Source organism: Bufo bufo, chromosome 1 (assembly GCF_905171765.1).
Source record: "Bufo bufo chromosome 1, aBufBuf1.1, whole genome shotgun sequence".
NCBI classification, from domain to species: Eukaryota; Metazoa; Chordata; class Amphibia; order Anura; family Bufonidae; genus Bufo; species Bufo bufo.
Genome location: NC_053389.1, coordinates 13,049,050 through 13,121,138, shown reverse-complemented (window position 1 = coordinate 13,121,138; position 72,089 = coordinate 13,049,050). Strand labels below are relative to the sequence as shown.

Sequence of the window (72,089 nt, the reverse complement as noted above, 5' to 3'; positions counted from 1 at the left end):
GTGTTTTGTGGATCCCCAGAACACTTACGGACGTGTGAATGGACCCTAAAGGGCCTATCTGTAACAGGGGCACTCAAGTGAATGGGGATGAGTTGCAGCATAGACAAGGGCGATGCTATTTTTCAGAAAAAATAAATAAAAAAGCTGACTTTTTCCATTTTCAAACAACTTTTATAAATCTCATTTAGGAGACACCTTCAGAACACCAGCACTGCAATGTAATTCATATTTCACCAGAGAGACAGTTTACAATGAGCCAAAACCAGAGAATGTACAGTATATCATACACAGATCACACCACAAGAGGTGCGATGAGGAAAGAAACTCAAACAATACAAATGACACATTGAGAACTCACAACGGGAGATGCAGAGAAATGTGATATCAGTCTGTATGTTACACAGCGGTGTTCTTAGCTCGGTTTATGTATCATTAACGAGGTATTCCGGTTGTTACAAGTTATCCCTTATCCATAGGATAGTGGATAACTATCAGATTGGTGGGGGACCCAGTGGTAGGACCATGAGAACGGCGGCCCCGTATCCCTGCAGCCCCCTGAAAAGAACAGAGCACCCAGTAGCACATTAGCGGCCGCTCAATACATTTCTTTGGAAGTTGCCTGTAAATAGCCAAGTACAGCGCTCGGCTATCTTCGAAACTCCCAAAGAAATGTATGGAGCAGCCGTGTGCATGTACGACTGGCCCCTCCATTTTTTTCAGGGGACTGCAAAGGGTACGGGGCCCCCGTTCACGTGATCAATGGGGCTCCCATCAGTAGGACCCCCGCTGATCAAATAATCATCCCCTATTTTGTGGATAGGGGACAACTTGTAACAAACGGAAGATCTGTGTTCAGTCGTCATGAAAAGAAACAATAATGTATTGTGAGACAGTGACAGGTCTCACTCAGGTTAGAGGCAAGGAAGGGGTGGATAGTGCGGTCCACACCCCTGTTCCACAACAGGTGAGAGAAGCTGGAGGTAATCAGCCTGGCATAAGGCACCTCCCAGAGTGTCAGAAAGGGGGTAGTGTGTTACCTGTGGACAGAGGCCTGGAGGCTCTGTCTGTGTGGTCTCAGCTGGGCAAGGCTGAGGGACCACAAGGCTAGGAGATAGCCTGGAGTTGGGGGACGCAGCGATGCCTGGGAGGGTAGCATGGCCATAGTCAGGCAGACTACTGAGCCCCAATCCCCCACAAGAAATACTGAACTGGAGACAGTGGGCGTACTGTGCTCTGTACAGCCAGGAGGCTGTGGGACATTGGCTGACAAAAGCCGCATAAGTTCACAGGGTGTGAACTGGGACCTAGGTGAGTCAGGAAACTTTATGTTTAGTTAGAGCCTGGACGGGCGAGTGTTTATTATTTTGTCATTTTATTGTTGCTGGTGTTGAACAATAAATGCACTGTTTGGACCTGAAACCTGGTGTCCTAAAGGTGTATCTGTGAGAATGACCCCCGGTGAAGAGCTAACCCCCCACAGTATGTTCACAAAGTCATTAAAGAAACCAGATAGGAGAAATCTCAACAGCTCCCGACACAATATAGAATTATAATGAGGTCCATCGGTGGATCAGTTGCGGTTTCCATCATTTTGACGACATGCAGCACTATTCCTGCCATAACATTTAATGGGTTTAAACAAATAGAGCCACCACCACAAGTGTGAATACAGTCTACAGCAAGAAAGAGAATTCAGAAACCCTTTGGGACAAAAACCCAACATTTCAGTGAAGACGGTCTTCTAGAGTGGTGATCCTCTCAAAGAAAAAGTCAATTCACCCAGAAGACAAAGAGATATATTACAGATGGAGGGTGGTTGTCTCATAGGGAGGGTCTTTTGGAGATGTTTCACTGTACTGTTAAAGGGATTGTCTAACAAAGGTAACCATTAGTGTTGATCACGAATATTCGAATTTCGAATTTTTATCGCGAATATAGGTACTTCGAAAATTCGCGAATATTTCGAATATAGTTATATATATTCGGAATTTCGAATATTCGAATTAATTTTTTTCCTTTTTTTTTTTTTAATTCGATTTTTTTTTTTTTTTTATCAGTACACATGATCCCTCCCTGCTTCTAGCTTGTGGGCCAATAAGAAGGCTGCAATATACTTGACTTTAGGAGTAGTAGTGTTTGCGAATTTTGCTCTATATTTGTTTTTTTCGAATATTCGCTATAGTGCTATATATTCTTGTTTTAGAATATTACGAATATTCGAAAAAACAGTTATAGCAATATAGCGAATATTCAAAAAAAACGAATATAGAGCAATTTAGCTAATATAGTGCTATAATCTTATTTTTTTATAGTTGTAATTTTTTTCCAATCTGAACTTCAGATGAGAAAAAAAATTACAACTATTAGACAAAGAAAATTATAGCACTATATTAGCTAAATTGCTCTATATTTGTTTTTTTCGAATATTCGCTATATTGCTATATATTCTTGTTTTAGAATATTACGAATATTCGAAAAAACGAAGTTATAGCAATATAGCGAATATTCGAAAAAAAACGAATATAGAGCAATTTAGCTAATATGGTGCTATAATCTTCTTTGTCTAATAGTTGTAAGTTGAAAAATTCGCAATAAAAAATTTGAATCCGAAAATTCTAATTACGAAAATTCGCATATTACACAATCATTACCTTGCCGATTTTTCCAGTAAAAAAAATCGTAGAATATAACAAAAATTCGAATTTGCGAATATTCGACAAATATTCTACAAAATATTCGCGAAATATCGCGAATTTGAATATGACCCCTGCCGCTCATCACTAGTAACCATTTATCTGAGCGCAAAAAAGGAACCTGGCAATCATCTGATCTCTGGGGGTCTGGTTCAGCTGGTCATATATTTCCCCTGCAGCAGCAACTAGGGGACTCCAGTATTACATCGATGCAATGGAAAGGGTGGTCATCTAATAAGAGTCAGTCAAAGTGGGAGTTGATCTTACATAACCATGGGCCCCCAATCTATGATATCTACACGTGAAACTTGAAAAATTTGAATATTGTTCATTTACTTCAGTAATGCAACTTAAAAGGTGAAACTAATATATGAGATAGACTCATTACATGCAAAGCGAGATATTTCAAGCCTTTATTTGTCATAATTTGGATGGTTATGGCTTACAGCTTATGAAACCCCAAAGTCTCAATCTCAGAAAATTAGAATATTACATGAAATCAATAAAAAAAAAGGATGTTAAATAAAAAAATGTAGGACCTCTGAAAAGAATAATTATGCATATGTACTCAGTACTTGGTTTGAGCCCCTTTTGCATCAATTACTGCCTCAATGCTGGTGGCATGGATGCTATCCACCTATGGCACTGCTGAGGTGTTATGGAAGACCAGGATGCTTCAATAGTAGGCTTCAGCTCTTCTGCATTGTTCAGTCTCATGTCTCTCATCTTTCTCTTGGCAATGCCCCATAGATTCTCTACGGGGTTCAGGTCAGGCGAGTTTTCTGGCCTATCAAGCACAGTAATTATTGAACAAGGTTTGGCTACTTTTGACAGTGTGGGCAGGTGCCAAGTCCTGCTGGAAAATTAAGTCACCATCTCTATAAAGTTTGTCTGCGGAAGGAAGCATGAAGTGCTCGAAAATCTCCTGGTAGACGGCTGCGTTGACTCTGGACTTAATGAAGCACAGTGGACCAACACCAGCAGATGACATGGCTCCACAAATCAACACAGACTGTGGAAACTTCACACTGGACTTCAAGCATCTTGCATTGTGTGCCTCTCCATTCTTCCTCCAGACTCTGGGTCCTTGGTTTCCAAATGAGATGCAAAGGTTGCTCTTATCAGAAAAGAGGACTTTGGAGCACTGAGCAACAGACCAGTCCTTTTTTATTTTCAGCCCAGGTAAGACGCTTCTGACATTGTTTGTTGTTCAGGAGAGGCTTCACAAGAGGAATACGACATCTGAAGCCCATATCCAGGATCCGTCTATGTGTGGTGGCTCTTGATGCTCTTACTCCAGCCTCAGTCCACTCCTTGTGAAAGTCGCCAACACTTTTTAATGGAGTTTTCCTGACAATCCTCTCCAGGCTGCGGTCATCCCTGCTGCTTGTGCACCTTTTTCTTCCACACTTGTCCCTTCCACATAACTTTCTATTAATGTGCTTTGATACAGCATTTTGGGAACATCTAACATCTTTTGCAATTACCTTTTGAGGCTTTCCCTCCTTATGGAGGTGTCAATGATGGTTTTCTGCACAACTGTCAGGTCAGCAGTCTTTCCCATGATTGTGATTCCTACTGAACCAGACTGAGAGACAATTAAAAAGGCTCAGGAACCCTCTGCAGGTGTTATGCATTAATTAGCTGACTAGAGTGTGACACTTTGTGCCTAGAATATTGAACCTTTTCACAATATTTTAATTTTCTGAGATTGTGAATGTGGGGTTTTTATAAGCTGTAAGCCATAATCATCCAAATTTTGACAAATAAAGGATTGAAATATCTCGCTTTGCATGTAATGAGTCTATCTCATATATTAGTTTTACCTTTTAAGTTGCATTACTGAAATAAATGAACTTTTGCACAATATTCAATTTTTTTTTACTTTCACCTGTATATGCCATAAGGACAGGAGGTATCTTGATGAGACACCTCATTTACATGGTCATATAACACTCGTATTGGTCGGTATCAGCAGAAGTCCAGAGGAGCTGCACTGTTAATTCTCTCTGAAATTCATCCGGCCCATGTCTTCTCTGAAGGCCTTCTCAAATACAGCCTGGAAAGAGCCACAACATTTTTGTTTGAAATCCTGACCAATGAAGACGTAGAGAAAGGGGTTAATGCAACAATTAAAAAGCATCAGACATGAACTAATTTTACTTCCAGCTTCATAGACATTGATGTTTATATATGTAATTATATTCAAAAGCACAAACAAGTAATAAGGGAACCAACAAATGAAGAAAGTGATGACCATGGCTACGATGATCTTAAAAGGCCTGGAAGATTTGGTGATGCTTTTATCTTTGATGCGCAAGATAAGGATTGTGTAAGATGAGACGATAACAATGAACGGAAGAAGAAAGAAAAAGACAAATCTTACAATAGGTTCCCAGTTATTTTTGTAATCCAATAAACCTAAGTAAATGAAAATAATTATTTGTGAAATAGAAAAAATCCAAATGATCAGGACAACAATCAGAGCCAATCTTCTGGTCCGGTGATTGTGACACCAAACTGGGAATATGACACAGACACAGTGGTCTACACTGATGACTGCGAGCTGGAAGACACTAACCACCATATTGAGATAGATTACAAACGTGGTGATCATGGTCGTGTAATCACTAAGTGGCCCGTCATTCAGAAATACTAAGTCTACAATAATGAAAGCAAGAAACAGTGCAAATATAAAATCAGCTATCGCCAGGTTGAGGAACCAGATCACATTGACGGTCTTCTCCATCCTGAAGAGCCAGAACCAGATGACCAGACCATTTCCTATTATTCCCAGTAAGGAAACCAAACACAAGACCACAAAATAGTAATCATAAGGGTTGTATGGCGAGGTGTCATTGTAATTATAGACTCCACAGCTGTCATTATTTGAGGAGTTACAAATGGTCCCATTCATCATCAGATCAGGTCAAGTTCCAGTATATGATATAAATCTGAAAAGAAAGAAAAATGTGTTACAAAACTTGTAATATTAACCCTTTAGAGACCAAGGTTATTTTGGAATTACTGCACTCAGGATATTTTTTGTTTTCTGTTCCCACATATAGAGAGCCATAAGCCCATAACCTTTTTATTTTCTGTTGATACGGCCATATGACGGCTGGTATTTTTATGGGATAAGTTGTATTTTTCAGTGACACCTTTTTTGTTCACATTGCATTCAGGAAGTCTTCAGACCCTTTCACTTTTTCCACATTTTATTATGTTGCTCCATGTGCTAAGATAAAAAAAAAGAATAATGAGTTCCCCGCCAACCGTCTGAACTCAGTAACCTACCGTATAAGGAGAAAGGCAAAACACTATTTAGAAATGTTTGCTAATTTATTTAAAAGGAAGAACTTAAATTTGGCCTGGACATAAGTATTCAGACCCTTTACATAGAACATGTCCTATTCTTGTCTGTTTTGTGGACAAGGACAGACATTGTTATAATGGATCCGCAAAAGAAAATGGATGTAACACGGACATCATATGGATGTCATCCGTTTTTTGGGGGATCCATGTTTTGGCGACCACACGGTCATGTTCTTGAGCCCTTAGGCGGGATTTGAAAAGACACAGCCCTGTCTATGTAAAGTCTCACAGCTGACAATTCATATCAGAACAAAAACCAAGCCATGAGGAGGAAAGAACTGCCTGTAGAGCTCAGAGACAGGATTGTGCGGAGGCTCAGATCTGGAGAGGGGGACAAAACATTTCTGCGGCACTGAGAGTTTCCCAGAGTACAGTGGCCTCCTGAAATCTGAAATGGGAGAAGTTTGGAACAACCAGAATTCTTCCTAGAGCTGCAAACCCCCCCCCCCCCCTACCCCCCAGATTATCCGGTAGACTGGCACTGGTAAGAGAAGTGACCAATAACCCAAAGTTTACTCTGGCTGAGCTTCAAAAATCCTTCCTCTAGAAGGTCAGCCATCACTGCAATACTCCATAAATCTGGACTTTATATGGCACATACATGACACACTCATAACACTCACCACATACATGGACGCACTCACCACATATATGGACGCACTCACCACATACATGGACGCAGTTATACTCGCACTCACCATAAACATGGATCCACTCATATAAGTACTTAACACATACATGGACGCACTCATGTTTGGAACAACCAAAACCCAGGTCAGCCATCACTGCAGAACTTCATCAATCTGAAATTTACATGGCACATACATAACACACTCATACTCACACCCACCATAAACATTAGTGCACTTGTATATGCATTTACCATATATTGTACATGGACGAAATCATGCACGCGCTCACTCACTACATACATGGACGCACTCATGCACGCGCTTACCACATACATGGACATAAATGCATGCCCTCAACAAATACATGGACGCGCTCATGCACACAGTCACCTCATACATGGAGGCAATCATATACGCACTCATCCCATACATGCACACACTAACCACATACATGGATTAACTCATACATGCACTCACCACATACATGGACACACTCACCACATACATGGACGCACTCACACATGAACTTACCACATACATCAACTCACTCATGCATGCACTTCCCACCTACATGTGCGCTTTCATGCACGCACTCGTCATATACATGGAAACGCTCACCAGACATGGACGCACTCATTTTATACATGGACACACTCCTACACGCACTCACCATATACATGGACGCTCTTGCCACATACATGGACACACTTTTATACATGCGCTCACCACCATACCGTACAGTAGTCTCAGTACAGTTTTACATAGTAACATAGTACATAAAGCAGAAAAAAGACATTTGTCCATCCAGTTCGGCCTGTTATCCTGCAAGTTGATCCAGAGGAAGGCAAAAAAAAAAAACTGTAAGGTAGAAGCCAATTTTCCCTACTTTAGGGGAATAAAAAATTCCTTCCCAACTCCAATCAGGCATTAGAATAACTCTTCATTTACAGCTTATGCCATAGAACGAGTGTTCTTGCCCACAAGAGGTGGAGATTTCAAAAAGCTTGTATATCAAAGAGAAGCCTTCTGGATTCTAAAACTGAATTCCAGAAGTCCTGCAGGACTAAATCAGAGAAAAGAACTTATGTACATCTACTAATAGCATTAACAACTACACTATGTTGCAACTTTGAAGAAAAACATTATATAGCCTAACTGAACTGGAATGGATTGCAGCCAGCAGATATAGAGGAGTGTTCAGACGGAGCGTTTTTTTTTTTTGAGATGTTTCCATATATTTATATTCATTTATTTATTCATGTCCCGCGACTGTCTTTTTTCTCTCCTCCCTACCTGCTGGATATAATGCTATGGAATGTCTGTTCATAATGGCTCATTTTGGATTTTAATTTTAAATGTGTTTCTGTGCACTTAAATTTCTGTTAGCACTTTTAATTACAACACCTGGGATGACCAGCACCGCCCTGCCAGTTCACTGGGGGAGGGATCTTTGTGTTCCCTTCTATATATATACTGTGTTGGAAATTTATTGTGGAGGTCATGATTAAGAACCATCTGGTTCGAAACATGTAGACCGCATTGGGGCTTATATTACCGCTGTACACTTGGTTTGTGGAATAAATACCGTCAAGCAAGAAAAACAAGGTGCTGGATTTCTTTTCCCTTTTAACCACCTGCCATCTGGGCCATTTGCCCCCTTCCTGACCAGGCCAAATTTTGCAAAACTGACATATCTCACTTTATGTGGTAATAACTTTGGAACGCCTTTATTTATCCAAGTCATTCAGAGATTGTTTTCTCGTGACACATTGTACTTCATGATAGTCATAAATTTGAGTCAAAATATTTCACCTTTATTTATGCAAAAATCCCAAATTTACCCAAAAATTTGAAAAATTTGCAATTTTCTAAATTTCAATTTCTCTGCTTTTAAAACAGAAAGTGATACCTCATAAAATATTTATTACTTAACATTCCCCATATGTCTACTTTATGTTGGCATCATTTTGGAAATGTCATTTTATTTTTTTAGGACGTTAGAAGGCTTAGAAGTTTAGAAGCAATTCTTCAAATTTTTAAGAAAATTGCCAAAACCCACTTTTTATGGACCAGTTCAGGTCTGAAGTCACTTTGTGGGGCCTACATAGTGGATACCCCCATAAATGACCCCATTGTAGAAACTACACCCCTCAAGGTATTCAAAACCGATTTTACAAACTTTGTTAACCCTTTAGGCGTTCCACAAGAATTAAAGGAAAATGGAGATCAAATTTTTAAATTTCACTTTTTTGGCAGATTTTCCATTTTAATCCAATTTTTTCTTTAACACATCGATGGTTAACAGCCAAACAAAACTCAATATTTATTACCCAGATTCTGCGGTTTACAGAAACACCCCACATGTGGTCATAAACTGCTGTATGGGCACACGGCAGGGCACAGAAGGAAAGGAGCGCCACATGGTTTTTAGATGCCATGTCCCATTTGAAGCCCCCTGATGCACCCTTACAGTAGAAACTCCCAAGAAGTGACCCCATTTTGGAAACTAGGGGATGAGGTTCCAGTTTTATTAGTACTATTTTTGGGTACATATGATTTTTTGATCATTCATTATAACACTTCATGGGGCAAGGTGACCAAAAAATTGGTTGTTTTAGCACAGTTTCTATTTATTTATTTTTACAGCGTTCACCTGAGGGGTTCAGTCAAAATACATTTTTATAGAGCAGATTGTTACGGACGTGGCGATACCTAATATGTATACTTTTTCTCATTTATTAAAGTTTTACACAATAATAGCATTTTTGAAACAAAAAAATTATGTTTTAATGTGTCCACGTTCTGAGAGCTATAGTTTTTTTATTTTTTGAGAGATTTTCTTATGTAGGGGCTCATTTTTTGCGGGATGAGGTGACGGTTTTATTGGTACCATTTTGTAGGACATACGTGTTTTTGATAACTTGGTGTTGCACCTTTTGTGATGTAAGGTGACAAAAATTGCTTGTTTTGACACAGTTTTTTTTTTTTTTTTTTTACGGTGTTCACCCGAGGGGTTAGGTCATGTGATATTTTTATAGAGCTGGTTTTTATGGACGCGGCAATACCAAATATGTCTATTTTATTTAATTTTTTCTATTTTTAACATTTTTTTTTTATTCCTTACTTGGGGACTTTTTTTTTTTACATGTGAAACTTTTTATTTTTTTATTTTTTCAACCCTTTATTTTATTTTTTTTACACTTTTCGTCCCCCATAAGGTCATACAAGACCTCTGGGGGACATTTACTTCACTTTTTCATTTTTTTTCACTGTTGATTTCTCCTGTAATTGGGGCTGTACAGCAGCAATCCAGCGCTGTACAGCCTCAGAGCAGGGCTGATCGAGGTCTCTGAGAGACCTCACACAGCTCCTGCACACTCCGGTCACGGCGGTCACATGACTGCCGGGCCGGAACAGGAAGCGCACAGCGCTTCCTGCTCTGCATACACAGCGCTCGGTGAGCGCTGTGTCTGCAGCGATCCAGAAGGCAGGGACACCTGGGCACTGTCCCTGCCTCCTCTCTGGGTTGCCCTGCTGTCACTGACAGCGGGCAACCCGATCAGCAGCTGCACGATTAGCGTGCAGCTGCAATTTCTGTACGGACGTTTTAAAACGTGCGTTCAGAAATAGAGATCCACCCATAGGACGTTTATATCCTATGGGCGGACGGGAAGAGGTTAAGTTCATATGCTTGGGTCTCATCCCATCCGTGCACTCTTGAAACTGCTGATGCAGGTGAGCTGGACTTTTACTATTATTTATCAGACTGAGGCCTCATGCACACGACCGTATTTTTTTGCGGTCCGCAAAAACGGGTTCCGTTTTTCCGTGATCCGTGACCGTTTTTTCGTCCGTGGGTCTTCCTTGATTTTTGGAGGATCCACGGACATGGATCTCTGCGTTCGGCCGGGAGCTCCTCCTACTGGTAAGTGACAGGTCTGTGCGGCGCATTGCTTAATGACCTGTCACTTACCAGTAGGAGGAGCTCCCGGCCGGACGCAGAGATCGCAGCTCGCAGGGAAGTATAATGGTTCTACAAATTGCTAAGTAACCATGGCAACGGGGACAGCAGTAGCGTCCTGGTTGCCATGGTTACCGATCGGAGCCCCAGCGATTAAACTGGGACTCCGATCGGTACTCTCCGCTGCCACCGATGATAGGGGGGGAGATTTTAATTAGGAGTGGGAGGGAGGAGAGAGGGCCCACTGGCCACCAACGAGTTAACTACAGGGGAGGGAGGGGGGCCGGCAGCACTGGCCACCAACGAGTTAACTACAGGGGAGGGAGGGGGGCCCACTGGCCACCAACGAGTTAACTACAGGGGAGGGAGGGGGGCCAACTGGCTACCAACGAGTTAACTACAGGGGAGGGAGGGGGGGGGCGGCCGCACTGGCCACCAATGTGTTAACTACAGGGGGGAGGGCCCACTAACCTAACCCTAACCCTAACCCCCTGCTGCCTGGCAGCACCTGCCAGGCAGCAGGGGGCAGTCATGTACACAGTTCTTTTAGTATATTCTAACCTGAAGCGTCCCCATCACCATGGGAACGCCTCTGTGTTAGAATATACTGTCGGTTCTGAGTTTTCACGAAGTGAAAACTCAGCTATGAAAAAGCTTTTATGCAGACGGATCTTCGGATCCGTCTGTATAAAAACTAACCTACGGCCACGGATCACGGACCAATCTTGTGTGCATCCGTGTTCTTTCACGGACCCATTGACTTGAATGGGTCCGTGAACCGTTGTCCGTCAAAAAAATAGGACAGGTCATATTTTTTTGACGGACAGGATACACGGATCACGGTCTCGGCTGCAAAACGGTGCATTTTACGATTTTTCCACGGACCCATTGAAAGTCAATGGGTCCGCGAAAAAAAACGGAAAACGGCACAACGGCCACGGATGCACACAACGGTCGTGTGCATGAGGCCTAACTCCCTGGATCAACGACCCTTCTCTAGTAGCTATAGCCTGTAATATTATTACGCTCCAGAAATACATCCAGGCCCCTCCTGAATTCCTTTATTGTACTCACCATCACCACCTCCTCAGGCAGAGAGCTCCATAGTCTCACTGCTCTTACCGTAAAGAATCCTCTTCTATGTCTGTGTACAAACCTTCTATCCTCCAGACGCAGAGGATGTCCCCTCGTCACAGTCACAGTCCTGGGGATAAATAGATGATGGGATAGATCTCTGTACTGACCCCTGATATATTTATACATAGTAATTAGATCTCCCCTCAGTCATCTTTTTTCTAAAGTGAATAAACCTAATTTTGATAATCTTTCAGGGTCCTGTAGTTGCCCCATTCCAGATATTACTTTAGTTGCCCTCCTCTGAACCCTCTCCAGCTCTGCTATGTCTGCCTTGTTCACAGGAGCCCAGAACTGTACACAGTACTCCATGTGTGGTCTGACTAGCGATTTGTAAAGTGGTAGGACTATGTTCTCATCGCGGGCATCTATGTCCCTTTTGATGCAACCCATTATCTTATTGGCCTTAGCAGCAGCTGCCTGACACTGGTTTTTGCAGCTTAGTTTGCTGTTTATTAAAATTCCTAGATCCTTTTCCATGTCAGTGTTACCGAGTGTTTTACCATTTAGTATGTACGGGTGACTTGCATTATTCCTTCCCATGTGCATAACTTTACATTTGTCAGTGTTAAACCTCATCTGCCACTTATCTGCCCAATCCTCTAATCTATCCAGATCCCTCTGTAGTAGTATACTGTCCTCTGTAGTATATATACAGTATACTGTCCTCTTCAGTGTTAATTACTTTACACAGTTTAGTGTCATCTGCGAAAATGTACACTTTACTATGCAAGCCTTCTACAAGATCTTTAATAAATATATTGAAGAGAATAGGGCCCAATACTGACCCCTGTGGTACCCCACTAGTGACAGTGACCCAATGTGAGTGTGTACCGTTAATAACCACCCTCTGTTTACTGTCATTGAGCCAGTTACTTGCCCACTTAGACGTTTTCTCCCAGTCCGAGCATTCTCATTTTATATACTAACCTTTTATGTGATACAGTGTCAAATGCTTTGGAGAAGTCCAGATATACGACATCCATTGATTCGCCGCTGTCAAGTCTAGAACTTACCTCCTCATAGAAACTGATTAAATTAGTTTGGCATGACCGATCCCTCATGAAGCTATGCTGATATGGCGTTATTTGCTTATTTACGTTGAGATGCTCGAAGATAGCATCTCTCAGAAAAACTTCAAACAGTTTACCCACAACAGATGTTAAACTTACCGGCCTATAGTTTCTAGGCTCTGTTTTTGGATACTTTCTGAATATTGGCACCACATTTGCCATGCGCCAATCCTGTGGGACATTCCCTGTCAGTATAGAGTCTGCAAATATCAGAAATGAGGGTCTGGCTATGACATTACTTAATTCCCTTAGGATATGGGGGTGTATGCCATCTGGTCCTGGCGATTTGTCTATTTTAATCATTTTAAGATGTACTTCTTCCTGGGTCAGACAGGACACTTTTAATGGGGAATTTATTTTTACATTCTGCATATCATCTGACAATTTATTTTCCTCAGTGAATACATTGGAGAAAAAAAATATTTAACAGCTTTGCTTCCCCCTCATTACTCATTAAAGGGCCGACACCTTTAGATTTATACTTTTTAACATTTATATAATTGAAGAACATTTTAGGGTTAGTTTTACTCTCTTTGGCAATTAATCTCTCGGTCTCTAGTTTGGCCGCTTTTATTTGTTTTTTACATGTTCTATTTTTTTCCTTATACTTTTTTAGTGCTTCTGTGCTACTCCCCTGTTTTAGTGATTTATATGCTTTCTTTTTGTCATTTATTGCTTTATTTACAGTTCTATTTATCCAAATTGGTTTATTTTTGTTTCTTAACCTTTTATTCCCATAAGGTATGTACCTCTCACAATGAGATTTTAGGATGCTTTTAAAGATATCCCATTTTGTGGCTGTATTTTTATTTTTTAGGACTTTGTCCCAGTTAGTTAGGCCTATGGCCTCTCTTAGTTGGCTAAATTTAGCTTTTTTGAAGTTTGGTATTTTTGTTCCTCCCTGTAGAAACGCTCTTTTGAATGATAATTGGAAGGTTATTACTTTATGGTCACTATTTCCCAGGTGTCCCCCAACCTGCACGTCTGTTGTTCTGTCAGGCCTATTTGTTAATACTAAGTCCAGTATTGCCATCCCTCTAGTCGGGTCCTGAACCAGTTGGGAGAGGTAATTGTCTTTGGTTATTGCCAATAACCTGTTTCCTTTATGGGATGTACAGGTTTCAGTTTTCCAGTCTATATCTGGGTAGTTTTATTGGGGCACATTTGTCACTAAAATTTATTTTCGTGTTTTTTTTATTATTTTATTTTTGCTGTCCACCATGTGGTTTCAATAACATGTTTCCTTCATCATTGAGGTCATGAGAATATAATGATAAAGTTTTATGATTTATTTTTAACAGTTTTATAAAATAAAACCATTACATAAGGATTTTTTTTTTCTTTTTATTGTGTACATTTTTGTTAATAAACATGAATAACCCCTTAATAAAGTTGCGAGGGAATCTATAGAGCAGGCTCAGTGGGCCAGTGGTCCTATTAGCAGTGGCGCTTAGATTCAGACATGACATCCCCTCCCTCCCAGTCTGCACAGTGCATTGAATATGTAAGGGAGGAAACGGCAGGTACAGACATCAACATCACTGCAACGTTAAGGCGGGATTTACAACATCTCTATAAGAAGCTTTTAAATATTATGACCACCGAGACCGAAACCCCCAGACCCCGTCACAGTTATTGTTGTCCATCATGTGATGGATGAGACACTGTTGTAATTTTTCTTTTTCTGCTCCTGGAAAGGAGCAGAAACCCATAAATGACAGTGCAGATTTGAAACAAGGTAATGGGTGGTGCCGCGGCCTGGGAGCAGGAGAATGGGAGTTGTAGTGGTTCTAGTTGCAACATCTATTCCTGTAAAGCACAGTGGCAATCTTCACACCAATGTTCCCTAGGGCTGGCAGTGATAGGAATGAGAACCCTTTCTTGCCTTGGGGCACACCCTAATGCTGGGGCTCCTGTATTTATGGATATTAACAATGAAGGGGGTTGTAGTACTCATTCATTCCCTTTATCTTTCCAAAGCCTCACTCTGCAGAATCCCAGGCTGACAACAAGGTTATTGCCAAACATGTTCCTCTCAATGCAGTAAAGTCTCCATCAGCCTCAGCAAACACCTTACTGACTGACTCCAGTGCTCTGCTGTGGAGATTCTGAGCCTTCTAGTTCTATCCTTTTCTACTGTAAAGTAGAGATGTTTTACTTGAACAGGTTTCTTATAGATAGTGCTTCTCTGGGTCTTAGGTCTAGTTTCCTAAGGAGTGTGCACATGTAGCTGGTCTCTCGTCAGCTAATACTAGACTGAACCAGGGGCGGATCTAGGTCCATCTGTTAGCCTCCTATAAGGGTAAAGTCAGGATTGTTAACCCTGATTTATCTATACAAAACTACAGGTACAATCCTATACATCAGACTATTACATAGAGACAAATAACATTACATAACAATAAACAGTTTTGCAAGTATCCTATTCTGGGGTACTGACCATGCAGCTGTGCTCAGTTCAGTAGATGTCATAGGGAGAAAGGGGCTTTCTTTAATCAATACTAATAGGTTCCCATTAATGCCCCTCCCCGCTCACCTGACACTCATTGCACACAAGATTTACATACCATACATACTAGAGATGAGCGAATCAGTTTGTAACAAATTTGAGGCAGTGACAGGCCTCAAATATGAAGAGGGAAGATATGTGTCTCCTAGAACGGTGCATGAACCTATTAGAGGAGATGTATGTTATGATTTGCTGTTTTCCCCACAATCACCGGGTCTGAGGTGAGGTCAGGTGCGATAATCACTTGGGGATAAAGCAATCCTCAGTGTGAGAGGAGAAGTGAGGCCCCAGGGAACAGACCTGCAGAGGGCCTGTGTTGTATGTGGAATGGAGAAAGTGCTTCAAATTGTGCAGATGGATAATCTGAGGAGAAGTCTTTAGCAGAGTGTGTGACTTGTCGGCCAGAGAAAGAAGACTGGATTCAAGGTCAAGGCATTTCCCATGGCAACCACTGCATTGATGAGCCTGTATGTGATTGTGTAACCAGGAACTAAGAGCTGGAGTCTCCCAACATCCAGGAGAAGTATGATCACTGCTGTGGAGTTGTTCCTATGGCCCCGGGGAGTGCTGAACCCATGATGTCTGTGGGTAAAAGCGTTCCTGTTATTGTGTGTGTGATGGAAAGCAAGGCCCTGGAGGTTGGGCACAATGCTGACCAGTGCCCTGAACTATGGTGAGAGCCGACGCCAGTCACTATGTGCCGTGCCGGGAGATGTTGAGACACCGGGACTAGAGACTGCGCTGAAAATGTGCAACATTGTGGCAAATAGAAGTCCAGTCCAAATGTTGTTGGACGCAGGGAGCCAGGTGAGCCTGGTACATGCCAGCTTGGTAGCTGGGGACTATGTGTTGGACAAACAAGGGAGTGTGATGGACATACATGGGGATAGCAAGGATTATCCTGTGGCTCTCACTGAGTGTGAGACTCCAGTAGTAACTGGGACTTATGAACTTGGTGTTGTAAAAAGGATCATGCATGATGTAATGTTGGGCTGTGATTTCCCCTTGTTCTGGGAGTTGTGGGGAAAAGGAGACACTTCTGCAGCAAGTGACAAAACTCCTGCAGAACCTGTGTAAGGATGTGGGGCAAGGGACCTTAAATGTATTACTTTGCTATGTTGTAAATTGTATAATTACTGCAACATCTTTGGTTAGTAGATGTCAGCAAAGGATAAGATGATAAAAGTCTACATTGGAGCTGCCTATCAGAGGAATACTAATAACTAGAGTTGAGCGAACACCTGGATGTTCGGGTTCGAGAAGTTCGGCCGAACTTCCCAGAAATGTTCGGGTTCGGGATCCGAACTCGACCCGAACTTCGCCCCGAACCCGAACCCCATTGAAGTCAATGGGGACCCGAACTGTTCGGCACTAAAAAGGCTGTAAAATAGCCCAGGAAAGGGCTAGATGGCTGCAAAAGGCAGAAAAATGTAGGTAAATCCCCTGCAAACAAATGTGGATAGGGAAATGAATTAAAATAAAAATAAAATAAATTAAAATTAACCAATATCAATTGGAGAGAGGTCTCATGGCAGAGAATCAGGCTTCATGTCATAGCAGAGAATCAGGCTTCACGTCACCCACCACTGGAACAGGCCATTGTCAGATATTTAGGCCCCGGCACCCAGAAAGAGGAGAGAGGTCCCATAGCAGAGAATCAGGCTTCATGTCACCCACCACTGGAACAGGCCATTGTCAGATATTTTTAGGCCCCGGCACCCAGACAGAGGAGAGAGGTCCCATAGCAGAGAATCAGGCTTCATGTCACCCAACACTGGAACAGGCCATTGTCAGATATTTAGGCCCCGGCACCCAGACAGAGGAGAGAGGTCCTATAGCAGAGAATCAGGCTTCATGTCACCCACCACTGGAACAGGCCACTGTCAGATATTTAGGCCCCGGCACCCAGACAGAGGAGAGAGGACCCATAGCAGAGAATCAGGCTTCATGTCATAGCAGAGAATCAGGCTTCATGTCATAGCAGAGAATCAGGCTTCATGTCATAGCAGAGAATCAGGCTTCACGTCACCCACCACTGGAACAGGCCATTGTCAGATATTTAGGCTCCGGCACCCAGACAGAGGAGAGAGGTCCCATAGCAGAGAATCAGGCTTCATGGCATAGCAGAGAATCAGGCTTCAAGTCATAGCAGAGAATCAGACTTCATGTCATAGCAGAGAATCAGGCTTCACGTCACCCAACACTGGAACAGGCCATTGTCAGATATTTAGGCCCCGGCACCCAGACAGAGGAGAGAGGTCCCATAGCAGAGAATCAGGCTTCGAGGCATAGCAGAGAATCAGGCTTCACGTCACCCACCACTGGAACAGGCCATTGTCAGATATTTAGGCCCCGGCACCCAGACAGAGGAGAGAGGTCCCATAGCAGAGAATCAGGCTTCTTGTCACCCACCACTGGAACAGGCCACTGTCAGATATTTTTAGGCCCCATTACCCAGACAGAGGAGAGAGGTCCCATAGCAGAGAATCAGGCTTCATGTCATCCAACACTGGAACAGGCCACTGTCAGATATTTAGGCCCCGGCACCCAGACAGAGGAGAGGTTCATTCAACTTTGGGTTGTCCCGCAATATACTGGTAAAATGAAAATAAAAAGGATTGAATGAGGAAGTGCCCTGGAGTACAATAATATATGGTTAAGGGGAGGTAGTTATAAATGTCTAATCTGCACAAGGGATGGACAGGTCCTGTGGGATCCATGCTTGGTTCATTTTTATGAACGTCAGCTTGTCCACATTGGCTGTAGACAGGCGGCTGCGTTTGTCTGTAATGACGCCCCCTGCCGTGCTGAATACACGTTCAGACAAAATGCTGGCCACCGGGCAGGCCAGCACCTCCAAGGCATAAAAGGCTAGCTCTGGCCACGTGGACAATTTGGAGACCCAGAAGTTGAATGGGGCCGAACCATCAGTCAGTACGTGGAGGGGTGTGCACACGTACTGTTCCACCATGTTAGTGAAATGTTGCCTCCTGCTAACACGTTCCGTATCAGGTGGTGGTGCAGTTAGCTGGGCGTGGTGACACACGTTAAAATGTGGGCAACTCTGCTGTCGTTGCGCAGGCACTGCTGCATGTAGTCGCTCATGTGTGCCAGGCTGCCCAGAGGTAAGGACAAGCTGTCCTCTGTGGGAGGCGTATCGTCATCGTCCTGCGTTTCCCCCCAGCCACGCACCAGTGATGGGCCCGAGCTAAGTTGGGTGCCACCCCGCTGTGAACATGCTTCATCCTCATCCTCCTCCACCTCCTCCTCGTCCTCCAGTAGTGGGCCCTGTCTGGCCACATTTGTACATGGCCTCTGCTGTTGCAAAAAACCTCCCTCTGAGTCACTTCTAAGAGACTGGCCTGAAAGTGCTAAAAATGACTCCTCTTCCTCCTCCTCCTCCTCCTGGGCCACCTCCTCTTCCATCATCGCCCTAAGTGTTTTCTCAAGGAGACATAGAAGTGGTATTGTAACGCTGATAACGGCGTCATCGCCACTGGCCATGTTGGTGGAGTACTCGAAACAGCGCAACAGGGCACACAGGTCTCGCATGGAGGCCCAGTCATTGGTGGTGAAGTGGTGCTGTTCCGCAGTGCGACTGACCCGTGCGTGCTGCAGCTGAAACTCCACTATGGCCTGCTGCTGCTCGCACAGTCTGTCCACCTGGTGATAACGTCGCATATGAGGCGGTGAGCGGGAAGGCCGAAGTTACGCTGTAGCTCAGACAGGCGAGCAGCGGCAGGATGTGAACGCCGGAAGCGCGCACAGACGGCCCGCACTTTATGCGGCAGCTCTGACATGTCGGGGTAGTTGTGAATGAACTTCTGCACCACCAAATTCAGCACATGCGCCAGGCAAGGGATGTGCGTCAAACCGGCTAGTCCCAGAGCTGCAACGAGATTTCGCCCATTATCGCACACCACCAGGCCGGGCTTGAGGCTCACCGGCAGCAACCACTCGTCGGTCTGTTGTTCTATACCCCGCCACAACTCCTGTGCGGTGTGGGGCCTGTCCCCCAAACATATGAGTTTCAGAATGGCCTGCTGATGTTTACCCCGGGCTGTGCTGAAGTTGGTGGTGAAGGTGTGTGGCTGACTGGATGAGCAGGTGGAAGAAGAGGAGGAGGAAGCCGAGTAGGAGGAGGAGGCAACAGGAGGCAAAGAATGTTGCCCTGCGATCCTTGGCGGCGGAAGGACGTGCGCCAAACAGCTCTTCGCCTGGGGCCCAGCCGCCACTACATTTACCCAGTGTGCAGTTAGGGAGATATAGCGTCCCTGGCCGTGCTTACTGGTCCACGTATCTGTGGTTAGGTGGACCTTGCCACAGATGGCGTTGCGCAGTGCACACTTGATTTTATCGGATACTTGGTTGTGCAGGGAAGGCACGGCTCTCTTGGAGAAGTAGTGGCGGCTGAGAACAACATACTGTGGGACAGCAAGCGACATGAGCTGTTTGAAGCTGTCTGTGTCCACCAGCCTGAATAACAGCCTTTCATAGGCCAGTAGTTTAGAATTGCTGCCATCCAGGGCCAGGGATCAAGGGTGGCTAGGTGGGAATTTACGCTTTCTCTTAAATGTTTGTAAGATGGAGAGCTGAACGCTGCCGTGTGACATGGTTGAGATGCTTGGTGATGGAGGTGGTGGTGTTGGTGGTACATCCTCTGTTTGCTGGGCGGCAGGTGCCAACATTTCTCCAGAGGCGGAGGAAGAGGCCGAGGCGGCAGCAGCAGAAGAGGTAGCAGGGGCAGCCTGAGGGAGTTCCTTGTTTTTAAGGTGTTTACTCCACTGCAGTGCATTCTATGTCTTCCACCGCTGGGGAAGGGCTAGGTGGATGCCCTTGGGAAACCCTGCCAGCAGAGTCTTCAAACAGCATAAGAGACTGCTGCATAACTTGAGGCTCAGACAGTTTCCCTGATATGCATGGTGGTGATGTGACAGACTGATGGGCTTGGTTTTCAGGCGCCATCTGTGCGCTTTCTGCATTAGACTGGGTGGGAGATAATGTGAACGTGCTGGATCCACTGTCGGCCACCCAATTGACTAATGCCTGCAGGCCTTACCATCCTTAGAACGGCATTGGGCCCCACTAAATATCGCTGTCAATTCTGGCGGCTACTGGGACCTGAGGTAGTTGGTTCACTAGGACATGTGGCTGTGGCAGAACGGCCACGTCCTTTCCCAGCACCAGAGGGTCCACTAACACCACCACGACCATGTCCGCGTCCGCGTCCCTTACTAGATCATTGTTACCGTTCACCACAATAAGAAAAAAATTATTTGGCCCAATGTATTGAATTCAAATTCAGGCCTTTTTTTACAGGCACCTAACACTATCTGGCAATCTATTTAGGTACAGTATTACACTAATACAGGCACACAAGTAATGACAGATTTAGCTGAATATAAATTGTAGGCCTAGTATTTAGGCCCTGGATGACAGGTATTTCTTTTACGGACAGAATTAGACTTGGAAATGCACGGTAGCGTGTGAAGTTATTGAGGATGACCCTATCAGTACCTTCAATGTAATATACCCTTTTATGGATAGATTTAAACTTGGCCTGATACAGCAGAAAACAATTATTTAGGGAATTGCTAAGTTGGGAATTGTATTCAACCCAGAACAAAAACTGTGCTTCAGCAGACAGCAGACAGTATTACAATTGGCTAGCCACAGCTGAAACACCAGATTTAGAGTACTGCTATTTTGGTAATTGTATTTTACCCCTCAATAAAATAGCAAGCACAGCCAAGCCCCTGATGTAGGATATAGCAAAAAAAAACAACACACTATTGATGGTTAAAAATGGACTTGGTGGCAGCTTGTGCTCGCGCACCACAAGACACAAAATGGCCGCCAATCACCCCAGAAAAAAGTGACTGAAAAACGCTCTGGGCAGCCTTAAAACAGTGAGCAATTGAATAGCAGAGGTTGTATGATACACAGCTGTATATCGATCACTTCAGTAAGTAAATCACTGCCTAATCTCGCCCTAACAGCAGCAGCTGCATCCTATCCTTACACTGATCAGAGCAGAGTGACGTGCGGCGCTACGTGACTCCAGCTTAAATAGAGGCTGGGTCACATGCTGCACTGGCCAATCACAGCCATGCCAATAGTAGTCATTGCTGTGATGGCCTCTTAGGGCAAGTAGTATGACGCTTGTTGATTGGCTGCTTTGCAGCCTTTCAAAAAGCGCCAAGAAAGCGCCGAACACCTAACCCGGACTTTTACGAAAATGTTCAGGTCCGTGTCACGGACACCCCAAAATTCGATACGAACCTAAACTATACAGTTCGGGTTCGCTCATCCCTACTAATAACCTATTTAGTTTGCAAAGTTGCAAAATAGCTAACTTATGGGCTGTTTTGGACCCTTACAAGTGTGTTAGCAAACTGAATATGCAGGTTTGACACTGCACTTAGCAAATGACTTATTGGATCACACTCTCCCTGTGTAAGGGGAGGAGGTTCCTGTAGAAGCTGGAAGTGAGCAGACGGAGGCTGTGCTTGGTGCTGCTAGAAATCAGAAGAAATCATCTCTGCTGAGATGGAGACTGGCGATAGCACGAAGGGGAGGTTTGCAGCGACGACCCCAGGAGTGTCGTGTCTGTAGGATCCAGTTCTTGAGTGGACCAGGAAAAAGCACCAAGAACCTGCTCAAGGAACTGTAAGTGCGGCTTTGCCGCTTCACATTACACCACACTGTTGAAGTGGCATTTGGACATACAATAACGCTCCAAGTTCTGTTACATTCCGGTGTACGGGCTGCAAGCTAATGCATAGCCCTAAGTAATTCATATGCTGACCCCTTCCTATCTCTCTGGCTGCTCATAGGGTGTTATATGCTTGGAGCTGGAGTAAGGATTAAAGTTACAAGAGACAGAGATCATTTCCCTGTGGATTACAAATAGTATTGCGCAATACTTAGGGAGCACCCCAACAAGGAACTCATCCAGGAACATACAAGTGCAGCTAGGCTGTTTAATGGACTTTGGGGAAAACATCACATACCGTATACTGTTAGACATTTACATTTACTGTTGGTTTAATCTCTGTTACCAATCTGTTTTATATCTTCTCAGCTTCTTGTTCACTACATTGTTCAGTAAACTCAACTGCTGGGAAAGAACAGTTGTCTGTGTCTGTGTGGCATTGTGTACCCTTTGTACTTATGGGCCTAGCCCTCGGTCTTCTTTCACCTGTACCTGTCCCTTTAAATGATGGTGTAAGGGAAAAGCACATGGAAAACAATGGTTAAGGTGAAATGACCATTGAACACAATGGTGAAGATGAGGTGCAGAATGAAAACGTGAAGTTATTTGAAATGCATAATGAAAATTTGGGGTCATGTAAAATATTTAATGATGATGACACCCTATTTCCTTTGCAGGTTGTCATCGGGGAAGTAGCTCCCCCTGTTTATAAAAATAAATGTAATTAGAAAATGCTGATTGATAATGTTGGTAGCACACAGGTGGTAAATGTGCAGGAAAGTGTGGCAGTGCTAGAGGGTGTACCACACAAACCAGATGCAGATAAGCAGTTTGCACAGTGTTCTATGGATTAGGAGCTCATGTGTAATGTTGATGAAGGTAACGTGACATACGAGGTGAACCAGGCTGATGAAGGAGTGCCTGGGTGGGATCATGATGTGAACTGGATCAAGTACTGAAGGGATCGGGAATCATTGGTGGCTGCACATGGTGAGATTGAGAATGTGTCGCAACCAATTCCCACTGAGAAAGAAGAAGAGGCGGTTCACGGCCCGAAGTCTGCTCTGGGTAAACAGCCAGTGAGGTACCTGAGCAGAAGATTGACTCCCATAAAACACTGGGGGTCGGGTACAAAACCGGGCTCTGCTGGCCTGGATGTGGCAGAACAAAGGGAAAACTGTAGGTAATGTGGATGCCCTCTCACGAGCATCCGGTGAGCCAGTGATGCCTGAAGAAGAGAGGTGTCGCACGGTCAAAGTCAGGGGGACTGCTGGACCATATTCCCCCAAGGTATTTTGCTGCTTCCAGCAGGAGGACTGGTGGGTTGCACTGGTCACATCTAGGAGGCTGCGTAACCAAAGACGAATACCGCAGTGTGAACAATAACCTAGAGGAGAGTTTAGGAGACCTCTGTATAGTGAGCGCCTACCCGGGCAAGCGTTTGTTGTTTTGTGTTGATGTAACAAGTTGTGAGGTGAAGCTGCGACTTCATGTTGCCAAGTGACGCCAAACTCGGAAGTGTGATGTACGGTGTGAGAAATAAAGCACCATTTGAGCTTTAAAAACCCCTGTTTGATGAGAAGTCTGTCATTGCCGACCCCTGAGAGAGAGCGATCCCTTACACAAAATACCTATATTTTACGTCGTTGGGAAAAACCACGAGGGATGAAGAAGAAGGGTGCTCTCATGACCCTAAGAGGAAGTGGGGGGAGACTTGCTCTAATTTGCTCACAGGCCGACAGACAGCCTCGATGAGCCAATCAGTGCTGCAGCAGACAGCGAGGTGTCCGAGTAGGATGAGCAGAACGTCATTCTGTGCTGGGCTGGGAATGAAGGTGGTTAGGTCTATGGAGTTTCTGACAGAAAGGGAACGTGCACAGTCACAATCAAGCTTCTATTCTAGAGTCAGGGACAGTGAAGGGAAAGGCTAGAAAGAAGAAGAAATGTGTAGAATAGGGATAGGCAGGGAAATCTGTTAGCCAGGGAGTGAGAAATGATCAGCAGAGGGTGGGTGTGCATGGCAGTGATTATAGCTGCAATTACTGCTTTATAACACAAACTGCAGCTGCTGAAGAACCATTTTGTTTTTCTCCCATTTTAATTAGAAATAAAAGGTTTTAGTTTTTTTGTGGTGGGCAATAAGATCAAAACTGTACAACAAGCAGTTTACCATCCAGAGGATAGAAAGCATCTGAACTCTCAGGGGGAGCAATATAAGTGTACCTTACAATACAGAGGGTAGTGTTTTAAATCTCTGAGTGGAAATCTGAAATACTAGTCCGAAATCTGAAATACTAGACTGAAAAACCTTTTTTCTCATTCTGCATATTTGAACGCACATAGGGCCATAGGACTAAATCTATTAGTGGTGCTGATACTGCATTATTTTCAAAGTCAACTGTCAGTAGCAGTGTCTTCAGTGTGTTTGTAGAAAGGGAAGGACATTTTATTGCCCTTCTCGGTCTTTATGTTCCAGAAAACAGACTTAAAAGCCATTCCATATGTTGTTTGACAGTATACATTAGGCCCAAAATGTCAAGAGTACATAAGGGTTCCAAACAAAAGACCCAGGGCCAGGCCTTGATCTCCCAGAGCTAGAATGTGGATAGTGGCATGACCTGCAGTAGTATCAGTAGTAGTAGTATCAGTAATAGTAGTATCAGTAGTATCAGTAGTAGTAGTATCGGTAGTATCAGTAGTAGTAGTATCAGTAGTATCAGTATCAGTAGTATCAGTAGTAGTAGTATCAGTAATAGTAGTATCAGTAGTATCAGTAGTAGTAGTATCGGTAGTATCAGTAGTAGTAGTATCAGTAGTATCAGTAGTATCAGTATCAGTATCATTATCAGTAGTAGTAGTAGTAGTAGTAGTAGTAGTAGTAGTAGTAGTAGTAGTAGTAGTAGTAGTAATAGTCAGTTGCAGTTTTCCTTGGTGTCGGAAAAGGCTCAACATTATCATTGAGGAGAAGGAGGATGAGATAGTGGATTAGATGACTCACTCATTCCCTCAGTCTCAGCAGGATGATGTGGAGGTGACTTTTGAGTCTGATAACATGCCATGGAGCCAGGGGTCACCGCATTCCTCCTGCTCCTCCTCCTTGCACATACCAGAAAAGGCATTCACTGAAGTCCTATTTGTCTTCCCTTCCTTTTTCCTAAGAAATAGCAAAAACCTCACCACACCGTATGCTGATAGTCATACTTACAGTGATCAGGAGTCACGAAAGTTGCTGCCAACCATTTTCTCCAGTCTCAGGAAACTTCTAGCAGCTTGAAAAATGTAGCAAAAGTGAGCCACGCCTGTATTGCGCGTGCAATATGCTTATATTACATTGCCGATTTTTGCAATCTAGAATATAATTGCAGTACGCCGACCTGCAGGGTATTGCGATGTGAGGTCACGGTTAATGGGCAAATGAGGGTTACTCACAGTTTGTAGGGAGACCCTGGGCAGGCATACAGCAGTAATGAAGAGGCTGGCACAGAAGTCCTCTGGGGCACTCTCTGTATGTAGAGACCAGGCCTGATGTTGGGTGAGGTGCCCTGGATGTTGCAGATGTTTAATGTGCCTAGGGCAAGGTCCCTTTAAGATTCGTGACGCCAGTGCCTGTAACGGTGGCACACCGATTTCTAGCAGTAATAAGTGAGGAACACAGGTTGCGGTGAACCAAACTTTTCTTTACTGGAAACAGTCCAACTTTATACAACTTGATTTCAGTTCCACTTTGCAGCAGTAATAAATAGCAGGCTTTACACATCAATGGCAGGTGTAACATACTTTGCAAGATACTCAGAGGGTAAAATCAACACTCACAGACCAAGCTGCACTATTCCTCAGATATCCTGGCTGTCTGTATCCCCAAGGCCCGTATGCCCTAATGGTGGCTTTAATCCTTGGTAGCAATCTTCCTCAGATATTTATCCTTGCTTTAAATTAATAATCCTTCTGCCCTTCAGCTTACTTGTCTAGCTGGAACTGATTTGGTTAGGGAACTGGGTTTCTCCCAGGAGGCAAACTCTTCTCCTGGGGTGAATCTTCTGAGCTAACAGAGGCTCAGGAACTTCAGGCAGGCTATACTCCTTCACTAGCCACCTGGACTGCACTGCCCTTCCCTTCCCTGTCTGGGCCTAACTATATATATACTAAGGGCCCTCTAGCTCCCTCTAGTGTCTAGGAGGCTGAGCTATACCCTAATAGGCCTGCTACCCAGATAACACAGGGAAATGAACATAAAAACATTACATTAATGCAATAGGCATATTAACCCTTGTGTAGTGCCCACATTTACCTAGTGGGCTACTACATAATGACTGGAGATCACAAATTTATCACTACTCCCCAGCCTATGGTTAGCTTGTAGGAAGTATTTAAAGGCACTTCCTGCTCCAGGAAGGTGCCTGAGCAATCTTGGTTACTAGCCAGTCTAGTTCCTTGTGTAAAGGTGTTTTGAAGTTTATGCTTTACTGTGTACCGGACCCTGCTTCTCAATTCAACGACCTTTTCTTGATTGCAACCTGCCTCTGACTTTAATTACAGACTTTGCTTGCTCACTACCTGCCCTGACTAGCGAGCATGCTCGGCACATCGCGGAGTTTGGCCATACACTGTGTGTGCGAGTCAGTGTATTTAAATGTAATTTAGCATCTATTTCTGAAAAGTTTCTGCTGGGATTTGAACTCCCAACCCTTTTAACATTAGAGGCAAGGACCTTATCCACTCAGCTATGAAGCTGAATGCTAAACTGCATGAGGAAAAACCTCATAGTAATTTCTGATGTAGTGAGTATTTCTATTCAGTAGAAGACTTATTTTAGTGCAGGTTAACATGTAGCTCTATAGTGTAGTGGTTAATGTCCTTGCTTCTAATGTAAAAGGTTAGGAGTTTGAATCTCGGCAGAAACATTTATATATATATATAAGTTTTTAGCCATAATATATTTACATATAGTATTATATATTTAGAATATATTTTATATTATTATATATGTAAATATATTATGGCTAAAAACATCAGTAGTAGTTTCCCACATATTATGCATTCATATATATCAGAAGTATGACTTTATCTATAAATACCCATACCTCTTACATCCAGTGATTTCACCTTTGTTGTAGACGTTCTCTTTCCTCATCTTCTCCATTCAGACCAGACCACCATGATGATTTTTCAGCGAATCTCCCGTCCCTGCAGAGATTGACAAACAGACATTAGTTTCCCACATTTCCATCATCTTCACATCTTCTGAACACCCTTTCCTGCCACCCCCAATACTATACTGCAGAAACAGTCCCCCTGGAAATACTACTACCACACAGACAGTGCCCCCTTCAACAATTATTGTCACACAGTGCTCTAAAAAATAACTGCGCCCAGACACTAATAGTATAAAGATAATGACCCCCAAAATAATTGTGCTAAGCTGATACTGTGCCAGGGTGCCCCCCAAAGTAACAGTCCTCCCCAAAATCCCACCAATAGAAATAATTATCTTCCAGAGCACAATTAGTTGTTATAATGCCCCTATAGTGCCCATACTAGTAATCATGTTCCTCATAGCCCCCCAGTAGTAGTAAAGCTCCCCATAATACCCCCTAGTAGTAATAATTCTCCTTATAATATGACAGTACATAAAATACCCCCGCTTAGTGCCCGCAGTTGAGACAATGTCCCCATAATGTATGCCAGTATAAAATACCCCTATATAGTGCCCCAGTAAATGCCCTCATAGTGCTCCTCTCCCCCGTAGTGTCCCCCATAATATGCCAGTAAAAAATGCCCCTTCTTAGTGCCCCCAGAAGATGCCCCTATAGTGATCCTCTCCCTCATAGTGCCCCCAAATAATGCCCCATAGTGCCACTCTCCCCTATAGTGCCTCCCAAAATGTGCCAGTAAAAAATGCCCCCTTAGTTCCACCAGATGCCATAGTGCCCGCATAATATGCCAATAAAAAAGTCCCCTATAGAACCCCCACTTCCCCATAGTGCCCCCAAATAATGCCCCTATAGTGCCCCCATAATGTGCCAATAAAAAAAGCCCCTTTAGAGCCCCTAGATGCCCCCATAGTGCTCCTCTCCCCCATGGTGCCCCCCCCCCCCCATAATGTGCCAGTAAGAAATTCCCCCATAGTGCCTCTCCTCAAAATAGGCAACAAATAAATGCCCCCAGAGTGCCACCCCAAAAAAAGGGGGCTGTAAGAAATTCCAGTTGCCCCATAGTGCCAGCTCCCCCCCCCAAAAAAACAAAAACACTAATACTTACCTCCATCAGCAGTGGTGCGATGCAGGCCTCTTCCGGCCTGTGTCCCCCGCTGTGTGCTGCACTGCCCGGCTCAGGCAACGCAATGATAATGACGTCATCGCGCCACCTGAGCCAGCCTCTGATAGGCCACAGGCATTAGTGCCTGCGGCCTATCAGAAGAACAGTGAAGGGAGATGCCTCTCCCTCCCCTGCCCCGCTGCAGCACAGCCATCTGTATCGCTGTCCTGAGGACGGCGATACAGATGACTATGGAGATGAGCGCTTCCACAATGGAAGTGCTCATCTCCTACTGCCCCCCAACCGCCGCCGGCAACTAGAACCAGGGCCGTGCCGCCTGTGGTGATCGGCGGTGCGGCCCTGAAAAATAAAAAATATTTCCTGGTTGTTCTAGGGGGGGGGGGGGGGTCAAGACCCGCTGGACCACCCCTGTCGGTGCGCCACTGCTTGTGGTACACACACAACAGATGGAAAACTAGGCTCTAATACACACACCCATTTTTGATAATGGTTTTTGCATTAACATTTTTGGAAAAAATATTCTAATGGCAGATGGTGGTAAAGATGTGACAATTACTGCTCATACATGTTTTATATTTACCATTTCAACCTAGACTTTTTTTGCTATTTGGATTTGGATTTTACGTCTTGGAACAATAAAAGCTGGATTTTATATTTCTGTATTCTGGGCTTTGTAAACTTTTTTCTATTGGATCAGTGCTTTGTTCCTTGCACCGCCTGTGCTCTCAGTTTGGATCCAGGTGAGCGCAGCCTTCTTCTCTCAGTCTTCAACTATGCCTATAATTGCTACATCAAATTTCAAATCCAAATTTTTCAAAGTTAATATTGTTTTACATTTTCAGTGATAGATGTTTTTCTCTGTCTAAAAATGAATGAGGTCCATACAACCGATGCAAAATTCTTACACAAAGATTCAGAAGTTAAGGCATTAGATGATATATTGTAATAATAAAAAATGTATTCCAAATATATATAAAACAGCTCTCACCTTGTTGCTTTCACGGAAGCACGGGCTCAGTCCGGACTTGACTGTGTACAAACGTAATCCAAAGAAAAAACTTGTGGTCCAGCTTCCCATAAAAACTTGCAGCTTTATTAATAAAAAAAAAAAACTGTTATCCAAACACGAATCGCATGCAAGATCCAAGATGTCTACGCGTTTCGGACTCCACAATCTCGGTCCTTACTCATGACATACAGAAAAGTGAATGTTCACCTCTCTTTAAGCATGTGGTGCACCAGGTAATCAAAACTTCGTCATCACATGCTCAAAAGAGGAGGAGAACTAATCAGACACCAACATCCAACACCCAATGCTTCAAAAAGAAAAGACAACATGTATAAAGTACTGAAAAACTATAAAAATAGTTCTTTTAACAATATTGTAAAACCAGATCGTGTTTTCTGTTCAGACCTGTGGGAAAGCAACTTCCTAATTCAAACATCCAATATGCCTCAAGGCTTCGGAGTTTTCGTTTGTGATCTCCTCCCTGAACAGAAAATTCTCTTGTATCTCCTTTGTGCAAAGTGGCAAAGTGGCCAGAGATACATTGGGAGTTTCATAATATGGTTGTATCTGATAAATGTTTGCATTTTCTGCTTTTTATTTGTTTTGTAGTGCAACCTACATGTTGTAGAAGACAATATCTGCAGGTGATTCAATAAATGGCATAATCTGTGTTAGTTCAGATATTGTTTTATGGTGTAATTCTTGCCATTCACAGTAGATGTCACATTGTGACACACTGACATGTATTTACAGCAGATACATCTGTTACTACCACATTTGTAGCTCCCTTTATAGGTGAAGTTGCTGATCGTTCCTGGAAAAGACTGGGGCTGATTTTTTGTGCTATGGTTGTGGCTCTGCGGGCCACACATTTAACCCCCTCATTGACTATCCCTTTCCACTCCAGGTCAAAGTTTAATACATGGAGATGTCGCTGTATGATATTACAAATCTCCATGTATTCCTTACTGTAACCTGTCACAAAAGTTGCTGGCTTCCCTTTTTTTGGGGAAATATTATTTTCTTTCTGTCTAAAGAGAGAACCCATTTTTTGGCCTCCTATATAGAGCATAATTTCTCGCAAGCAATCTGCTACCGATATTATCTGCTTCCCTCATAAATGCATCACTAGCCGAACAGTTGGGTCTTTTTCGCAACATTTATTTATTCATTCTATTCATTCATTTAGTGCATTGTGTTCATCCTTGGATATGTTGAAACTAGAGATGAGCGAATTTTTTATATATTCGATTCGCCGGTTTGCCAAATTTTTTCAAAAAAATTTGGTTTGATCCATATTTATTTGCGGTGAATCACATTAAAAATGTCTATTTCCTGGCTGCAGAGAGCCTGTATAGAGGTGTAGAACACTGTGCCTGTATAGGGGTGTAGAACACTGTGCCTGTATAGGGGTGTAGAACACTGTGCCTGTATAGTGGTGTAGAACACTGTGCCTGTATAGCGGTGTAGAACATTGTGCCTGTATAGCGGTGTAGAACACTGTGCCTGTATACTGGTGTAGAACACTGTGCCTGTATAGTGGTGTAGAACACTGTGCCTGTATAGCGGTGTAGAACACTGTGCCTGTATAGTGGTGTAGAACACTGTGCCTGTATAGCGGTGTAGAACACTGTGCCTGTATAGCGGTGTAGAACACTGTGCCTGTATAGTGGTGTAGAACACTGTGCCTGTATAGCGGTGTAGAACACTGTGCCTGTATAGCGGTGTAGAACACTGTGCCTGTATAGCGGTGTAGAACACTGTGCCTGTTTAGAGGTGTAGAACACTGTGCCTGTATAGTGGTGTAGAACACTGTGCCTGTATAGCGGTGTAGAACACTGTGAATGTATAGCGGTGTAGAACACTGTGCCTGTATAGTGGTGTAGAACACTGTGCCTGTATAGTGGTGTAGAACACTGTGCCTGTATAGGGGTGTAGAACACTGTGCCTGTATAGTGGTGTAGAACACTGTGCCTGTATGGTGGTGTAGAACACTGTGCCTGTATAGTGGTGTAGAACACTGTGCCTGTATAGTGGTGTAGAACACTGTGCCTGTATAGTGGTGTAGAACACTGTGCCTGTATAGCGGTGTAGAACAATGTGCCTGTACAGCGGTGTAGAACACTGTGCCTGTATAGCGGTGTAGAACACTGTGCCTGTATAGTGGTGTAGAACACTGTGCCTGTATAGCGGTGTAGAACACTGTGCCTGTATAGCGGTGTAGAACACTGTGCCTGTATAGTGGTGTAGAACACTGTGCCTGTATAGTGGTGTAGAACACTGTGCCTGTATAGCGGTGTAGAGCACTGTGCCTGTATAGCGGTGTAGAGCACTGTGCCTGTATAGTGGTGTAGAACACTGTGCCTGTATAGTGGTGTAGAACACTGTGCCTGTATAGTGGTGTAGAGCGCTGTGCCTGTATAGGGATGTAGAACGCTGTGCCTGTATAGTGGTGTAGAGCGCTGTGCCTGTATAGGGATGTAGAACGCTGTGCCTGTATAGTGGTGTAGAACACTGTGCCTGTATAGGGGTGTAGAACACTGTGCCTGTATAGTGGTGTAGAGCGCTGTGCCTGTATAGGGGTGTAGAACACTGTGCCTGTATAGTGGTGTAGAACACTGTGCCTGTATAGTGGTGTAGAACACTGTGCCTGTATAGTGGTGTAGAACACTGTGCCTGTATAGTGGAGTAGAACACTGTGCCTGTATAGTGGTGTAGAACACTGTGCCTGTATAGTGGTGTAGAACACTGTGCCTGTATAGTGGTGTAGAACACTGTGCCTGTATAGCGGTGTAGAACACTGTGCCTGTATAGCGGTGTAGAGCACTGTGCCTGTATAGTGGTGTAGAACACTGTGCCTGTATACACTGTGTACAGAATTATTAGGCAAATGAGTATTTTGACCACTTCATCCTCTTTATGCATGTTGTCTCACTCCAAGCTGTATAGGCTCGAAAGCCTACTACCAATTAAGCATATTAGGTGATGTGCATCTCTGTAATGAGAAAGGGTGTGGTCTAATGACATCAACACCCTATATCAGGTGTGCATAATTATTAGGCAACTTCCTTTCCTTTGGCAAAATGGGTCAAAAGAAGGACTTGACAGGCTCAGAAAAGTCAAAAATAGTGACATATCTTGCAGAGGGATGCAGCACTCTTAAAATTGCAAAGCTTCTGAAGCGTGATCATCGAACAATCAAGCGTTTCATTCAAAATAGTCAACAGGGTCGCAAGAAGCGTGTGGAAAAACCAAGGCGCAAAATAACTGCCCATGAACTGAGAAAAGTCAAGCGTGCAGCTGCCAAGATGCCACTTGCCACCAGTTTGGCCATATTTCAGAGCTGCAACATCACTGGAGTGCCCAAAAGCACAAGGTGTGCAATACTCAGAGACATGGCCAAGGTGAGAAAGGCTGAAAGACGACCACCACTGAACAAGACACACAAGCTGAAACGTCAAGACTGGGCCAAGAAATATCTCAAGACTGATTTTTCTAAGGTTTTATGGACTGATGAAATGAGAGTGAGTCTTGATAGGCCAGATGGATGGGCCCGTGGCTGGATTGGTAAAGGGCAGAGAGCTCCAGTCCGACTCAGACGCCAGCAAGGTGGAGGTGGAGTACTGGTTTGGGCTGGTATCATCAAAGATGAGCTTGTGGGGCCTTTTCGGGTTGAGGATGGAGTCAAGCTCAACTCCCAGTCCTACTGCCAGTTTCTGGAAGACACCTTCTTCAAGCAGTGGTACAGGAAGAAGTCTGCATCCTTCAAGAAAAACATGATTTTCATGCAGGACAATGCTCCATCACACGCGTCCAAGTACTCCACAGCGTGGCTGGCAAGAAAGGGTATAAAAGAAGAAAATCTAATGACATGGCCCCCTTGTTCACCTGATCTGAACCCCATTGAGAACCTGTGGTCCATCATCAAATGTGAGATTTACAAGGAGGGAAAACAGTACACCTCTCTGAACAGTGTCTGGGAGGCTGTGGTTGCTGCTGCACGCAATGTTGATGGTGAACAGATCAAAACACTGACAGAATCCATGGATGGCAGGCTTTTGAGTGTCCTTGCAAAGAAAGGTGACTATATTGGTCACTGATTTGTTTTTGTTTTGTTTTTGAATGTCAGAAATGTATATTTGTGAATGTTGAGATGTTATATTGGTTTCACTGGTAAAAATAAATAATTGAAATGGGTATATATTTGTTTTTTGTTAAGTTGCCTAATAATTGTGCACAGTAATAGTCACCTGCACACACAGATATCCCCCTAAAATAGCTAAAACTAAAAACAAACTAAAAACTACTTCCAAAAATATTCAGCTTTGATATTAATGAGTTTTTTGGGTTCATTGAGTACATGGTTGTTGTTCAATAATAAAATTAATCCTCAAAAATACAACTTGCCTAATAATTCTGCACTCCCTGTAGTGGTGTAGAACACTGTGCCTGTATAGTGGTGTAGAGTGCTGTGCCTGTATAGGGATGTAGAACGCTGTGCCTGTATAGTGGTGTAGAGCGCTGTGCCTGTATAGGGATGTAGAACGCTGTGCCTGTATAGTGGTGTAGAACACTGTGCCTGTATAGGGGTGTAGAACACTGTGCCTGTATAGTGGTGTAGAGCGCTGTGCCTGTATAGGGGTGTAGAACACTGTGCCTGTATAGTGGTGTAGAACACTGTGCCTGTATAGTGGTGTAGAACACTGTGCCTGTATAGTGGTGTAGAACACTGTGCCTGTATAGTGGAGTAGAACACTGTGCCTGTATAGTGGTGTAGAACCTGTGCCTGTATAGTGGTGTAGAGTGCTGTGCCTATATAGGGGTGTAGAACACTGTGCCTGTATAGTGGTGTAGAACACTGTGCCTGTATAGTGGTGTAGAACACTGTGCCTGTATAGTGGTGTAGAGCGCTGTGCCTGTATAGGGGTGTAGAACACTGTGCCTGTATAGTGGTGTAGAGCGCTGTGCCTGTATAGGGGTGTAGAACGCTGTGCCTGTATAGTGGTGTAGAACACTGTGCCTGTATAGTGGTGTAGAACACTGTGCCTGTATAGTGGTGTAGAACACTGTGCCTGTATAGTGGAGTAGAACACTGTGCCTGTATAGTGGTGTAGAACACTGTGCCTGTATAGGGGTGTAGAACACTGTGCCTGTATAGCGGTGTAGAACACTGTGCCTGTATAGTGGTGTAGAACACTGTGCCTGTATAGTGGTGTAGAACACTGTGCCTGTATAGTGGTGTAGAACACTGTGCCTGTATAGCGGTGTAGAACACTGTGCCTGTATAGGGGTGTAGAACACTGTGCCTGTATAGGGGTGTAGAACACTGTGCCTGTATAGGGGTGTAGAACACTGTGCCTGTATAGCGGTGTAGAACACTGTGCCTGTATAGGGGTGTAGAACACTGTGCCTGTATAGTGGTGTAGAACACTGTGCCTGTATAGTGGTGTAGAACACTGTGCCTGTATAGGGGTGTAGAACACTGTGCCTGTATAGCGGTGTAGAACACTGTGCCTGTATAGCGGTGTAGAACACTGTGCCTGTATAGCGGTGTAGAACACTGTGCCTGTATAGCGGTGTAGAACACTGTGCCTGTATAGTGGTGTAGAACACTGTGCCTGTATAGTGGTGTAGAACACTGTGCCTGTATAGTGGTGTAGAACACTGTGCCTGTATAGTGGTGTAGAACACTGTGCCTGTATAGTGGTGTAGAACACTGTGCCTGTATAGCGGTGTAGAACACTGTGCCTGTATAGCGGTGTAGAACACTGTGCCTGTATAGCGGTGTAGAACACTGTGCCTGTATAGTGGTGTAGAACACTGTGCCTGTGTAGAGGTGTAGAACACTGTGCCTGTATAGCGGTGTAGAACACTGTGCCTGTATAGTGGTGTAGAACACTGTGCCTGTATAGCGGTGTAGAACACTGTGCCTGTATAGCGGTGTAGAACACTGTGCCTTGCAGTAGCACACATAGGGAGTCTGCTGTGGTAGTGAAATAATACTGTGGGTCCATATGACATGTACTGTAGATGACAGGCGTCGCTCTTAGAATCACTGCACACGTCACTTATTTGGGCAGTCACTGGGCCAAAACTGACCAAATAACTCAAGTGTGAAACTTATAGGTCGATGTTAGCGCCAAGAAGAAGCGCACTCCTTTTACACCATCTTCAGCTGATTCCACATAGATGTCTACAGAACCTGTTCTATTAAACGTTTATACAAGTAGAGCCCCCCGAGAGTGGAGAGGGGTCAGCAGTAAGTTTGTGTGGACGTCACTGATTATTTTGCCTTTCCTCTGATCCATCAGAACAATAACCCCCAAAAAACAGATCCTGTCTGTTGAGCATCTGCCTTCACTTGGTCAGCATTTGGTCAGTAATCCATTAGTATTGCTAATTAGTATTGGAAGCAAATATTCAAATCGCAAATTTTAATTGTGAATTTTAATTGCGAATATCGCCACTTCGAGAATTTGCGAAGAATTAGAATATAATGCTATATATTCGTATTCGCAAATTTTCTAGATTTTTTTTCATCAGTAACCTCCCTTCTTGCTTGTGGGCCAATGAGAAGGCAGCAATATCTTTGTCTGTGCTTAGCAACATCCCTAGCAACCAATAGGAAAGTTGCCGACCCCTTACTATTTAAGAACCTCCCCAGCAGCAATTTTCTGATTTATTTTGCAGTTCTGAGAGAGACAGCAGTGACATTGCTGTGCTCTGTGCTTTACTGTGTCATTACATTAGTTAGTTAGTTAGCTTATATATATAATACAGATAGTTAGTGGGAGGTAGTCAGTGTAGGTTAGGGTACTTTCACACTTGCGGCAGAGTGATCCGGTTGTCGGAACTGCCTGCCGGATCCAGCAATCTGCATGCAAACGAAAAGCATTTGTAGACGGGATCCGGATGCGGATCCGTCTTACAAATGCATTGCAAGAACGGATCCGTCTCTCCGTATGTCATCCGGAGAAACGGATCCGTTTGATATTTTTTCCCCATTTTTCCAGCATCCGGCATTGCGGTATTTTGAATGCCAGATTCGTCACTAATACAGTATTATCTCCGCCCTGATCAGTCAAAAAGACTGAACTGAAGACATCCTGATGCATCCTGAACGGATTTCTCTCCATTCAGAATGCATTAGGATAAAACTGATCGGTTCTTTTTCGATATAGAGCCCCTAGGACGGAACTCTATGCCGGAAAAGAAAAACGCTAGTGTGAAAGTACCCTAAGATCGTGATATAGTGTTCTGTTGTCCATACATACATGCTACAGACATACATACAGACATAGCGCTGTGATGTCACAAGTTCACAACAATACTTATTGCACCAATCAGTAATATGTAGTCAGACAGGCTAAAATGCGAAGATGCATGTATTGCGCAAAAATATGCGCATCATTAATTGGCGATTTGCGCAATCGCAAATATATTGGAGCACTCTATCTGCATATAAATCCATTGTAATGTTCTGCCGTGCCAACCATTTTCTCCGGTCTCAGGAAACTTCTAGCAGCTTGAAAAATGTAGCAAAAGTGACCTACGCCTGTATTGCCCACGCAATATACGCCTATTTCATTGCCGATTTTTGCAATCAAGAAAATAATCGAGAATTCGATAATTTATGACGAATATTCGCCCAAATATTTGCGAAATATCGCAAATTCGAATATTGCCTTTGCCCCTCATTCATATTGTTAATGCCAAAAAAAACAGGAGTAGATCCAAAACAGAGATGACACGTGAATGGAATATTTGCATGTCTTCTGTGTTTTGTACCCACTCCTGCTTTTGGTTACCCAATCACAAGCCAATTCTGATGGGACCATACAGGCCTTACAGCTGCTACACAGACAGGATCCATTATCCTACTCATTTTTCCTTCCTTCTGACAGATTAGAAGAAGGGTCAAATAAATGAAGATGCCAGCCAGGCCGAAAGGCAAAATAGTGGACCAGTCATGAAGTGGGGAGGGTGGGAACAGCATGAGAAGTCCACAGAGTGGCCCTATGACATAGTGGTGAGGTGGAAGTGCAACATACGAGTTACTACCAGGAGTCCCTTTAAGACGCTATAAGAGTTTTTGTTTGTAACGCCAAATGGGATGCAGCGGGCAGTTGCCAGCGTCTGGGTTTCCCTTACACTTTAAGAGGTTTTTACGATATATGTCCCTCTGATAGAGCAAGTTGTCGTGACGCCAGTTGCATTAAAGCAACAAGGACATGGAGTCCCCTTTAAGTATAGTGGTGTTGGTACCCAGATGTAGGATTGCCAGAGTGGTTAAAGAGTGACCTACAATGTCCCTGTAGATGTTATAAGCATGTGTCATGGTGCTCCTACCTGGAAATCCTTGGGTCCCAGATGTTGCCATCCGTTGAAGTGCAGAAGGGGTGATTAACTTGGATGATGAAGGAATAATTGAGTCCAGGCTTTGTATAATGTTGACCAACAGCTTTACTTGAATAAACTTGTATCAGAGACAATCTTCTGACTTTATCTTGGTCCTCAGCAGACTTTGGCTTAACTTTTGGCAGGCAGAAAATCTCAGCTCTGCTACATCTGAACTCTCTCAGCTCTGCTATGCTAGCTTAATTAAATTGGAAACTTTTCCTTTCCTGCTGTAACTTAGCTTTCTGTAGTCTGACTCCTTCTTTATCTTTATCTTTGGCTTTGTCTTTATCTGTCCTCATCCAGGGAATGCTTCTTCCTGACTTCAAGCTCTCTTAGCTTGGTTCTAGGCAATGCAAGCCCAGCAGGGGACATTTATTTTACCAAATGATCCACTAACCCAGGAAGTTAAATCAATTTGTTCCAATAGCCTACTGACTATAATTCCCGTTTCTGGTCCTATTATTAAAAAATAACTTTTATTTGCCTTTTAATAAACTTTATTCCAACACAGAAAAAACACACACTTTTAAAAGGTATATGGAGGGCCTGAACCTGTGGGCTCCGTACCTATATCCTCTAAGAGTGTTGTTATATTATTCAGGAGGACTTGCTCTTTCCCACATATCTATCGCACATGGGCTGCGAGTGTTTAGCCCGTGTAATTGCGCTTGGGTATCTATAGGTGTCGCCTATTGCCAGGTTATTGGCCCGTCATGCCGCAATGCTGATTATTATGTTTTAGGCTCAACCTATATGGTATGTCCTCACTGCCTATTTACGGACTACTTGTCATAATTGTACTCTGGCCCTCAGGGGGATACGGCGTCTGCAGATCGCCTTTCCCTATTCATTCTCAGCCCTACCATTAATTAAAATTGTTAAAGACACAGCTCCCCCAACATGTTTCACCGCATCAGCGGCGTCTTCAGGGGAATGGAGCTACTATCAACACGAGCGTCTGCTAATTCCACCTCTTTATACCAATAGGGTGGATCACACTTGAAAATCACCTATCGCATAGCAGCCTCGTGTTGACTGATGTCTATTGTGGCCAATCACATATTACTTCCGAGTAGGACGGGGTGTCATCTGCGCATGTGTCCGGTGTTTGAACATTCTCTCCCACTGCTATAAATTGTATGCGCGTGCGTGACAACATACACTGATTTTCAACACATATTCCACGCATGCGTCCGAACTTTAACATTCTTTCTTTATATCTAAAGAGAGAGATGTGTAGAGGGTATATTTACCATATCGGTCATATGACCTTTCTACCATTTATTTATTTATTTAATTTATTCCCAAATTTGGGTATCATATAAATGCTGCATATGTGAAGCCCTCATTCAGGCCCACTGGACTCATTGTGTTGAGTCGTTGAATCCATCTGGCTTCATTCTGCAATAGTTTTTTGTCAAGATTGCCTCCCCTAGGTAAATATGAGCTGGAACTCTAGCTGACAATATGTCTATGTTGCTACGCATGCGCATAACCCACAGTAAGATAGAAATTTCAAACACCGGACGCATGCGTGGAATATACTATGGAAATCAGTCTATGTCGCCACGCATGCGCATAAAGTCATAGTAATGGGAGAAAATGTTAAAGTTCGGACGCATGCGTGGAATATATGTTGAAAATCAGTGTATGTTGTCACGCACGCGCATACAATTTATAGCAGTGGGAGAGAATGTTCAAACACCGGACACATGCGCAGATGACACCCCGTCCTACTCGGAAGTAATATGTGATTGGCCACAATAGACATCAGTCAACACGAGGCTGCTATGCGATAGGTGATTTTCAAGTGTGATCCACCCTATTGGTATAAAGAGGTGGAATTAGCAGACGCTCGTGTTGATAGTAGCTCCATTCCCCTGAAGACGCCGCTGATGCGGTGAAACATGTTGGGGGAGCTGTGTCTTTAACAATTTTAATTAATGGTAGGGCTGAGAATGAATAGGGAAAGGCGATCTGCAGACGCCGTATCCCCCTGAGGGCCAGAGTACAATTATGACAAGTAGTCCGTAAATAGGCAGTGAGGACATACCATATAGGTTGAGCCTAAAACATAATAATCAGCATTGCGGCATGACGGGCCAATAACCTGGCAATAGGCGACACCTATAGATACCCAAGCGCAATTACACGGGCTAAACACTCGCAGCCCATGTGCGATAGATATGTGGGAAAGAGCAAGTCCTCCTGAATAATATAACAACACTCTTAGAGGATATAGGTACGGAGCCCACAGGTTCAGGCCCTCCATATACCTTTTAAAAGTGTGTGTTTTTTCAGCAGGGGACATGCAACCATTTAGACCTCACAGGCAGAGCCTGTCAAGACAGGACAAGGCCTGCTTTATTCCCGAGCCGGGGATGAGCTGGACACCCAACCTCTCCCCAGGAGGGGTAGGGTGGAACTCACTCATAACTAATCTCCTCTCTCTCTCAAGAGGGCAAGAATGGAAAAAGGGGTTCCATTTTAGGTGAACTAGCACTGCCATTGTTGCCGCCATCTGCTGGTGAACCAGGCACATGACACTTTAACACAAACATTTGCAATAAAATAGATATGCACAGTGTGACGGTCCTGCAATAAATACAGATGATGACATGAGGTTAACCATCGGAGGTAGTAGTGAGGTGCACAGGTGGTAACGGCACTCTGGGGCGTTACAGAAGCTGCATAAGGAGGCCACAGAGTGGCACAATGACAGTGTGGAGGTGGCAGCAGCATCAGGAGGCCACAGAGTGGCAAGGTGACATAGTGTGGAGGTGGCAGCAGCATGAGCAGACCACAGAGTGGCACAATGACAGAGTCTGGAGGTGGCTGCAGCATGAGGAGGCCACAGAGTGGCACAATGACAGAGTCTGGAGGTGGCAGCAGCATTAGGTGGCCGCAGAGTGGCACAATTGCAGAGTGTGGAGGTGGCAGCAGCATGAGCAGACCACAGAGTGGCACAATGACGGAGTCTGGAGGTGGCAGCAGCATGAGGAGGCCACAGAATGGCACAATGACAGAGTCTGGATGTTGCAGCAGCATGAAGAGGCCACAGAGTGGCAAGGTGACATAGTGTGGAGGTGGCAGCAGCATGGGCAGACCACAGAGTGGCACAATTACAGAGTCTGGAGGTGGGAGCAGCACGAGGAGGCTGCAGAGTGGCACAATCACAGAGTCTGGAGGTGGCTACAGCATGAGGAGGACGCAGAGTGGCACAATGACAGAGTCTGGAGGTGGCGGCAGCATTAGGAGGCCACAGAGTGACACTATTGCAGAGTGTGGAGGTGGCAGCAGCATGAGGAGGCCGCAGAGTGGCACAATGACAGAGTCTGGAGGTGGCAGCAGCATGAGGAGGCCGCAGAGTGGCAAAGTTACATAGGGTGGAGGTGGCAGCAGCATGAGGACGCCACAGAGTGGCAAGGTGACATAGGATAGAGGTGGCAGCAGCAGGACACAGAGTGGCAAGGTGACATAGTGTAGAGGTGGGTGGCAATACCAGTACCCTCTGAAGATGGTGGGTGACAGAAGGAGCACTTGGCATCAGATGTGTGGCATCAGGTGGGTGGCAGCATCAGAATGGTAGCTGAGTCATGTAGCCAGAAGAAACCGGTCTCTTTTGTCAAAGTGTTTGTATGGCACCATGATCTAGTCTGATGCATCAGGCATTGATGGGTGGAAATCCTGACTGATCCATGCCTTATTTATCTTGACAAAGGTCAGTCTTTCCACATTTTGGGTGGACATGCAAGTTCTTCTTGGGGTAACTATAGCCCCTGCCGCACTAAACACCTACTCTGATACCACACTACTGGCCGGGCAGGACAGCTTTTCCAGGGCAAAGTCGGCCAGTTGTGGCCACAAATCCAGTTTGGCTGCCCAGTAGTCCAGTGGATCTTCAATAACAGCTGGCAGGGTGCACTCCAAGTATGCCACCACGAGTTGGTTCAGGTTCTGCTCCAGGTCTAGATGCTGCTGCTAGTGAGTAGTTTCTTCACTAGGCGGGTGAAGAGAGCTGCTCATCAGCGACTCTAGACTCAGGCTGTTGCTGATGGAGCTGGTACTGCTCCTGCCACCCCACCCCTCCCCAGCAGCCATGGCTGTGGGATGTGAGCGCATAGGGCCCCCCCCGGTCAGCCCTGCGAGAGAATGGACGATGGCGCAGATAGGCAGCTGCCAACTTACTACATAGAATGTCTCTATAGTACTTCAGTGTGTCCTCCCTCTCAGCAGGTGTAAAAAAGGCGCCCATTTTGGACCGGTAGCAAGGGTCCAACAAGGTGGAGAGCCAGAAGTTATCCTGTCTAGGTCTTTTATGTTTATGGCCTTTCTCTGTTCGTACAGTCGGTCTAACATATGGGGGGTGGAATTCCAAACATCGCATATCAGCCTATGTTGGAGAATGCCGTTCTGCCGCTGCAGCTCAAGGAGGGTGTGCTTTGTGGTGTACGAGTGGCTTAAGTGCATGCAAAGTTTCCTTGCCATTTTTAGGATGTCTTGCAGATGAGTGGAAGACTTTAGGAACCACATGACAACCAGATTGAACATGTGTGCCATGCAGGGCGCATGGCTCAGCCCTCCTTGACGCAGCACTGACACCATGTTTTCCCGTTGTCAGTCACCATGGTTCCGATTCTGAGTTGTCGCAGAGAAAGTCACCCAGTGGTTTGTAAAGGACATGTATTGACCCTAACCGTAGTTACAGCTCCACACGTCGGCGCTGGATGAGGAAGTGGATGACCGATCAACCATTGAATGATCAACAATTTAAAAACCACTGGTTTGCCGGTCAAGACACGACCGCTAGATGACACTTTACCAATTACCACACAACGGCTAATAAGCCCTTTTTTTCTACTAATACATTCCTAAAAGGCGTGTAATTTTTTCATTTTACCACACAACGGCAAATACTTTCTTTGTGCCACTAATGCATGCAAAAAAAATACACGCCAAACATATAACTGCACTGCTGAATGGCAAATATATATTTTTTTCTTTTCCGCTAATGCATGCCACAAAAGTCTTTAAAACATAACTGTGCAGCTGAGCAGCAAATATATTTTTGTTTTGCCACTAATACATGGCAAAAATGGCTTGAAAACATATAACTGCACCGCTGACCGGCAAAGATATTTTTTCTTTTTCCGCTAATACATGTCACAAAAGGCTTTAAAACATAACAGCACTGCTGAACGGCAAAGATATTTTTGATTTTGCCACTAATACACGGCAAAAATGGCTTGAAAACATATAACTGCACCGCTGACCGGCAAAGATATTTTTTCTTTTTCCGCTAATACATGTCACAAAAGGCTTTAAAACATAACAGCACTGCTGAACGGCAAAGATATTTTTGATTTTGCCACTAATACACGGCAAAAATGGCTTGAAAACATATAACTGCACCGCTGACCGGCAAAGATATTTTTTCTATTTCCACTAATACAGTACATGCCACAAAAGGCTTTAGAGCATATAATTACACAAGCTGAACAACAAATATATTTTAGTTTTGCCACTAATACACGACAAAAATGGCTTTAGAACATAGTCAGGTCCATAAATATTGGGACATCAACACAATTCTAATATTTTTGGCTCTATACACCACCACAATGGATTTAAAATGAAACGAACAATATGGGCTTTAACTGCAGACTGTCAGCTTTAATTTTAGGGTATTTACATCCAAATCAGGTGAACGCTGTAGGAATTACAACAGTTTGCATATGTGCCTCCCACTTTTTAAGGGACCAAAAGTAATGGGACAATTGGCTTCTCAGCTGTTCCATGGCCAGGTGTGTGTTATTACCTCATTAACCCCAATTACAATGAGCAAATAAAGTTTCAGAGGTCATTTCCAGTCTGCTATTTGCATTTGGAATCTGTTGCTGTCAACTCTCAAGATGAGATCCAAAGAGCTGTCACTATCAGTGAAGCAAGCCATCATTAGGCTGAAAAAACAAAACAAACCCATCAGAGAGATAGAAAAAACATTAGGCGTGGCCAAAACAACTGTTTGGAACATTCTTAAAAAAAGAAGGAATGCACCGGTGAGCTCAGCAACACCAAAATACCCGGAAGACCACGAAAAACAACTGTGGTGAATGACCAAAGAATTATTTCCCTGGTGAAGAAAACACCCTTCACAAGAGTTGGCCAGATCAAAAACACTCTCCAGGAGATAGGTGTATGTGTGTCAAAGTCAACAATCAAGAGAAGACTTCACCAGAGTAAATACAGAGGGTTCACCACAAGATGTAAACCATTGGTGAGCCTCAAAAACAGGAAGGCCAGATTAGAGTTTGCCAAATGACATCTAAAAAAGCTTCACAGTTCTGGAACAACATCCTATGGACAGATGAGACCAAGATTAACTTTACAGAGTGATGGGAAGAGAAGTGTATGGAGAAGGAAAGGAACTGCTCATGATCCTAAGCATACCACCTCATCAGTGAAGCATGGTGGTGGTAGTGTCATGGCGTGGGCATGTATGGCTGCCAATGGAACTGGTTCTCTTGTATTTATTGATGATGTGACTGCTGACAAAAGCAGCAGGGTTAATTCTGAAGTGTTTCTGGCAATTTTATCTGCCGATATTCAGCCAAATGCTTCAGAACTCATTGGATGGCGCTTCACAGTGCAGATGGACAATGACTAAAGCATACTGCAAAAGCAACCTAAGAGTTTTTTAAGGAAAAGAAGTGGAATGTTATGCAATGGCCAAGTCAATCACCTGATCTGAATCCGATTGAGCATGCATTTCACTTGCTGAAGACAAAACTGAAGGGAAAATGCCCCAATAACAAGCAGGAACTGAAGACAGTTGCAGTAGAGGCCTGGCAGAGCATCACCAGGGATGAAACCCAGCGTCTGGTGATGTCTATGCGTTCCAAACTTCAGGATGTAATTGACTGCAAAGGATTTGCAACCAAGTATTAAAAAGCGAAAGTTTGATTTATGATTATTATTCTGTCCCATTACTTTTGGTCCCTTAACAAGTGGGAGGCACATATGCAAACTGCTGTAATTCCTGCACCGTTCACCTGATCTGGATGTAAATCCCCTCAAATTACAGCTGACAGTCTGCAGGTAAAGCACATCTTGTTCGTTTCATTTCAAATCCATTGTGGTCGTGTATAGAGCCAAAAATGTTAGAATTGTGTCGATGTCCCAATATTTATGGACCTGACTGTATAACTGCACCGCTGAACTGCAAATATTTTTTTGCTTTGCCACTAATACACGACAAAAATGGCTTGAAAACATAAAACTGCACTGCTGACCGGCAAATATACAGTATATTTTTTTTTTTCGCTAATACACAACACAAAAGGCTTTAGAAGATATAACTGCATCACTGACCGCCAAATATATTTTACTTTTGCCACTAATACACAACAAAAAGGGCTGTAATTTTCTCACTTCACTACACAACGGCTAATAAGCCCTTTTTTCCCCACTAATACAAGCCAAAAAATGTTTTAGAACATATAACTGCACTGCACAAGGGCAAATAAGACATAGAAATATTTCCTTTTAATACACCCTGTTAATGGCTGTATCACACAGAACTTGCACCCTAATAAGAAACGGTTTGCTGGAATTACAGAGCCGTATAATGGCAATGTGGATCCCCAGTCAGTGCAGCAAGGTGTAATAGGATTGTTCCTATTCCCCAGACTGTAACCTCCCCGACTGAACCCTGTTCTAAGTAAATGATGTGGAATGATTCCTCCTTATCCTTTCCCTACACCTTGAATAATCTTGCCCTGTACTTGTAAATCGCTTTTTCAGCACAATTAAGTCTTTCCTAGCACTGTCTCTAGTGCCTGCTGACGTCTCTCCCTGCACTAATGACACTTGTAAATGGCAGAATCTAAGATGGCTGCCGCTATTTATAGTGCTGTGACATTACAGGACTGGCTGGCTGCTGATTGGCTGCATGCATGGCATTATGGGTGATCCCGGCTTTCCTGAGTTTCTTTCTCCATGTCCTCACACGTGCAGCAGCCATTTTAGGAAAAAATGTGATTCGTTACCACAAAGCGTGAGGAAATTCGGCTTCGGTGCAAATCAAATTTTTCCTGAAATTTGAATTGAATTCTACTTCGTCAACTTCGATTTGATCATTTTTATTAATGAGCTTCACTCCAGATTTATCATTTTGGCTTTCTTTAATAAGTCGCAAAAAAGTCGCATTCTCACTCCACGAGGGTGGAATAGGAAACTGGAGATGTTTTTCTAGACAAAAGTCTTAGATTTAAGGATAAGACAAATTTATCAAACATGAGACATATGATATATGTCAACTCAAGCAACACCGACTTCAGATTTTACACTCATGATAGATTCCCCTCTGGGTGTTTAGTAAGAGCAGCTGAAAACTAGGAAAGTTCGCATTTATGTCCTGGTATTAAACTCTGTGCAGTCCGGTGTACAGAGCACCAATAAATGGAAAATTGACTTTGATACTTGGGGGTGTTGGAGAACCCTTTAATGGGGTTGTCTGGTTTCCTATATTAATACCTCTCCTCAGGATAGGTCATCAATATCAGATCAGCAGGGGTCAGAATCCTAGCACCCCAGCCGCTCACCTGTATGAAGAGAATGCAGCACTCATGCTGAATTAACTGCTGCAATGTGATTACAGCTCCGGCGTTTCATTCACTTAAATGGGACAGAGTGTAACTACTACTACTGCTCCTTCCTATTCAAGTGAATGGAATGGAGAAGCTATAATTATAACTGCTCACTGCTGCAATGTCAACAAAAGAAAGTCAGACACCCCTTTAATGGGATGGGCATCAACTGCTGATGTCATGACCTTTAATGAAAAGACGAGGTTGACAAGGGCAGGATTCCAAAGTCAAGATCAAGATCCTACTAGAGACTATACATTTAGGATGATCAGAAGCAAAAAGAGCTTTACAAAAGAATCTCTTGTTAATCTAACATCCAGGCTTTTTAAATATTTTTTTTTAGGGTAAGATTATGCTTACCGCCTCTGTTTGTATTACATCGGTGTCAGCCAGATTCCATGTAGGTTTATTTATTTATTTTATTACAGTTCAGCAAACTTTTTATGCACCTAAACTTTGTGAAGCCTATTTTATTCCTGATTCTAAGAATTCATAGTCAAACAACAAGTGGCAAGTAATAATTATTAATTACAGCAAAACAACAATGAAACTCCTTTGGTTCAGCCCCTTTAAACGCTGGCCAAAATGTGGTGAGACTCTGAAATAAGTGGTCAATGCAAAAAGTACAGAAGACAGGAGAATCAAAAATCCCTCCAGAAAAACCCAGATGGATGGTGGTTGTATCAAAGAGATGGGCTTTTGCAGAGATTTCACAGTGTTATGAAATGAGCTGCCTAAGAAATTTAACCCCTTATTTGAAAGAATAAAGAATCCCTGGAAGTTAGCTGATCTTTGGGGGTCTGGTTCAACTAATCATACTGATTTCCCCTGCAGCAGCAACTACTGTAAAAAAGAAATGTAATATTTAATGCATGTATTGGAAAGGCTGGTCATCTAATAAGTCAGCCACAATGAGAATTGCTCTTACATAGCCAATCTCTGTGGATACCCCAATCTATGACATCAGTGTGCCTTAATATATCAGAAGGACCAGAGGTATTTTGTCTAACCATCTCTATTCTATAGTCACTAAACTCTTGTATTAGTTGATTTTGGCACAAGCCTTGAGGAGTTACATGGTTCATGTTTATTGAAATTCATCTGGCTCATGTCTTCTCTGAAGACCTTCTTAAATATTGTCTGGAAAGAGCCACATAATTTTTGTTTGGTGTCCCGACCAATGAAGATGTAGAGAATGGGATTAATACAACAATTAAAAAGCATCAGATGTGCACTTATTTTCAGTCCAGTTACAAAGATATAGTAATTCCTTATGTTTCTACTTAGAAGTGTTTCAAGAAGGACAAACAAATGATAAGGGAACCAACAAATGAAGTAAGCAATTACCATGGCTACAATGACCTGAAGAGGTTTTGAAGATTTGATGATGCCTATATGTTTGATATACAAGACAAGGACTGTGAAGGACATGATGACAATAATGAATGGAAGAAGGAAGAAAAAGAAAATCCTTGTAATAGCTAGGCAAGAAGTAGTGTGATACAATCTATCTCCATAACTGTAAGTAATTAAATGTGAAGAAATAGAAATAACCCAAATGATCAAGACTACAATCAGAGCAAATATCATTGTCCGGTGTTTCCGACACCATCTTGGAAATGTGACACAGATACAACGGTCTACAGTGATTACAGTGAGCTGGAGGACAGTGATGGCCATACTGAGATAAAAAACAAACCAGGTGATCTCAGACATGTAATTTCTCAATGGCCAGTGACCATCAAGTGCTCTGTTTATAAAGATCAAAGAAAGATACAGTGCAAAAGTAAAATTAACTATAGCTAGGTTGAGGAACCAGACTACATTGACGGTCGTCTCCATCCTGAAGAGGCAGAACCAGATGACCAGACCATTTCCTGTGGTCCCCAGTAAACAAACCACTGAGGAGACCACTAACTGGTAGTCAATAGTGTCCTGTTCCAAGGTGTCATTATCATTTATGATAGTTGTGACCTTATTGCTGTCATTAATCAAGGAGTTAAAAATGGTCCCCTTCATCATCATTGTAGGTCCAGTTATAATATAACCTAGAAATCTGAAAGAAAAGAAAATGTGTTAGAAAGAATGTAATTAGAGATTAGCAAATTTCTTGAAAATTCGATTCGGCTGCTTCGCCACAAAGCGCATTTTATTTGTAAGTAGCGGGTGCAATGACAGGGAGCTGCGATAGCGCCGCCCCCGTAATTGTACCCCTCAGATGCCATGTTCATACAAGATCGCGGCATCTGAGTGTAAAATTAAGAATACAAAAAAATAAAATCAAACTTGCCGCCTCCATTTCCTCGCGACGGGCCGGCCGCCACCATCTTGCTTGAAGATCTTGGCCGAAATCCCGTGCGGTGTGAGATTACGTCATCACGCTGGCCTGCACGGGATTTCAGCCGAGATCTTCAAGCAAGAAGGAGGCTGGCGGCCTGTTGCGAGCAAATGGAATTTTTTAGTTTTTTATACTATTTCAGGTTAAATCGATTCGCTGACACGAAACACGAGGAAATTCGGCTTCTAGTCTAAATGTCACGACGGACGTGCACAGTTTAACAGATAACACACCAACCAGGCTCTGGACGAGAGACAGGGGAAGGGTCACCTCCTAGTTTATCCCTGACCTCTTTCCCTGCAATGCTCAGCCCACAGACAAACCTTGAAGGTAGATTTGCTGTGTCCTCCAGCCTGTACTGACAGAACCCTGAACTCCCTGAGATGGTGAAGTGGGGAGAAAGGAGCAGCCAGCTCGCACAGAACCTGGATGGGATAGATGACATAAACAACCAAACGAAAAGACACTTATCTGCTGAGAGCAGGAACAAACAGCCAACCTTCCCTCCAAACATCCCAGACCATAATGAACAGTATAATCCGCTCAGAGCACTTAGCTGGAGACTATTTAAAATAATGACTCCACCCAGTGCACCTGATGCGAGGCGGATCCAGCACAGCATCAAAACAAATACTAGACTCGTGCTGCAATCCTGGCCGACCTCCGCACATCGTCAGAGTGGGGCATGACACTAAACAAATTTATCCTGAAATTCGGATCTAATTCCAATTCGTGGGATTCAATTCGCTTATCTCTAATTGTAATGCAAAACATTTAAAGAGCAAGGATATTTTGGCATCAATGCCCTCAGGAATTTTTCAGCTTTGTGTCACCGCATTCAGAGAGCCATAACTTTTTTTTTTTCCATCGATGTTGCTGTATGATGGCTTGCTTGTTGCGGGATGAGTTGTATTTCTCAGTGGTTCCATTTTGGTTTATGTACCGTATATAACTCATTGAATAAGCTTTTTTAACTCATTTTAGGGAAATAGAAAAAAACAGATTCTGCCATTGATTTTACATTATAAATGATACATATCTAATGTATTCCTTGTATACTAGGGGCCTGTCCATTGCGGCCATACCAAATACAAGTCTGTGTAGTTTTTCTTTAGGTTTTTCTACTTTTGCACAATAATACGTCTGTCATGAAAAACTAAAAAAAATTTTTTTATGTTGCAACTAGGGATGAGCGAATCGACTTCGGATGAAACATCCGAAGTCGATTCGCATAAAACTTTGTTCTAATACTTTACGGAGCAGGAGCTCTGTACAGTATTAGAATGTATTGGCTCCAATGAGCCGAAGTTATTGCTTTGCGAAGTCTCGCGAGACTTCGCACAACAACTTAATAAATTAATTTGTACTGTAAAAAAACATTTCCCGAACTCGGGTTCGGTTTCAAGTGCTACCTTGGAACCAAACCCAAGTTCGGGAAATGTTTTTTTACAGTACAATCTAATTTTACAGTACAAATTAATTTATTAAGTTATTGCTCGAAGTCTCGCGAGAGTTCGCAAAGCAATAACTTCGGCTCATCGGACCCAATACTTGCTAATACTGTACGGAGCTCCTGCTCCGTACAGTATTAGAACAAAGTTTTATGCGAATCAACTTTGGATGTTTCATTCGAAGTCGATTCGCTTATCCCTAGTAATAAAGTTTTAATTTTTCTGTAGCTATATGTGAATTTTAAGAGCAACATAGTTTTCATCGGTACCATTTTGCAGCAATGCCTATATGTGTTTTGGATTGCTTTCAACATTGATACAAAATGAAACCACTTTGTGGGGAAAAAAATTACTGTATATTTTTTAAATACATTCTAGTAACCATTTAATAAAGTCGTAAAATAATCTATGGAGAAGGATCAGTAGGATATTTACCAGCAGTCGCATTCAAATCCGTACAGGACATCCTCTCCCTCCCAGTCCACGCAGTGAATTGAACCCCATATGGGAGGAGATGGGCAACTACGAACTTCAGAGTCATTGCAATGTTATGGCTAGGGTTACATCTCTGTAGGAAGCCTTAATTGTGTCGTGTTACTTCAGCAGATAGCAGTTATCATGTAGAGAAAATTAATACAAAACACTTACTTATGTATTGTTATTGTTCATATAGCCTCCTTTGCTGGCTGGATTCATTTTTCCATCACATTATACACTGCTCGTTTCCATGGCTACGACCACCCTGCAATGTTAATTAAATTCAAATTGTAATTTTCTAATTTTGTATTTTGTCTCACCCACTTTTAAGTTGGATTAAAGTAGAACAGGTGCTTAAAAAATATGGCAATCATAGGGAGAGGGATGCAGTGACACCTGGAGCTTTCACTTACCTTCCTCCCATTTTATCCACCCCACAGCCAACATGACACCAACTGAAGCCAAGTTTAGACACATAGACAACACTTACTTTGTCTAAAGACTAGTGTGCTTCTGATCCTGGTGACTTCCTTTGTACCAGACTGGAACTCCAGATGCCGAAGTATTTGTGATGACTCCTTCACTCCTATCCTCCTCATATGCCATCACCCATGTCACTCCACTGTGGAGGAGAAAAGGAGAATAGAAAAAGAGAACATGTCAACTATACACTATGTCTCTAGTCTTAAATGGTATGTTTGCTTGGGGTGCGGCAGGGGTGACTTCAATGGCAGCGGAGGCCTTATAGTTTCATTCAGTTGAAAGGATGGCCCCTGGATACATGATGTAGAGATAACATTTCAAAATTTCCCTTTTTTGGCAGATTTTCCATTTTAATATTTTGTTTTCCAGTTACAAAGCAAGGGTTAACAGCCAAACAAAACTCAATATTTATGGCTCTGATTCTTTAGTTTACAGAAACACCCCATATGTGGTTGTAAACTGCTGTACGGGCACACAGCAGGGCACAGAAGGAAAGGAATTCCATATGGTTTTTGGAAGGCAGATTTAGCTGGACTGGTTTTTTGACACCATGTCCCATTTGAAGTCCCCCTGATGCACCCCTAAGAGTAGAAACTCCCAAAAATTGACCCCATTTTAGAAACTATGGGATAGGGTGGCATTTTTGTTGGTACTAGTTTAGGGTACATATGATTTTTGGTTGCTCTATATTACACTGTTTGTGAGGCAAGGCAACAAGAAATAGCTGTTTTGGCACTGTTTTTATTTTTTGTTATTTACAACATTCATCTGAATGGTTAGATTGTGTAGTATTTTTATAGAGCAGGTTGTCACAGATGCAACAATACCAAATATAACTACTTTTTTTGGTTGTTTGTTTCAGTTTTACATAACAAAGCATTTATTTTTATTTATGATTCTTTAGTGTCTCCACATTCTGAAAGCCATAGTTTTTTCAGTTTTTGGGCGATTATCTTAGGTAGGGTCTCATTTTTTGCGGGTGAGATGATGGTTTTATTGGCACTATTTTGGGGTGCATATGACTTTTTGATCACTTGCTATTACACTTTTTGGGATGTAAGGTGTTAAAAAATGGCTTTTTTTACGTTTTTATTTTTTACGGTGTTCTCCTGAAAGGTTAGGTCATGTGATATTTTTATAGAGCAGGTTATTATGGATGCGGTGATACCTAATATGTATACTTTTTTTAATTTACTTAAGTTTTACACAATAACAGCTTTTTTAAAACCAAAAAAATGATGTTTTAGTGTCTCCATATTCTGAGCCATAGTTTTTTTTTTTTTTGGGCGATTGTCTTAGATATGGGCTCATTTTTTGCGGGATGAGCTGACGATTAGAATGCTACTATTTTAGTGGGCATACGCCTTTTTGATCACTTGCTGTTGTACTTTTAGTGATGTAAGGTGACAAAAAAATTGTTTATTTAGCACAGTTTTTATTTTTTAAGGTGTTCATCTGAGGGGTTAGGTCATGTGATATGTTTATAGAGCTGGTCAATACGGACTCGGCGATACCTAATAATTTTTTTTAACTTTATTTGGGGAAAATTTAGTTGTTTTTTCTTTACTTGAAACTTTTTTTGGGGGGGGGAAAACTTTATTTTTTCACCAATTTTTTGTATGCATTGGAAGTATATTGTTATGAGACGTTTGTGATATGATCATTATTCCTGTAATCATGTAGAATATTGCAGTGTATATTTTAATCATGTAGAATATTTAGCTACACAATATAGTCCTTATTCTGCACATGTATTATGGTAAAAAAACTTTTTTTGTAACTTATGGCTATATAATCATGTATGATATGGTAAAAAATGATTTTTGTAATTTATGACCATGTAATTTTGTATGGTACTTTTTGTGATAATATATATATTCTTCTGATAATGCACTTTGCGGTTGGAGCACTATGTGAAATCTAACTAAAATATATATTGAGAATAGAGCATCTGAACATTGTTGATTTTGGATAGATTATGACATACTTGGTGTCGCAGCTATGGTAAATCATTTATTTATTTTTTTGAATCTTATGTGCATTGGCGTATATGTACATCCAATCCTTTAATTATCATGACGGGTTTCTATTTCCCTTCTCTTTTTATATTTGTATGCGGTCAGATGTATTCAGCTCTCCATTTATGCCCTATTTTGCCGATAACCCCATGTAGACCTCATTTCAATGTGAATTATATGGTCCTATAATGAGGTTTGGATACTGCTATAGCCGGATCTAACTTACATTCAACTGACTGATGCAGCGCTGCGCTGTGATGCGTTGTGCGCCGGGTCACGTGGTGACACCGCTACGTTTCCTTGGGAGGCGGGCTGGAACGCATGGCTTGCGTTCCACCCCTCCTCCTGATGAATGCGGCGTCCCCGCGATGTACTCGGCGTGCATCATCAAGCAGGAGCGCTCGATAGGTAAGCATTAGCTGTTACATCTAATGAGTCTATGTCCTGAGGCTACATGGGGGGTATATAGAGGGGCTTATGGCCACACTTTACTAACCTCCTGACGAAGCTGAGGCAAAACGCGCGTCGGGGTGTTTTTAGCCTGTCCTTGTGCCTGCTGTTCCTGCCCTCCATCATGACACACGGTATGTTATAATCTTCCATCAGATATCTACAGGCGAGTTTTAGCTTTAGCCTATATTAGATGGCCTGATGTATGGGGACTTGTTTATTGCAGCACTTTAGATAGATACTTATTTATTGTTGCTGCTATTTGTGTATTATTGAGGATCCAATATAGCGATACTCGTCTAATGGCTATGTGGTGGAGTGATGAACAGATATTATTTTAGTGGTCAGGACCGTATACCACTTTTCTGTGAAACACTCCACTACATAGAAAATATATATACGACTGACATGTGTTCCAACTTTTTCATATGTGTATAATCATGATCCATTTATGATGTAATAAAATATATATTTTTGAATACATTGGGCATTCTTTGGTTGTTTGTATAGCAACACTTTTAGGTTTATACGGTTGGTTTTCCATCTGCCCTACCTTACAGTATTTTAGTGAGGCTTTTCTTTTTTGGTTCTACATGTGATATGTTTATAGAGCATGTCAATACGGACGCGGCGATACCTAATTCTGTATTGGAATGCATTGGCTGTATGAGTAATACAGTGTGTATTACTCATACAGCTTCCTGCCTGTGACATCCAGGGGGCTGGATCTCACAGACTTTTCACCGTAAAGCAGCCCCGATGCCTAAGGAAGGCATCGGGCTGCCTTACATGCCATCGGGTCCCCATTAGAGCAGCACGGGGACCCGATGGCCACTGCAGTCGCCGCCAGAACCACCCGGAAATGCCACAAACCGCAGGTCTGAATTGACCTGCGGTTTGCAGCGTTTGCCGATACAGGGGGGGTCACAGGACCCCCCTCAGCATTGTGACAGAGTGCCTGCTGAATGATCCCAGCAGACACTCTGTTCTGATCACCGCCCGCAGTGCGGCGGTGATCGGAAATACACAGGTCCTTGTGTCCTTAAGGACTCGGACATCAGGGCGCACCTGTACGCCCTGTGTCCGCAAGAGGTTAAACTAATTGCAATCATATGAGCCTATTTGCAGTGGTGATATGTATGGTGGCAAACAGACTCCATTTGTTAAACGTCTTTCGCCCCTGGAGTCTATACTCTGTATAAAGTGAGACAATAAGAAGAGCAGTAATTTCTGAACCCTGCTCTGGACTAAATCAGCTAGAGACAAGCAAAGCTGCAAACAAGCAGAGAAAACGAACAAGAATATACTAACGAACATGCCAGAGGTATACCAGGAGGTGCGAGTAGAAGTTCTGTGGAGAATTTGTCTAATTAGGACCTTAGATGTCTGGGATAAATAAGTCTCAGGCTACCAGGCATAGTTTATAAACAAGAGGACCTATATCCTGCAGAGGACAAACTATAGTTTAACACAATCTGTAAAAATGGTTCAGAGTATAGTCTAATGTTGGAGTTTGCCCTGTCCCATTGCATAAAGAAAAAAAGAAGTGGTACATCGTTATTCCTGGATGCTTAAAGGAAATCTGTCACCTGTGACCTCCCTATCCAACTGTTTGCATAGACGCATAGCTGTGGTTCACCTGATTAAAAGGTTGTTGTTTTTTTGTTCCCAAGTTATGATACGTTTTCTTAATATGTAAATTAGTATTTTGGTGCAATGAGAGCATTACCATTGATCCACCATTAATCTTGTTGCACCCAAGTTCTGCTCTTTTCTGTGGTCATCTCCTCCCTTACTGCTTTGCTACTGTCTGGCCCTGTCCATCAAATCAGCCAAGGAGGGGTTGGCCATAGAAAGGAGTGGACACACTCATTGCACAAAAGCCTAATTTGCATATTAAGAAAAAGTATCATAACTTGGGAACTACATCTCGATCAACTAAAGAAAAACAGAAAATCAGCTAGAGAAGTGCAGTGCAATGAAACATCTTTGACGGTTAATACCCACTGCATCCATGTAAGATCGGTGGGAAGGTGCGCCCTTCCTATCACTGCATGAAACATGGGAGCCAGAGTGAGAACCAACTACAACCTCAATTTTTGTCAGTACCACTCCTATCCTATCCTCTCCTGGGCTTGCTGCATACACGCACCACAGATAGAGGACCTAGGGTCCAACCTGGAAGTAGACAAAGGTGCTTACGGGTGACATAATGCACAGACTTCATACAGCACCGGCTTGAGATCTCAGCTTAGATAGTGAATCATTGAATCAGGAAATGTATAAAGTTTTACAATGTTTATGTTTTAGTAAAATTAACACAAAAATTTCCCCATTAAAGTAGAAACATTATTGTTATCGTTATTATTACAGATGAGCGAATCAAAGTTGACAAAGTGGAATTCGATCTGAATTTCAGATAAAATTAGATTCGCACCAAATCCAAATTTCCTCGCGCTTCGTGGTAATGATGCACATTTTTTCCTAAAATGGCTGCTGCACATGTTAGCACATGGAGCAAAGAACTCTGGGAACAAGGGATCACCCACAAAGCCATGCATGCAGCCAATCAGCAGCCAGCCATCCCCTATGATGTCACAGCCCTATAAATAGCCTCAGCCATCTTGGATTTAGCCATTTTCCAGTTTACGTAGTGCAGGGAGAGACGTCAGCAGGCGCTAGGGACAGTGCTAGGAAAGACTTTATTGTGATGAAAAAAACTATTTACAAGTTCAGTGAAAGATTATTCAAGGTGTAGGGAAAGCATAGGGGGCATCATCTACACTATTAAAGGAGAACAGGGTGCAATAATAGAGTGTACAGCCTGGGTAATAGGAGCGATTCTATTACACCTTGCTGCACTAATTGGGGATCCAAATTGCTATTATACTGCTGCTTTTAGGTTTGCACTAGATGATACTTTTGTGATTCCAGCAAACCTTGTTTGTTATTGGGGTGCAAGTGTTGCAGGGTGTATTTATAGGAAATATACGTATGTCATATTAACCATTCTGCGGTACATTTCAATTGTTCTACGGTTTCCTTTGGGGCATATTAGTGTAAATAAATGTCATCTTATTTGCCGTTCTGTGGTGCAGTTAAATTGTACTAAAGCCTTTTTTGGGGTGTATAAGTGTAAAAAAAAGTGCAATTTCCCAGAGTGCCATTACCACCTCCTTTTGTACACCCAACTATATGTATGGTGTATCCTGTATCATCTTGCGTAATTACTTACAGTCAGATCCATAAATATTGGGACATCGACACAATTGTAACATTTTTGGCTCTATACATCACCACAATGGATTTGAAACAAACAAGATGTGCTTTAACTGCACACTGTCAGCTTTAATTTGAGGGTATTTGCATCCAAATCAGGTGAACGGTGTAGAAATTACAACAGTTTGCATATGTGCCTCCCACTTGTTAAGGAACCAAAAGTAATGGGACATTTGGCTTCTCAGCTGTTCCATGGCCAGGTGTGTGTTTATTCCCTCTTTATCCCAATTTCAATGAGCAGATAAAAGGTCCAGAGTTCATTTCCAGTCTGCTATTTGCAATTGGAATCTTTTGCTGTCAACTCTCAAGATGAGATCCAAAGAGCTGTCACTATCAGTGAAGCCATCATTAGGCTGAAAAAACAAAATAAACCCATCAGAGAGATACATGGAACATTCTTAAAAAGAAGGAACGGACCGGTGAGCTCAGCAACACCAAAAGACCCGGAAGACCACGGAAAAGAACTGTGGTGGATGACCGAAGAATTATTTTCCTGGTGAAAAAAACACCCTTCACAAGAGTTGTCCAGATCAAGAACACTCTCCAGGAGGTAGGTGTATGTGTGTCAAAGTCAACAATCAAGAGAAGACTTCACCAGAGTGAATACAGAGGGTTCACCACAAGATGTAAACCATTGGTGAGCCTCAAAAACAGGAAGGACAGATTAGAGTTTGCCAAACGACATCTAAAAAAGCCTTCACAGTTCTGGAACAACATCCTATGGACAGATGAGACCAAGATCAACTTTTACCAGAGTGATGGGAAGAGAAGAGTATGGAGAAGGAAAGGAACTGCTCATGATCCTAAGCATACCACCTCATCAGTGAAGCATGGAGGTGGTAGTGTCATGGCGTGGGCATGTATGGCTGCCAATGGAACTGGTTCTCTTGTATTTATTGATGATGTGACTTGACAAAAGCAGCAGGATGAATTCTGAAGTGTTTCGGGCAATATTATCTGCTCATATTCAGCCAAATGCTTCAGAACTCATTGGACGGCTCTTCACAGTGCAGCTGGACAATGACCCAAAGCATACTGCAAAATCCACCAAATAGTTTTTTAAGGGAAAGAAGCTGAATGTTATGCAATGGCCGAGTCAATCACCTGACCTGAATCCGATTGAGCATGCATTTCACTTGCTAATGACAAAACTGAAGTGAAAATGCCCCAAGAACAAGCAGGACAGAAGACAGTTGCAGTAGAGGCCTGGCAGAGTATCACCAGGGATGAAACCCAGCGTCTGGTGATGTCTATGCGTTCCAGACTTCAGGCTGTAATTGACTGCAAATGATTTGCAACCAAGGATTAAAAAGTGAAAGTTTGATTTATGATTATTATTCTGTCCCATTACTTTTGGTTCCTTAACAAGTGGGAGGCACATATGCAAACTGTTATAATTCCTACACTGTTCACCTGATTTGGATGTAAATACCCTCAAATTAAAGCTGACAGTCTGCAGTTAAAGCACATCTTGTTCGTTTTATTTCAAATCCATTGTGGTGGTGTATAGAGCCAAAAATGTTAAATCGTGTAGATGTCCCAATAATTATGGACCTGACTGTATATATCCTGCAAAAAGTGTATAGCTTCTGACAAACTGTTTATATTAAGATTTAATGTGCCTGGTTCACCAGCAGGTGGCAGAAAACTTGGCAGAGCTAGTTTCCTGGAGAGGAACCATCTAGTTCCATTCCAGCGCTCTCTAGAGAAGGAGGAGTTAGTTAGTCAGAAGGTCAGTCTAGCCTTCAACTCCAAGGGGAGAGGTTGTCGGTCAGTCTAGTCCACCCTCCTCAGGTAGAGGGTGTATGTTGGCTAGCAGAGCCCTGCCTGCTCTGCTGGGCCCAGAGGCGTAGCCTCTGAAGTCTTCATGGTTGCCTGTCCCCTCCTAGGCCTTGTTGTTAGAAGGGAATAAAGTATAAAGCCACCCTTCTGTTTGCGGGCGTTTTCATTGCATAGTAGTGGGACTACAGAGTAAAGACACCCCCGCGCTTTCTTTGGTATTGGTGGACAATACACAGAAAAAGTCAGTAGTAAGCACTTTGTGCACAATGTTTGGTTCTCTGTTTATACCTGTCGGTGGGTAATAATTCAATTAAGAATTATTAATTATGGTCATAAAAATAATTAACCATAAAAAAATTTAATTTATAAAATTTGTCATAAATTCTTAAAATCATGACCTGGTGAATTGTAGACAACCTAATTGATACAATTCGCATCTGAGTCCGACTATTTCCTCAGATAAATAAGTTATTTTTGACGTGAGATGACGTTAATGATAAAATGTAGTTCTGCATTATACAATAATATACAGGTATTATAAAAATATGCAGATTTATTGGTTACAAGATTATAAACATATATAAGTAAATAAACACAATGATACATGCAAATGAATATATGTAGTGTTAATATAAAGCATTACAAGCTTAACAATACATGTGAGTGGAAAGAACTTGTCACATTATAACCAAGCTATTATTTGGTTAGGATATCAAAATATGAACAGAAGTTATATATACATTACTTCTGTTCAGAGAAAACCTCATGATATCAGGATGGGCATGTCTAATCCTAGACATCAATATAGAATGCTAAATACATTCTGCCCCCCCCCCCCCCCCAACCAACTACACATCACATGACTTCAAGATGGGCAAATCCATTCAAGGATATAACTTAGAAGAGACAACTGTATCCTTCCGCCCCATCCTGGACTACTTTCACACATGAATTTGGTAAGACTATTAAGACAAATAACAGGGATCTAGGATCTTAAATGGGAAGGACTTGAAACAAGTCTTTCCTGTGGGAATCCATCACTTAGCTTGGCGAAGAATGTTCTATCAATATATATATATATATATAAAAAAGCAATTATTTAATGCTTTGCTAGATTATGAGTCTAGATTCTTCTGCAGGTAGAATGAAGCCTCACAATATCCTAAGACTACATCTCAATATGGAGATGATCAATTAATTTAATTATTTATTTATTCGCCAATCTAGATGGTATAATTTCACCCACACTATCAAATTAGTCTTAATAAAATGAAATATCATTTTCTGTGTCTCTTACCAAGTCCTAGTAGGAATCTCACTTCTGCTCCTAGGAAAGCTGGGTGGTCCATCATAGCACATCTCATTCTGGCTTTCATCTCGATAGACCCCTCTAGAGAGCTCCACTTCTCTTTTTTCCTCCTCCTCTCTTTCTCCGTACACGAGTAATTATTCCCCCCCTTATCTAAGAATCATCCCCTTTAAATTAAGGATTCCCAATCAGGTAAGGTGGGTGTATTCACATGCAAATAACACCATGATGTCATATCAATTGGGTAATATGGTATAGAACTAATAATGAAATAATATAATATTGTCCATCTGCCTCCAGATGGCACTGCGGTATTGTAGATGAACATCACATTTTTTAAGCATTAAAATTAAATATCTAATAATACGTTCTCATGACTTTGTTGACCTTTCTATATAAATCATTGAGGAAGGTCTTTTCCTGACACTTTTAATTACCTATATCCTGACTGTCTTCTCCTATCTTTTTGAAATATAGGTTGACTTGATGAAAATTTTATATAGCTTTGATGCTTGGCATCGGAACTTGTACATTTCACTTATCTACATCCATGAATAAGTATTGTTTTGAAATCCAATTAACATAAAGGTACTTGTTTCTGTACCTTCTACAATACCTTCTAAATGGTAAATACATGGTATAACATATATATAAATCGATACAGTGTTACACATAGATAACACATTATATGAATTATTGATTAACATATGTTGTAAACTAAATATACCATACAGAGATATATATAATATAATTATGAATATATAAATTGAACCTCATACAGCAGGTGTGCCACAAGGATATGAGACCTTATCAAGTAACCTTGTTCCCTCCAGACAGACATGTCTTAGGGAGTTGACTTACTCCTTACAGATGGTCCCATATCTTTAGCAATAACTTTTAAATACAATGTCCGTTTATGTTCACAATTATTTTTTTTATATAAACTGAACTTGCCATGAACTCATCTTGTTTTTTTTTTTTCAGCCACATAATAGAACTTTGGTTCAGGCTGATCTTATTCTTAAAGGCAATGAGATGAGCATTCATTTTGATTATAATGTAGTTAGATAATATTGTATACGTAGGAAAAAATGCACAACATACCTAAGAGGGAAACTGTTAACAGACACCCTACTACCAAGGGCAGAGAGACCTTTTGGTAGCCGTCTTATATTACAGTCTTTGTATTGCAGCACCTTGTATTTATTTGGTACCCTTAGAGCATATGTACAGTACAGACCAAAAGTTTGGACACACCTTCTCATTCAAAGTGTTCTCTTTATTTTTATGACTATGAAAATTGTAGATTCACACTGAAGGCATCAAAACTATGAATTAACACATGTGGAATTATATACATAACAAAAAAGTGTGAAACAACTGAAAATATGTCATATTCTATGTTCTTCAAAGTAGCCACCTTTTGCTTTGATTAGTGCTTTGCAAACTCTTGGCATTCTCTTGATGAGCTTCAAGAGGTAGTCACCTGAAATGGTTTTCACTTCACAGGTGTGCCCTGTCAGGTTTAATAAGTGGGATTTCTTTCCTTATAAATGGGGTTGGGACCATCAGTTGCGTTGTGGAGAAGTCAGGTGGATACACAGCTGATAGTCCTACTGAATAGACTGTTATAATTTGTATTATGGCAAGAAAAAAGCATCTAAGTAAAGAAAAACGAGTGGCCATCATTACTTTAAGAAATGAAGGTCAGTCAGTCTGAAAAATTGGGAAAACTTTGAAAGTGTCCCCAAGTGCAGTCACAAAAACCATCAAGTGCTACAAAGAAACTGTCTCACATGCGGACCGCCCCAGGAAAGGAAAACCAAGTGTCACCTCTGCTGCGGAGGATAAGTTCATCCGAGTCACCAGCCTCAGAAATCGCAGGTTAACAGCAGCTCAGATTAGAGACCAGGTCAATGCCACACAGAGTTCTAGCAGCAGACACATCTCTAGAACAACTGTTAAGAGGAGACTGTGTGAATCAGGCCTTCATGGTAGAATATCTGCTAGGAAACCACTGCTAAGGACAGGCAACAAGCAGAAGAGACTTGTTTGGGCTAAAGAACACAACGAATGGACATAGACCAGTGGAAATCTGTGCTTTGGTCTGATGAGTCAAAATTTGAGATCTTTGGTTCCAACCACCGTGTCTTTGTGCGACGCAGAAAAGGTGAACGGATGGACTCTACATGCCTGGTTCCCACCGTGAAGCATGGAGGAGGAGGTGTGATGGTGTGGGGGTGCTTTGCTGGTGACACTGTTGGGGATTTATTCAAAATTGAAGGCATACTGAACCAGCATGACTACCACAGCATCTTGCACCGGTTTGCGTTTAGTTGGACAATCATTTATTTTTCAACAGGACAATGACCCCAAACACACCTCCAGGCTGTGTAAGGGCTATTTTACCATGAAGGAGAGTGATGGGGTGCTGCGCCAGATGACCTGGCCTCCACAGTCACCGGACCTGAACCCAATTGAGATGGTTTGGGGTGAGCTGGACCGCAGAGTGAAGGCAAAAGGGCGAACAAGTGCTAAGCATCTCTGGGAACTCCTTCAAGACTTTTGGAAGACCATTTCAGGTGACTACCTCTTGAAGCTCATCAAGAGAATGGCAAGATTGTGCAAAGCAGTAATCAAAGCAAAAGGTGGCTAATTTGAAGAACCTAGAATATGACATATTTTCAGTTGTTTCACACTTTTTTGTTATGTATATAATTCCACATGTGTTAATTCATAGTTTTGATGCCTTCAGTGTGAATCTACAATTTTCATAGTCATGAAAATAAAGAAAACTCTTTGAATGAGAATGTGTGGCCAAACTTTTGGTCTGTACTGTATATTGGTATTTATATTTTGCATAACCTAAGCACAAGCCGAGGGCGGGTTGTCTCTTAAGTGCCAGGGAATGTAATGTCCCGGAGTGCCATTACCACCTCCTTTTATACTCCCACTATCTGTATGGTTTATACTGTATCATCCTGTGTCATCTTGCGTAATTATTTATATGTCCTGCAAAAAGTGTATAGCTTTTATGAAACTGTTTATATTAAGATGTAATGTGCCTGGTTCACCAGCAGGTGGCAGAAAATTTGGCAGAGCTAGTTTCCTGGAGAGGAACCATCTAGTTCCATTACAGCCCTCTCTAGAGAGGGGGGAGTTAGTTAGTCAGAAGGTCAGTCTAGCCTTCAACTCTAAGGGGAGAGGTTGTCGGTCAGTCTAGTTCACCCTCCTCAGGGAGAGGGCGTATGTTGGCTAGCAGAGCCCTGCCTGCTCTGCTAGGCCCAGAGGCCTAGCCTCTGAAGTCTACATGGTTGCCGGTCCCCTCCTAGGCTGGCATTGCCTTCATCCAAGCTGTAGTTAGAGCTTGAGATACTCTAAGCCAGGACAAGAAGTTCCTAGGATTAAAGATAAAGTAAGAGACAGACTACAGCTAACCCAAGTTCCAGCAGAAGAAGAAAATTCCTATTTAACCCAGCCTAGCATAGCAAAGCTGAGAGAGTGCCGCATATCAGATCTGAGATTGTTGCAGAAGTGTTTGCCTGCCAAAGTTAAGCAAATCCCTGCTGATGACCAAGATACCGTTTGGAAACTGTTTGGATTACCGTTTATGAAAAGTAAAGCTGTGTTCAATGTTACTACAATGTTACTACAAGTCTGGACTCCAAGTTCAACTACCCCTTTTTGCACTGCGTCGGATTACACCACATCTGGGATCCATGAATATCCAGGTAGAAGCACCGTGACACGTGCATACAACATCTACAGAGACATGGTACGCCACTCTACACCACTCTGGCATTCCTACCCTGGGTTCCACCAATACCATGTACAAAGGGGTCTCCATGTTCCCATTGCTTAATTGCAACTGGCGTCACGTTTACTTGCCCTATATAAGGGGCACATTTCGTAGAAACCTCCTAAGGGCAAGGTATACCCCAGATGCTGGTAGTGGGTCTGTTGCAAAAGTACATCTTATTTGCCGTTCTGCGGTGCAGTTACATTGTACTACACATTTTTTTGGGGGTGTTTTAATAGTATAAAAAGTATGTTTTATTTGCCGTTCTGCTGTGCAGTAACATTGTACTAAAGCCCTTTTTTGGGGTGTATTAGTATTTAAAAAATGACATCTAATTTACCGTTCTGCTGTGCAGTTACTTTGTACTACAGTCTTTTTCGGGGTGTATAAGTGTAAAAAAAGTACATCTTATTTGCCGTTGTGCAGTTACATTGTACCACAGTCTTTTTTTGGGGGTGTATTAATTTCCTTTTAATTTATTTTATCTAAAAGTATGTCAGACAGACAAGTGACAGGCCCTTCAAAAGCAATGGGCAGTGGGCAAAATGTTTCTGTCGTAGGCAGCAGAAGGGGGGGGGGTCGCAGCAGGAGTCGCAGCGAGAGGCCTGAGCTCCCGGTGTCATCCAGCAGTCGTGTCTTGACAAGCAACCCCACGGTGCTTGAATGGTTGACTCAGTCTTCTACTTTGTTGCAAGTGGCATCAGACACCCCCAGTCAAGAGTCTGTGGGTTCTTCAGACATAACGCTTAGTTGGCATGGCCCAGGTGCAGCCCTTCTGCCCTTACGTGTCCTCAACCTGCCTTTGTCCTTTTCTGTTCCCTTTGTTAGAGAAGTATTATATGCCGTAGGCTCCGCTTCACTTTTCAGCAAGGACGAACTACCAGAGGACAGTCAGAATCTACTGCCCAGCTAAGATCTGCAGGAGAGATCCACCGCTTCCTCTGGTAGGCGGGCAAAAAGTTGTGATGAGAGTTGGGTGGGAGCTGATACTGCTAGCGGTCAGGCTCCTGGCCCTGAGACCATTGAGTGGGACATCAGTAGTGTTGAGCGCAAATATTCGAATCACAAATTTTTATTGCGAATATCGCTACTACGAGAATTCGCGAAAATTTAGAATATAGTGCTATATATTTCCATTTGCGAATAGTGTTGATTGCGAATATTCTAATCGTGTATTTTTATTGTGAATATATTGCATTGCCGATTTTTGCAATCAAGTGAATGATGACTGAAAATCAAAAATTCTCAAATTTGAGAATTTATGGTGAATATTCGGTCAAAAATTTGCGAAATATAGCAAATTTGAATATTGCCTATGCCGCTCATTACTAGACATCAGTGACGTTCAGACAGTATTAGATGATGATGAAGCCGATCACACTTGGGAGCCGGGTAAAGAAGGGGCTTTATCATCATCAGGAGAAGAGAATGGCAGTGTCACGACTGTGACTGATCCAGACAGGTCTGGGAGGAGAAGGTCGCAGCGACTTGCTTCTCGCGATAGCTTGTGAGTTTGCTCCATGGTTCAGGGTATGTCATCCGGGTTTTGCCTTGTGAACCTTTTTGTCCTGACTGGGAGTTTGTAGGCATCCTTCTCAGGTGAGTCCTGTCTGCCACTCCCAGCTACTATATTATTTTCAGTTTCACTTGCAGTCATTGCCAGATAAAGTCCTTACTTCCAGTTCTATTCTGACCTTTGGAGGAGATCGTTTGATGGTGTTGCTGTGGAGCTCTTGTCCGGCGTGGACTGTCGTGATTGGGATCGCCTTCTCTGCTCGTGACTGGATAAGTCTATCTCTGTTATAGTTTGCTTGTTGCTGTCTTCCCCTGCTGTTCTCCTAGACATGAGTGATGGTGACTAGTGCTCCCATCGGCCTTTCCCCACTCTAGGCTTGTTAGGGTGACTGAGGGTTTAGGCATACTGCTCGCTGCACGGGTTCACACCCCGTCTAGGGTATCAGGGCAGACAGGTGCCAGCTTAGGGTTAGTCAGGGGTGGCCATACTATTCCCATCCGTAGATAGGGTCCCCCTTCCCCTCTGTCTGGTGCGACACGACCGCTGCTTGTATAGCGGTAGTGACAGGCAGCTTGCGCATGAGGCAGTGGTTGAACCAGCAAGGTGGTAGCGTGGGGCCAAAAGTTAGCAAGGTGGCAGCATAGGGAGGTCGGGAGCCAAATGATCCCCCGCTTTGCAGTAGACTACCTGCCCAGGAAGAAGCGGTGCAGGGGTTCACGGAGGCAGTGGTAGCAGGCAGTCAGTACGTAGTGTTGGGGGGAAAAGGCCATACTCGATGGTATGGCAATTTTTTGTTAGGCTGCCAGAGGAGGTGAACATGGCCATTTGCTGAATTTGTGGGCAGAAGGTCAAGCATAGGCAAGGTGCAATGGTAAGAACATGGTGTCGGCGCTGCATCAAGGAGGTGCAGGTGTTCAGTCTGGTTGTAAAGTGGTTCCTGAAGTCTTCACCCCATCTGCAAGACATCCTGAAAATGGACAGGAACCTTTGCATGCACTTCAGCCACTTGTACACCGCAAAGCACACCCTCCTTGAGCTGAAGTGGCAGAACGGGATCCCCAACATAGGCTTATATGCAACGTTTCCACTCTTTGGAATTCCACCCTCCATATTGTATGTTGGACCGATTTATATGAACAGAGAAAGGCAATAAACTATTTCTTAATGATACAGGCGGACAGAGGTACTCCCCTGTGTAACTTCGATGTTAGTCAGTGACAGCTTATGCGTGACACCTGCCATTTGCTCAGGCCCTTTGAGGAGGCCACTTTGTTTGTCAGTCGCCAGGACTACGGGATGAACGACGTCATTCTACTGCTTCATGACCTGGAACAGATGCTGCTAAATCTGGCTGGTCAGGGGACTGGAGATGTGGTGAATACATCTCCCGGCCCCTTGAGCCGTGTGGAGGCTGAACTAGAGGAGGAGGAGGGGGACATTTAAGCACAAGCAATATGTAGAGAAATTGGTGGTTTTTCTACATAGGTGACAGGAGAGGAGAAGCAGGAGGATCAGGAGCAGCCAGAGGAGCTACAGGGCGATGAGGAAGACGAAACAGAGGACCCAGACACACCTTGGCAGTATGCAGTGGAGATGTATGCAGGGAGTCTCTATGAGTCACTTGCGCAAATGGCCCGATGCATGCTTACTGGCTTGCGTAGTGACAGCTGAATTGTCATCATTCACCAAAAGGATGACTACTGGCTCTCAACCATGTTAGATCTTCGCTAATGGTACAACACTTCGCTAATGGTCCAACACTCCAGCTGACAGGGAGAACAAACTGAACTACTATAGAGACATCCTATGTAGTCAGTTGGCCACTGCCTAAGTGCACCATCACCCATCTTCACGCAGGTCTCCTCAGGGGGGCCCTCTGCACTCATGTTCCACTGTCATGGCTGCTGGGGAGGTGGGGGGCAGGAGTAGTACCAGCTCAATCAGCAGCAACTTTAGTCTAGAGTCTCTGATGAGCAGTTTTCTTTACCCGCCTACTGAAAAAACTACTCACCAGCAGCAGGAAGACATAGTGCAGAACCTGAACCAGCAGGTTGTGGCATACTTGGAGTGCACCCTGCCACCCCACACCAAAGATCCCCTGGACTACTGGGCAGCCAAACTCGATTTGTGATCGCAAAGTATGCCCAGGACAAGTATTCCTGCCCGGCCAGCAGTTTTGTATCAGAGCGGATGTTTAGTGCAGCGGGGGCCATAGTTGTCCCAAGGAGAACTCGCCTGTCCACCCAAAATGTGGAGAAACTGACCTTTGTGAAGATGAATCAGGTGTGGATCAGCCAAGATTTTCAGACACCAGTGTCTGATACATCAAACTAGATCATCTATGGTGCCACAACTACATTTTGTTAAAAGAGGCCTGTTTCTTCTGGCTACCTTCTTCAGTTACTATTCTGATACTGCCACCTGCTTGATGCCACACCTGATGGCAGGTACTCCTACTGCGAGCCACTATCTTCAGCTGGTACTGGTATTGCCCCCCACCTCCCCACTCTGTCACTGTCCCACTCTGTGGTCTCCTCATGTTGCAACAAAAACACGATCTCCAGTCAGTGGGGGACACCCACCCAGATTCTATAGAAAGCCGAAAAGTTCAATTTCGGCATTCAGCCCTCCTGGCTGGAGTGTATTAAATTCAAAGATACATATCGATTATTTGAATTTAATACACTCCAACCAGGAGGGCTGAATGCCAAAATGAAACTTTTCGGCTTTCTATAGAATCTGGGTGGGTGTCCCCCACTGACTGGAGATCGTGTTTTTGTTGCAACATGATCCGATCTCCACTTGGAGGGAGGCCCCCACCCCAATCCCCGATTTACTAAACTGTTACTTTGGAAAATTTGAGACAAGTCCATGTTTTTTAGGAAAAAAGGAACATCATCAATATGGAATCACCAGAAATAAGATTCGGCCAGCTTAGTACATCATTTTATTCATCTATTTCACTTCCTTTTCAAAATTAAAACAGTTAATTTATTGGAAGAAGAAGGATACAGTGGGAAGAACCCATATGCAGATAAAATAAATAATAAAAAATATACTATTTTGCAAGAAACGCAATGAAAACGCATAAAAAATGCAAGTACGTTTTAATCTTTTGAAAAACTGAGGCAAGTGTTTAGAGGGATAGAGAATATCAGCATAAGATCTGGATAGTCCAATACATTATTTTATTATCTATCTTACTGTGATTGAAACTAAAATATGTGAGCTACATGTTGGTCAATGAGGGATATGGCGGACAGATTGTATACGCAGATAGAACACAAAAGGTACATTTGCAAAAAAACATATTATTTGTCAAAAACGCAATAAGCGTTTTCTTGCTGGTAACTAAGGGACATTGCGATTTATGTCCCTTATCGCTCAGAGGGCATTTACTTTGCCTATAAATAAATTATATTAACACTATGAATGTATTATATTTAAACTGATATTACGGTTCCAGTACGGATTTTTGTAAAGAACAGTCTGTTCAGATGTTTAATAGGATATATAAATGGACTAAAAATGGCGGAGCAGGTAACCACTGATAAAGGAGTATGTGTACACTCGGAAACTCGCGTCTGGTAGACAGTATATCTGCTTATTACAATTTTTACCAAATGGATTGAGATACAATTCCACCCTGTGGAAGTAGATAACAGGAGGATTGCCTAATTGAATACCTAATCTCCCACCCGACTCCTTACCAAATAGTTGGTGGGAGCGAAAGACGCCAAGCTCCGAGACATCAAGCCATGTGACACGCCAAGTGTAGACCTCTGGGATCCCTGACGGCAGAATCTGGAGTCAAGGTATTGCATTCAGCGCTGTCTGTAGGAGATGGTAAAACAAACTGCACCATTGACCGCCACATAGGACGCCACTGTGGAGCAATTATACATTTAATCTAGCGATTGTATAATTCCATGTTGATGGACATTTAGCGGTATGGTACATCGTTACAGACATCTGACATACCACTATACCACCGTTGATTAAATGGGACAGTTATCAAGCATTTGATTCAATCATTTATGAGCTAACAACTGCTATTAAGTCTTGAGGATACTAACTGCAAAAACTAATCCAACTATTGTGCACAAGCTTTGAAAACTAACAAGAAGAAGCGGCTGTTGGTATATATTGATTTGAATAATACTATCTACGCAGTGACAGTGATAACTTGCGAACTAACCCTCCAAAGTTGCGTGTATTAAGTGAACCAACCTAGTGAACCTTTATAGAAGTTGGCAATATATGTGACGCCGTCCAATTGGGGGTACATGTTATAGGAAGGACCGTCACATAGGGTACATTATCGATATCTTATCAATATTTTCATGTTTTTTAGAAAATGTATGTATATCTATAAGATTATTAAATGATTGTTTACATTTTACTCTGCTTTCTGGGTAGTTCCATTTGGTGAGTGCCTCGTCACAATTATCCAGATATTTATATTTGGAAGTTGGGTGTATCAAAACGACGAGAGCACCATATTCATGACACTAGGAGGGTGAGCCTCTATAATACTATTATAATGTACATCAACACTATGTCTCTGGGCTACTCTGTGTTCTCATGCTGCTGCCACCTCATCACTCTGTGGTCTCCTCAGGCTGCAGCTACCTCAACACTATGTCAATGGGCCACTCTGTGGTCTCCTGCATACTGCTGTCACTGCACTACTCTGTGGTCTCATGCTGCTGCCACCTCACTACTCTGTGGTCTCCTCATGCTGCTGCCACCTCAACACTTTGTCACTGGGCCACTCTGTGGTCTCCTCATGCTGCTGCCAACTTACCACTATGTCACTGGGCCACTCTGTGGTCTTCTTATGCTGCTGTTACATCAACACTATGTCTCTGGGCCACTCTGTGGTCTCCTCATGCTGCTGCCACATCACTACTCTGTGATATCCACAGGCTGCTGCCACCTCCCCACTATGTCACTGGGCCATTCTATGGTCTCCTCATGCTGTTGCCACCTAACCATTATGTCACTGGGCCACTCTGTGGTCTCCTCATGCTGCTGCCACCTCCAAACTATGTTACTGGGCAGCTCTGTGGTCTCCTCATGCTGCTGCCACATCATTAATCTGTGATCTCCTCATGCTGCTGCCACCTCGCTACTCTGTCATTTGGCCACTCTGTGGATTTCTCATGCTGTTCCCACACTCCCCACTTCATGACTGGGCCACTATTTTGCCTTTTTTGCCGGGTTGACATAATCATTTATTTCACCCTTCTTCTGATCTGTCAGAAGGAAGGAAAATTAAGATGCATAACGGATTCTGTCTATGTAGCAGCTGTAAGGCCTTTATGACATGGCCCCTATTTTGCATCAGAATTGGCTTATGATTTGGTATCCAAAGCAGGAGGGGTGCAAAACACATAAGACATGCAAACATTCCATTAACGTGTCATACATTTTTTTGGGAAAATAAACCTAATGGCAGATGGTGAGAACTTTGTCACAATTGCTGTTTTGTATGTTTTATTTCCCAGTTCAGCTGTGATTTTAATTTTTCAGTAATACATCTTTCTCTTTATCTAAAGAAAAACAATATTCTTACACTAAGACTCAATGCGTTAATGTATTAGGAGATATACTGAAACAATATATAATGTGATATTATGTATCAAACAAATGCACTATGTATCGACACTTACCTGTCACTTTCTGGCTTGTTATCCTCTTTTTTCCTCCTCGGACTGCACATTGGAGAAATGAAAAGGCCACATTTATAGAGACTGTGAGATCATGGGATTAGTAAATTATTTATAGACACTTTCTGTATGTAAAATATTAATATTAAGACTCTCTTAAAATTATTTCTTAAAATCTCTAATTTGTTTCTAGCATTTATGTGGCATTGGTAACAATCTATATACCACACATACAGCATTGATGTTCATCTTTACCTAATGGCTCCTATGTCTGCAACTGTTTTATATACTTTATATAGAGAAGATACATTATAACTATTCTAATAACAGAAAGGTATAATGGAAGCTCCATTGCATGTCAACTGGTTATATTAACATAGGCCATATCACTCTCCCTTAGAAACATTGCTCACTAGGGCATAGATAGGCAGTGAATCTACAAGGTTAGTAATGTCTGAGTGAAGGCTAGACCAGGGAATGCAGTCCAAAGGAATAAATAATTCTTACCCATTATTGACATTAAAACTTTCCCAGATAGAATCCCTAGGTGTCTGTCCCACACTACTTCCCATGGGCCTCAGATGATATGTGGACAAACTGGAGAGTAGTAGTGCAAAACCAAAGCAAAAGACTAATATGTAGTCATGTGCGAGCCAAGGTCAGGGCAGTCAGAGATGCAGGATGAGTATCGAAGCACAAGGTCAGGGCAGATAGAGATCATACACAATGAATATCCAAGCACAAGGTCAGGGCAGGTGGAGTTCATGCAGTATGAATATCTATGCACAGGGTCAGGGCAGACAGTACAGAAGCTGAGTTTCTGTCACTAAAAGTAGCTATTGCTAAGGGAAAGAGTCAACAAGGGGCTTAAAATAGAAAAGTATGCAATTTGTACTTGCCAATAGCTGTCCCTTTAAAAAGATGGGGCTACAGTATGTACATCATCAGATTCCATTTTACATATTGCAGTGTATCTGCTTTGCTAAGAAATAGTAAAAAAGATGGATAAAAGTTCATGTAGCATCCTCCTTAAGTTACTTAAAGGCTATACAGGGGATGATGACAGGAACAGGCTGTCATATTACTTCCT

The 72,089-nt window shown here is 42.9% G+C and overlaps 1 long non-coding RNA gene across 1 annotated transcript; it reads right to left on the bottom strand.

Annotated features, from left to right (window-relative positions):
* Window positions 1-28,987: 28,987 nt before the first annotated feature.
* LOC120991677 lies at window positions 28,988-56,919 on the bottom strand. The gene is made up of 3 exons (XR_005776760.1): window positions 56,908-56,919; window positions 53,697-53,700; window positions 28,988-29,133 (listed from the first exon to the last, which is right to left on the bottom strand). It is a non-coding gene; the product is annotated as an uncharacterized LOC120991677 (long non-coding RNA).
* Between the last annotated feature and the right edge of the window lie 15,170 nt (window positions 56,920-72,089).